Source organism: Schistocerca nitens, chromosome 6 (genome assembly GCF_023898315.1).
Source record: "Schistocerca nitens isolate TAMUIC-IGC-003100 chromosome 6, iqSchNite1.1, whole genome shotgun sequence".
Lineage (NCBI taxonomy): Eukaryota > Metazoa > Arthropoda > Insecta > Orthoptera > Acrididae > Schistocerca > Schistocerca nitens.
This window is the reverse complement of record NC_064619.1, coordinates 548,169,289-548,241,377: the sequence shown is the minus strand read 5'-3', so window position 1 is coordinate 548,241,377 and position 72,089 is coordinate 548,169,289.

The window sequence follows — 72,089 nt, the reverse complement described above, 5'->3', positions numbered from 1 at the left end:
TTCTGGGTTATCTCTTTGCGTCTCTAGTGAAGCACGCTTGAATCTCTGGTGGACTGCTGGGAGCATCAGCCAATGGGAAACGTTCGCGAGTTTCTAGCCCTGGACCTGTATAGTTCCAATGGGCACCCGCTATTCTTTTCTGCTTTTAGCTCTCGGTTCGTCTCTTTTTTCACTAGAAGAAGCATTCAATAAATAATGCAACAAAATTTTTCTGAAAGGAGTTTGGTTTTATTCAGCATTTCTATACTGTTCCCCTATCTTCTGGCTACAAACAGCTATTTATTTAACACAGTCTCCATTCAATGTGAAGGCTTTAGACTACCTTACTGTGGCTGCCTGTATGTCTGCAGTGTTGCGTCTGCATGTCAACATACTCGGTTCGCTACACAAACAACTAAACAACTCGTATCAATGAGTTTTATTACAAAAGTCAATTACATAACTTCGATATGTGTCGCAACCAAAGGGAGATGTACAAAATAATCAGTCTGCATCAGAATAGACGAACACATATCGGTGCTACAAAGAGGTAGCTAACGAAGTAGCTAATTTTGAAGCTGCTATCGAAGAGGGTGCCATCAGTCGGGCTCGGCGCTGTCCTCTTCACCTAGGGGCTGCTGCTGTCGCATTGCGGTCCTGGAGGAAGGTTGGGCAGCGTTCAAAGAATGTTTCAAATTAATTTGACGTGAACTGAGAGCCATTGTCTGACACTATGACTTCACGGAAACCTTCGAGGCAGAAAATAGAGGACAACGCCTGAACTGTTTTATGTGACGCTGTCCACTTCATTGGCACAGCAAAAGGAAACTTGCTATGAGTCTACCACAGTCAACCAACGAATGTTTCAGAAAGGTCTCGCAAAGTCTATGTGTATACGTTCGCGTGGCAATTGCGACTTAGGCCAGCAGAGAGTTTTTGTGGCGGAGTGGACTGATTTTCTGCACATGCGTGACACTGCGACGTCATCTGTTTTATTCCGGTGTCCACAGCCTGCCAAGTAGAGTGTTCACGCGCTAACTGTTTCATACGAACAATCCCCCACTGTCCTTGGTGAAGTAACTTGAACACTTCTTTTTGCAAGGATTAGGGGATCAACACACGTGACTCTCCACTGTCATTTTCAGCAAAAATCACATCTTTCTGTACAACGAGGCTATGACGACTTGCAAAGCATCGGCGAACTTCAGAGTTCTTTATGTTATGCAATGAGCGAGGCCAAGATGTGCGAATGAATTTTTGTAAAATGTTCAAATCTGAATCAGCTTCCGTGGCCTGTGCAATTTTCCTTTGGTTCAGAGGAAAGGGTTGAAGCAATTCAGAATCGTGAGCATCGATGTGACAACAAGATGCATCAGAAGCGTCAAAGTCTGTATCAGGGCCAATCGGAAGACGTAAAAGTGCGTCCGCATTACCACGTTGGCTGTCAGACGATAAACAATCTCGTACTGGTATTGAGACAACATCAAAGCCCATCTTTGCTATTTCTGGGAAGTTCGCACAGGAACCGGCTTCATAGGATGAAGCAAGGACTGCAATGGCTAGTGAACTGTCAGTAAGTAGAATTTTCTGCCATACAAATAGTGGTGGAGTTTGGTGACACCATACACAACAGCCAATGCCTCTTTCTCTATGTGTGAATAGTTACACTGAGCTTTGGACAACGCTCTTGATGAGGAAGCAATAGGCTTCTCTTTATCACCAAATCTTTGCGAAAGCGCTGCACCGATTCCGTAACACAACTGGTTTGTCAGGATCAAAGTGAACCAAACATCGATCACTGAGAAATGCAGCTTGAAGTATTTGAAAAGCTTCTTGGCACTCATCTGCCCAAACAAAGGGGACGTTATTGCCACGCAAACGGTGCAATGATGTTGCGAATTGGGCAGCATTCGGCAGAAACCGAATATAATAATTCCTTTTCCCTACGACTGACTGCAATTCTGTGACAGTTTGATGAACTAGCGGATCACGTACGGCTAACAAATGTTACTGAAGAGGATGTACACCTTGACTGTTTATGACATGACGAAAATAATGCAACTAAGGTTTAGGAAATTCACACTTGTCCGGTCTACACTTTAGTTCTGCATCAGATAACACACGAAACAAAGCACGCAAATTTGCAATCTGTTTTTCAGGTATACGACCTGCTACGACGACATCGTCTAGTTTGGTACTTGAGCAGTCAGTTGCTCCAAATACCGTTGTAAAATAGCGGGTGCGGAATGACTGCCAAAAGACAGAGCTAAATATTTAAACAAGTCCAAATGAGTGTTCACAACACACACTATTTGAGATTCTTCATCTAGTGGTATCTGCTGATATACCTCATGCAAATGAATTTTTGAAAAGTAGCTATCAGCGATTAATATGTCCATGAGATTTTCCGGGCGTGACAATGGATAAGTAACAATCACAGTTTATGGTTGAATGTAGACTTAAATTCAACACAGAGGCGAATTCGACGTGAAGGTTTGTGGAGCAAAACCGGTGGAGTAGCCCATTGACTTGCTTGTATGGCTGAAATAGCTCCGCTGTCTTGCAATTCTCTAAGTTCGGCAGCCACGCCACTTTGTCCAGCAACACAATGGGAACGGTTCTGGCGAGGCAAAATTGTCTTTCGTAGTAATACGTGCAACAAAATTGTTAGCCTTGTATAAACCTTTGGAAAAGATTTCAGGGCTTTCAGCAAACAAGCTACACTATCGTTGGCATTGAATGCAGTCGCTGACAACACATTGTCCTGAAGTTGAAAGCCGAACAAATCAAATGAATCAAGGCTAAATATGTTTCCAAAATCTCGTATGCGAGCGATACATGACAGGGAAAAGGACATTTTCCGAGAACAGGAATGTCGTGTCAGGTGCGTCCTAGTTTTATACACGGGTGGGGAGTCTAACAGTTCATATGTACTACGACTCTGCAATGTAACAGAGGCACCTGTGTGCAACTTATATTTCACACGTTTTCCACTTAGATGCAAATGAAAAAAATGTACGTCGGACTGGCGTAGCACTGAAGAAACTGTTTGGTTGCTAGTTTTGCTAATGTCTGCAGCAGGCTTTGAATACACTGCATTGATTTTATGGTCCTTTTGAGTAGATTTTTGTGAGTGGGCAGAATTTTTCTGTTTTCTCCGTTGCAAACACGCGGATTGTACGTGACCTTTCTTGCCACAAGAGAAAGACTGTGCGTGTCTGGACGGGCAAACTTGGCGTTTGTGCCTTGAATAACTAGTAGGGTATGAGTTAATTCTCTTCACCTGTTTAGAGACATGTTTACGTGGCGTGGCGAGCCTACTGTTGCTGGCTACTGAGCTGTTTGTGAGAAAGGAACGATTAAACCCGAGAAACTGGTGGCTACTCGTATTTATCGGCTGCTACAGCATTTGAATCATACTGATCTAGAATTTGCACTACTTGCTGAAATGATGGATCTGAGTGTTTCAAAATCTAAGTTTGACATTAGTTACTTTGTACACGATCACATCACGCAACATAACACCTGAACGTGTAGGACCACAAGCAAATTTGAATTTGCATTTCCTCGTCATACCGTGCAAATCTGTAACTCACTCGCGATAACTTTGTTCTGACCTTTTCTTGCAATAAAAGAATTGGTACCTAGCTGCCACCACATTCACTTGTTGGTGCCTCTGAAAGGCACACACAAATGGTTCTTTTACCAGGCGATTGTCATGCGGCCAGGCGCCTGTACAACACCACATCAAGATCACCTACCTTCCTTGCCAAAAAAATTCAGGACTGCAGCTTCTGCTATAGTAACAATTTCGCAAATAAAAACAAATCACAGGTTGAAATTTTACGTTAGAAGCGTGTAGAAAGGAAATCTCATGAATAGCAGTGTCTAAAACTTCCGTCAGCACTTCGATACTCACATTCACACACACACACTCACCCAACATAACTTTTAAGGTACAATTCTTGGTTTCCAACGTTTTTTTCACAAACCAGTACAAAATTTAATAACTCAAATGCGTGTCCTGTAGCGCTAATCTGTGCATCTTGCTGTAAGATAATTTCTGTCATTACTTCGTGGTAAAAATGTCCAAGTGTCGTAGTTATCATCGTCCATAAGAAAAGTTCTGCAGAAGTCATTGTACCTACCTCATCATAAACAAAAGTGAAATGCTATGCGTATAGGTGTCGTAGTTATTACGCTCATTGCCGTGATCAAGAAAGTACTGTACTATAACATATTGTTGTCTAACGGAAAAGTCTGCCTCATTGTATCTATACCACAAACGTTACTGCTAAAACATATTTCACTTTCCAGAAGAATGTAGAACACTGTGCATACATAAACACATACAGTGCAAAAGCAATAGTGACGATTGTGTCACTCATTAGTAGCATCGTAATATAATCGTGTATCTGTCGAACAAACCAAATACTATGTCCTCTATAATGTCTTAGAAATTATTTTAAATAAAATATGTCTTTTCAAGTAATCTACAACCTGATCATAGGAACGTTCGCCGGTCGCGGTGGCCGAGCGGTTCTCGACGCTACAGTCTGGAACCTCGCGACGGTCGCAAGTTCGAATCCTGCCTCGGGCATGGATGTGTGTGATGTCCTTAGGTTAGTTAGGTTTAAGTAGTTCTAAGTTCTAGGGGACTGATGACCTAAGATGTTAAGTTCCATAGTGCTCAGAACATTTGAACCATTTGCACCAATGTTGTTGTGTCTAGGATTCCTGCATACTCGGTTCACTAGACAAAAAATCAAACAACGCGTATTAATGAGTTTTATTACAAAACACAATTACAATTACTTAACTTTCATAAGTGTCGCAAACAATGGGCGACATGCAAAATTATCAGTTTTTCTCAGAATAGACAAACACATATCGGTGCTGCATAGCGATAGCTGACGAAGTAGCTAACATTGAAGCTGCTGTCGTAGTGGGTGCCACGAGTCGGGCGTGGCGCTTATGTCATCTTCATCGAGGGGCTGCTGCTGTTGCGTTGTCGTCCAGGAGGGAGGTCAGTCAGTGGGAGATTGGCTGATGTCTTCTCACAGCCGTCTCTCTTCTCTTTCGTTCCCGACTGACGTGCCGGCGCTGACTTTACGCCGTAACATTCCTCACTCCCTCCCCTCCCTCACCCAAAGCAACGGTCCGTCGTCGAATAAAGATCATGACGATGGTGGAGAGGGGGGGGGGGGGGGGAGGTGGGAACTAGAGGCCGAAGCGTGGACGCCCTGATGGACTGGAAGCTATGGCTGCAGGGATCGTCAGACTTCCGGTCGTATCCCATCATCCAGCCTTCGCTCTGGTGGAAACTTCCGCCGGAAAATGCCTCTCCCCCTCCCCTGAAAGTAGAAGTCGAGAGGAGGCGGAGGAGGCACAGAATCCGTCTCCATGAAGTCGTCCCGCAGAGTCGTGATGACATCCACAGCGTAACATGCATGGTACCACTTAACTGGTCGATATTGGAGCTGAATACTTGCTGCATTAACAATTTCCGTATCATCTACATACTCCATCCTGCAGAGTGCCTTCTTCATTTGGTGACACATATGGAAGTCGGAGAATTCAAGGCAAACAGACTAATCAGTTCAGAGTCCCAGAAGACCATCGCCGTGACATTACCGGCAGAGAGTGTGACTTTGAATTTTTTCCGTGAACTTTCCTCATGGATTGTCGTTTCGTTTCCGGTTCGAAATGATGAACCCATATTTCATCACCTGCGAGGATGTTTCATTAAAAATAATCACCATCAGCCTCGCAAAGCGCTAGCAATGTTACAAATGTGGTCCTTCGTCGCTCGTTATTGTAACTAGTCGGCGAGGTATCCAGCGGACGCGCCCTTTGAGTACCCCAACAGGTGGACAGTGTGTCAGCACTACGGCCAGAGCTGACCAGCTGTACAGAGAGGAGTTTGTTTAGGATCCGTCGACCTGCACGCACCCACCAGCTTTGCAGAAGACACAGTTGTGAGCGGCCCGCCGGCCCGCGGGTAATCGTACAGGTTTGCGTGACCTCGTTGCTGTGATGATAACGCCTCGCCCAACGACTCACTGTGCTTTTGTTCACTGGCAGGAGTTTGTAGACATTCTAAAAGCGCCTATATCTATTTTCGACGCTCTTGTTTTGATGGGTAAGTACAGCACTGCGACCAGTCGGAGCTTCAAGGAATTGTAGGTGCACAGCACGATGTTCCACAACAAATTCAGTATTTTTGCAACCAAAATCGAGATGAAAAGTATGTTGCATCGCTTACTGAACACCCTTCGTAATATCGGTGTGTTGTTGTTGGACCCCTGCCCTGATGGCGATTCTGGGTGAGATCTTTATAGTTATTTGCCGTGGTGACAAATAGGCGTTATAATATTTTGTTCAGTCGTTGCTCTGTATATTCATCAGTTGTTTTCCAATAATTACGCTTACAGAACTTGCATTGAGTTATGATGCAAAATTGTATCCTTTGGCGTAGCGACATAAAGGTTCATAGACGGCTTGTATCTTCTATCATGAATGGTTTCTTGTCTTGCTAGAGACTTGTCTGAAAGACATCCAATTCGTGACTTTTCCTACACTCTCACTTCTTGTTACATACATTGAGAATCAACGTGGTCTTTGTGACTCATTTTCACAGTTTTTAATACACTATTTAATTGTAACAGATCGCCGCCTTATTTCACTCAGCGTAAATCTTTCATTTATCGAAGAAGACGATGTAGTTCTATGCTGCCCCGTCCGCACCTTGCTCACATTTGTGGCTACCAATTTCGTCTTATCAAAGACTATTACTGGTGCGAATAGTTAAATGATACAGTCTGAGCCTGCTAAACCCACACGCCTTCAGAGCAACACAACTCTGATTTAAAACAAAAATTGGCTAGAAGCCATTCAAGTACAAACATGAAGAATACATTACAAAAAAATAGGGCAGAACACCCAAGGGCGGTCTGATGTTCAAGGATCGGCCTGGACTTCAAACACTAACGCTCGCTTACGTAAGACAGGCAGTCGGCCTAACCAATTTCAATCCTCTGGGAACCCAACCGACAGACAGTCAACAGACCAATGATGAAGATCAGTTCCTCTCCACGATGCTAACAGCGGAGACTGGAAGAGCAACCAGAACGGATCACAGCCAACCTACAAGCGCTGAACGACCCAAAAAACAAGTCGTCTAATCAGACGACTGACCAAATGGCCAATCAAGGTCGTTGCCACTCAAACGTGTGTGTCGGCAATCGTCGGGCCAGTGATGGCTATCCTGCTCTTCCTCGCTACTTCACGCCAACCGACCAATTTAGAGCCAGTACGCCGACAACCTTTAAGTAACTCGTCAGTCAAATCACATAAACAACACACACTTTCACGAACACTTGCACGAAGAACTAGATAATGCGAACGGCAGTGACTGAGCAAAACAAGGACGAATCACGAGTTGCCACACACACACGCACACTCATAAGCGATCGAAGGCCAAACATACGACGTCCGACAAGACGACCGACCGACCATCAACCAAAGTCGTCCCCACTCAAATCACGTGTGTCCGCAATCATAGGCGAGTGACGGCTATCCGCGCCTCCCTCGCGCTGCATGCCCCACTAGTGCTACAACGCGACTGCGCCAACCGACCAACTGCTGCACATCAGCACGGAGTACGGCAAGAAAGGAAGAATGAATTGATTGGCTCTGAGCACTATGGGACTCAACTGCTGAGGTCATTAGTCCCCGAATGAATTGATTGTTGGTGTTAATAACGATCATCCTCCTTTAACTCCTCTGCATTACTGCAGGTGATGTGTCACTGAGCACATTTGTTTTGTAATTCAGGTTGATGTCCCCAACGCAGAAAACTGCACGCAGGTCGTAGGTTCTGTATCTTGAGGCTGAAACTGACTTTTAGCGAGGTTCTGTTCTGAAATAATGTATCACTTCTTTGGAATGCCACTCGCGTATTTTAATATAGCCACACGAGAAGACTACATGACCTTAATACAACACCTTCTGATGCAGCGAAGTACATGATCAAACACAATGTTTACGAAAATGTATCTTTACACTATTTGTGGCACGTATCTGGATGTAGGTGGTAATAGCAGAGTGATCTGTAGTGTAGCTACGCTATTATGGAAGTTAACAGATTGATTATCACCTGGCAAAGGCTAAAAGCAGTCTATATTACGCATATTACATTACTCTGAGGAGTTTGATTTCTCCAGCTAGGTCAAGGAATACGTAGGGTACCAGATTTGATTGGAGGCTGGAGAAAACGTTTGCGTTGTAAGGAGCCAGGCCATTAGTAGCACAATTTGCACAAACAATTTTAGTAGCTTAGCTTTCCCAGAAATAAAATTTGACAACATAGAATTTCTCAAAAGCCCATTATCAATATTTGAAAATGGAATAGCACTTAATAAGACCGGGAGGAAGCGTCTTCGACTAGTAATCAAAATTTCGTCCGTCATGGGTTCGGAACCCGATTAAATTTTGATTAATAATCAGCACTGACGGCCGAGGACCTCCGCCATATGAAGTCACTCTCATTCTGCCAAAGGACTTGCCAAAGTGGACGGAGGTGTGGACAGAGGTTCAGAGCACACTCTTCACTTTGGGGCGAGAAACTGTCCCTAAAGGCGGAAGAATCAGTAATGATCAACGGCTTGAGGATGCAGAAGGCATAACGACAGTCCACAGTAAAAGTGGCTTATAACTGAAAAAGTGTCATGATGATCTCTCCATTGGCAAAAGATTTCGGAATAGTTCCCCATTCGAATCTCTGGGAGGGGACTGCCAAGACGAAGGTGACCAACACAAAATGATTGAATAATTAACGAAAGGACAATGTTTTACGAGTCTGGGCGTGGAATGTTAGAAACGTGAATGTGGTAGGGAAGCTAGAAAGTATGAAAAGGGAAATGCAAGGTCTTAATATAAGTATAATAGGGGTCAATGAGGTGAAATGGAAATATGACAAGGATTTCTGTTCAGATGACTATAGGGTAATATCAACAACAGCAGAAAATGGTGTAACGGGAGTAGAATTCGTTTTGAATAGCAAGGTTAGGCAAAGAGTGTGTTACAGTCAACAGTTCAATGATAGGGTTGTTCTTGTCAGAATCGACGACAAAACAACATCGATAGTTCAGGCATAAATGCGACTTCGCAAGTTGAAGAGATAGAGAAAGTATATGAAGATATTGAAAGCGTAATATAGTACGAGGGTGTCAAATGAAAACATTAAATTTGTAGTAACAAATCGAAATTTCGCGCCGTTATCCTGCCAGTTGGTAAGCGTGCTACAAACAGCGTGCAGAATGGCCTGTAGGTGGCAGCATAGTGCAGATGCACACATATCGTCCCAGTATCAGTATAAAGATGGCCACCCCACTTGCGACTTGCACCAGGGAAGAACAGCGTTCTGTTATTCGGTTTTTGCGTAGTGAAGGTGTGAAACCTATTCAAATTCATCGACGAATGACGGTTCAGTAGGGTGATGCATGTTTGTTACAGCAGCAAGTCTACGAAAGGAGAAGGAAGTTCGCAAATGGTGTGATTTCAGTGGAAGATGCTCCTCGTCCAGGTCAGGCACAACGAGTTGTGACTCCACAGAACATTGCAGCACTTGAAGCCATAGTGGAGGAAAACCGCTGAGTGACACTGAATGACGCATTGGGAGGAAAGAAGTTCTGTTCTGATGAAGAGGTACGCCACGCGCTGCATGAGTGGTTGCGTGGACTACCAAAAGATTTTTTTGCTAAAGGAATTTATGCACTTTGTAAGCGCTGGAGGACCTGCATTGAGCATGGGGAAGATTATGTTGAAAAGTGATACAGTTTTGCACCAATTCTGCACAATAAATAATGTAATAAAAATATTTAAGGTTTTCATTTGACTCACCATCGTACATAAAAGGAGATGTAGATCTAATAGTCATGAAGGTCTGGGATGTAGTTGTAGAAGAAGGTGTACAAGAAATGGTTACAGGAGAATATGGGGTTGGCAGAAGGAATGAGAGTTGGGGAAGGCTAATTGAGCTCTGTAATAAATTTCAGCTAGTAGAAGCGAATACTCTGTTCATGAAACACAAAAGTGCGTGGTATCCCTGGAAAACACATGGTGATGCAAGAGATTTCAATTAGCTTACATCATGGTCAGACAGGGAATCCGAAATCAGATAATGGATTGCAAGGCGTACCCAGGAGCAAGATACAGCCTCAGACCACAATGAAGCTGCGATGAAGAGAAGTTCAAGAGGTTAGCCAGAAAGAATAAATACGCATAGAAGTGGGATACAGAAGTAGTAAGGGATGACAAGACACGCTTGAAGTTCTCGAAAGCAATAGGTACAGCAATAGGGAATACCTCAGTAGGCAGTACAGTTGAAGAGAAATGAACATCCCTAAAAAGGCCAATCACAGATGTTGGAAAGAAAAACATATGTAGAAGGAAGGTAACTGCGAAGAACTATGGGCTTCAGAAGAAATACTTCAGCTGATCGACGAAAGAAGGGCGTCAAAAAATGTTCAAGGGAATTCTGGAATAGAGAAATAAAAGTCGTTGAGGAATGGAATAAGTAGGAAGTGCAGGGAGGCTAAGACGAAACGCCTGCACGAAATACGTGAAGAAATCGAAGAAGAAATGACTGTCGGACAGACTGACTCGGCATAGAGGAAAGTCAAATGAACTTCGGTAACATTAAAAGCCAGGGTAGTAACTTTAATAGTGCAACGGGAATTTCACTGTTAAATGCAGGGGAGAGAGGGACTAGGTGGATAGGGTATACTGAAGGCCTCTGAGGGGGAAAATTGGTCTGATGTGATACAAGAAAAAACTGGAATCGATTTACAAGAGATAGGGGATCCAGAATTTAAGAAAGGTTTGGAAAATTTCACATCAAGTAAGACAGAAGGGATAGATAACATTCCAGCAGAATTTCTAAAAGTGGCAACAAGACGAGTATTCACGCTGGTGTGCAGAATGTATTACTCTGGTGACATACCGTCTGACTTTCGAAAAAAATATCATCCACACAGTTCCAAAGACGGCAAGACCTTACAAATGCGAGAGATATCGCACAGTAAGCTTAACAGCTCTTTGCATCCAAGCTGCTGACCACAAGAATGAAAAAGAAAATTCAGGATGTACTAGATGACTATCAGTTTCGCTTTAGGAAAGGTTAAGTCACCAGAGAGGCAATTCTGACCATGCGGTTGGTAATGGAAGCAAGACGAAAGAGAAATCAAGACACGTTCATCTGATTTGTTGACCTGGAGAGAGAGTTCGACAATCTAAAATGCTGCAAGATGCTCGAAATTCTGAGAAAAATTTGAGTAAACTGTAGGGAGACACTGCTAATATAAAGTATGTACAAGAGACAAGAGGGAATAATAAGAGTAACCGACCAAGACTGCAGTGCTCGGATTAAAAAGGATGTAAGGCAGAGTGTAGTCTTTCCCCCCTACTGTTCAATCTCTACATCGATGAAGGAATGATGGAAATAATAGAAAGATTCGCTGATGACATTTCTACACGGAGTGAAAGTGAGAATTACATGATATGCTGAATGGAGTGAACAGTCTAATGGATACAGAATAAGGACTGAGAGTAAATAGAAGAAAAATGAAAGTAATGAGAAGTAAAATTTTAACATCAAGGTTGATGGGCACCTTCTATCGTAGAAGAAGTTAAGGAATTCTGCTACCAAGGCAGCAGAATAAACAATGATGTATAGAGCAATGGGGACATCAAAAGCAGACTAGCAATGGGGAAAAGAGCATTCCTGGCTAAGACAAGTCTGCTAGTATCAAACATAGACCTTAATCTGAGGAAGTAATTATTGAGAATGTAGGGTGGAGAAGAGCATTCTATGGTAGTGAAACATGGACTCTGGGAAAACCGGAACGGAAAAGAATTGAAGCATTTGGGATGTGCTGCTAAAGGCGAATGTTGAAAATTGGATGAACTGATAAGGTAAGGAAAGAGGAGGTTGTGAGCAGAATCGGAGAGGAAAGAAATATGTGGAAAACACTGAAAAGGAGAAGGGACAGGATGATAGTACATCTGTTAAGCTGTCAGGGAATGACTACCATGGTACTAGAAGGAGCTTTGGAGGGCAGTAACTGTTGCGGAAGGCAGAGATTGGGATACATCAAATAATTGAAGACGTAGGTTGCAAGTGCTACTCTAAGATGAAGAGGTTGGCACAGGAGAGGTATTCGTGACGGGCCGCATCAAAGCTGTTAGAAGACTAACGAAAAAAAAAGTATAGTTATTGTAAATTATGCATTTCCTAATGCATTTATCTAATTGCATTAGCTAAATATTTACGACTGCCCTGGAATAGTAATAATATAGAGAGTATAACAAATGATGCAGAATTTTAACAGAGATAGAAGTACTGAATTACAATTACGGAGTTAAAACACCAGTTAAGAGTAGATGTAGGATTGTAAGAGATCCTGCAGCTGAGGTAGTAAATTACATTATTAAACAAGCGACACGGAGTAAGATGAACGCACACGTAAAATATTAACCGTGACAGGCAGAATAGCTAAATGTCCATTGTCAATTTCCTGGTGACATCCGAAGCTCACCGAGTGATCATCCCTCTGTGAATGTCCTGGAGTAACGTAGTCCTGGCGTCCAGTGTCATGTGGCAAACTGAACGCTCGTAGGCGAACTTCTTTCTCAAGGCACTCCTCTAAGTGAACAGCTAGACCTGGACTGCAGAAACGCCCCCGAAATAGGAAGGCGCCAAGACCAACTTCCTCACTCGGTCATAACAAAGAATCGCGAGGAAGTGTAGTACGCCAAGCTAATACCAGGGATATGCCACAAACCACATCAAGAAATGACTGTGAACCGGGATTTATTTTCAAAGAATACACTTAAGAATTTATTTTATTTACTAGCGATTCATCAAGAATATTAACACTTTCAATCATACTACGTAAGCATGGAAGTAGTTGCCAGGGAGTAACTGATGAAATCATAACCAAATTCCTTTTAACAAATGGGAATCTTTTAAAAAGAAACAGATTTAAAATAATAATCAGAAAGCACCCTCTAAATATCTAGTTACAATTAATTTAGAGGCAGAAAGAAACAAGTTTTGACTGGATGAGCTTTCGGGCAGACAACCTTGCTGCTCCCTTTTGACACGGCCGTAGTTACAACCGCTCTCAACAGTCTCAGAAAGACTACCCACTGGTGCAAATCTGCAATACACCAGATTACTTTAAACTAAAAGTTTTAATAATTTACACAAGCACACAAACTATGCACCCCCGTACGAGGAATGGAAATCGTATAAAACACTAAAAATTAAAATATTAACTTTGCCATCGAAGGTGGAACTTGATTTTAACTTCTAAGAAAAGTCTTACGGTGAAAGGGTGGCAACTTTATATACTAAATGATCATTTAAATAAAAACCCATGAAATGCAATATTATATAAAATTTTACAGGTTTGGCCAAACAAGTTAAGAAGCTCTACAGTACACAGATCCCGCCTCTCAAGATGATAGGCAAGATAAAAACATATTTCAGGATTTAGGCCGTTACACTCCAAGCAATAAATTCGTTAACACACCAAATCCGACAAACATGGCAGAGGCAGCTACTAAAGTACGGTAGATTGATGAGGAGATGACCGAACAACCCGAACCGCAGGTTGCTCTGACCCGCCCTTACTCCACATGGGAAAAACGGACCACCCAATTTATAAACAACCACCTTCCCGGCGGTGGGCAAACGGAGAAGAATGGTGGGACGACCCCAAAGCAAAACGGCTGGTGACCTCGCCAAGAAAACAAGTTGAATTTAACAAGAGTAAATCAAACAACGTATCACCAATCACTTAACTTCTAATAAACTGCAATTTCTCGAGAAGACCTGGCGCAGCACCCCCAAATCGCTCTCCCGAACCGACCGCTGCCAGCCGCTTCAACGGACGCAAGAAGGCGATCCGATCTCCCGTCTCACGGCGTCGCTGCTCGCACCGGCCAGACCAATGTCGTGCGCTGACTCCTGTTGCTCTCGTGTCGGCCGCGAAGCCACTACCCCTCGCTATACGGCGCGGCCCACTGGACTCACGTGGCGACCTCACATGCACCGACGCTCAAGGCGGACAAGTCGTGTCTCAGTGAGCGACCGACCAACCGATCGATCCAACCGACAATGACCATTGCTTGAGCAAACTCGAGCAGACTGACGGCCTAACGCGCAAACTCAGATGCAGGTACTAAGCCCCGACCGGACGACCACTCGCTGAGTTCTCTTACTGGCGGAGTGGGAAGACTCTCATTTTGCCGGCATCAAAGGTTGATCCGAGCGACAGACATACTAGCACCCCGACCAACAGACAGACACTAAATGCCTAACAAATGCGGACGAGAGACAAACTAGGAAGCTGTGGACGAGAGGCTGACCCAGACTGATCGACTAGCGAGCTTTTCTTTTTTTTTTTGGTGTGATTTTAATACCCGTACAACAACAGGTAGGCTGGCAGCAGCACATTACGCCGCTCTTCAGCCCAAGAGTTAACAATGTTAAAACATAGAAGACACAGGAGTTTGAACAATCGGCGGGTAAAAAACAGTAGACACAGTAACATAAAAAACATGAAGCCGTTCACACTCTATGACAATCCACATTACAAACTGTTGACACGACGCACAAGCACTGATGATTTCGATGGCACACGTGAACGATGGAGCGTGACGGTGAACACTGAACACAAAACTCGACGGCACACACGAGAAACGGGCGGCGATGATCTCCGGCGCGCGAATGTGACTAGCGAGCTCATCGCGCCCCTTAAATTCATGTGAACAGGCAACCTTTCCCCTTTCCCACCAGAGGGAGACACCAAAGCTGCGATTGCCACAGCGGCGCCACCGCCAGAAACGGAGGGCAACTGCTCCACACTACGCGCTGCGGCGCGCTCTTCAAAACAGCAAATTTTACCACGGCTCAGACTGCCCCGGCGATAACGAGTGATCAGCATAATTCGGCATTAGTCGGCTGCCTCTGTGGGTGCCAGTTAAGGAAAGGTACACGCATACTGTTTAAACACGTTATCGCCAGTTAAAGAAGTATATAAGGAAGAATATACCAGCATATACAGTCGATCACGGGCATCGGCATGCCTCAGGTTGGTGACTTTATTATTAATTTTTTTAATCATCTGCCATCTCATTGATTTGATGCGGACCGCCATTAATACCTCCCTAATTCCTCAATTATTTACTGGATGTATCTCTGTCTTCCTCTATAGTTTTTGCCTTCTAGAGCTCCCTCTAGCACCATGGAAGTCATTCCTTGATGTCCTAACATAAGTTCTATCGTCCTGTCCGTTCTCCTTGTCAGTGTTTTGCACATTTTTTTCTCCTTTCCTATTCTACGCTGAACCTCCTTCTCCGTAATCTTATCAGTAAATCTAATTTTCAAGAATCGTCTATAACACAACATCTCAAATTCTTCGATTCTTTTCCGTTCCGGTTGTCCCACAGTCCATGTTTCAGAGATACATTGCTGTACTCCAGTGGTACATTCTTAGGAATTTCTTCCTCTAATTAAAGCCCATGTTCGACACTAGTAAACTTGGCTTGGCCAGGAAAGCCCTTTTTGCCATTGCTAGTCTGCTTTTGATGGCCTCCTTGATGCGTCCATCATTGATTAGCTTTCTGTCTAAGAAGTGCAATTGCTAAATTTCATCTACTGAGTGACCGTCAATCCTGATGTTAGGTTTCTCGCTCTTCTCATTTCTGCTACTTCTCATTACTTTCATCTTTCTTCGATTAATTCTCAATCCATATTTTGTACGCACTAGACGGTTCATTCCATTCATCAGATCCACATTCAGTGCGCATTAGGCGGTTCATTCCATTCAGCAGATCATGTAATTCTTCTTCACTTTTACTCTGGATAGCAATGTCATCAGCGAATCTTATCATTGATATACTTTCACCATGTATTTTAATTTCACTTCTGAACCTTTGTTTTATCTCCATCACTGCTTCTTCGATGTACAGATTCAACAGTAGGGGCGAAATGCCCTACACCCTTTTTAATCCGAGCATTTCGTTCTTGGTCGTCCACTCTTATTATTCCATCTTGACTTTGTACATATTGTATATTACCTGTCTCTCCCTATAACTTACCCCTATCTTTCTCAGAATTTCAAACAACTTGCATCATTTCGCATTTAGAACACTTTTTCCAGTTCGACAAATCCTGTGATCGTGTCTTGATTTTTCTTTAGCCTTGCTTCGATTATTAACTGCAATTTCAGAATTGTCTCTCTGATGCCTTTACTTTTCCTAAAGACAAATTGATCGTAATCTAGCGCATCATCAATTTCCTTTCCAATTCTTCTATATTTTCTTCTTGCAAGCAACTTCGACGGACGATCTGTTAAGACAATTATGTGAAAATTCTCGAACCTGTCAGTTACTGCCATCTTCGGAACTGTGTAGATGATGCTTTTCCGAAAGTCAGATGGACTGTCGCCAGACTTATACATTCTACAAACCTACGTGAATAGTCGTTTTGTAGCCACATTCCCCAATGATTTTAGAAATTCTTATGGAATGTTATCTATACCTTCTGCTGTATTTGTTTTATTCCTCCATAGCTCACTTAAATTCTGATTCTAATACTAGATACCCTATCTTTTGTAAATCGACTTCTGTTTCTTGTTCTATCAGATGAGACAAATTATCCACAAATTTTCCCCCATATAGTGGAGGTCTTCAAGATAACCTTTGCACCTATCCGCTTTCTCCTCTTCATTTTGCTGTGGGTTTCCCGTTGCACTCTTAGTGCTACCAACATGAATGTTAATTTCACAGATGGCTTTCCTTTATGCTGAGTCAGTCCTTCTGAAAATCAGTTCTTTTTGGATTTATTCACATTCTTCATGGAGCCATTTCGTCTTAGCTTCCATGCACTTCCTATTTACTTCATTCTTCAGTGACTTGTACTTCTGTATTCCTGAAATGTCCGTTCCTCTTTCTCATGTCCGTGCACACGTATCTTGTGTGATGAACTGCCTACAATAAAGTCAGAACAACGCTCTCCAAGTCGTTAATTTTTTTCACAAGACCTTATCCACTATATTTGTTTAATAATGCGACTACACACTGACTTCAGCTTGATCCTTTCCAGTACTGCCACTAGGGAAATATTTGTATATTAAGCGGGATATAATGCTGCTGGTCCCGTGTTGAACACATCTCAGCACAATTCAGTAAGTATTCATGCCACCAAGATGGTTTAGTAAGAATCACAAACCAGGTTACGAAAACGAGCTCGAGTGTTTAAACACGTGCAGTGCATAGATGTAATTGATCATTTTGTCCAATTGCACATATTTCACAGGGATAATCGCTCCATCTGTATGCTACTTGGATAGCCTAGTAATTTCACATTTAGCCTTATAGTTATATTTCGATTGGCAAAAGAATTGCATACTGAGGACATTTTAATTCAAAACGAGGTAAACTTCTGCCCATTGGAATTCAAATAGCCGGAGCACCATTGGAGAACACAGAGTGCCAAACGCGCTTCCCGCACTCTGTCACTGCACGCAGAGCGAGCAGACTGGACATAATGAGAATGATTTATGTCGTGCGGTGGCGATGGCGATGAAAAATACTTTCATGCTGCAGCTGGAATTTCTCTCTCTCTCTCTCTCTCTCTCTCTCTGTCTCTCTCTCTCTGTCTCTCTCTCTCTCTCTCTGTGTGTGTGTGTGTGTGTGTGTGTGTGTGTGTGTGTGTGTGTTTGTCTCTCTATGACACACACACACACACAAACACACACACACACACACACACACACACACACACACACGTGATTCAAAAAATAGCACTCGCATCGCGCACCTGACATTACGTGCCAGTCATGTGAAACAGTTACTGGTTTTGGTGCGGGCAGCAGTATTCGCAGCACGCCATGACAGAAAATATTAACTGCTTTACCTCAGTTACATCCATATTCCACCATCAACTGCGCACTGCAAACGAGACAGGACAAAATTTACGAGTCCTACCGACGTGTACAAATTCTATGTGATCAACAACCGAAACGTGGAATTCTGAAGACCCGAAATTGTGAAACCTTGGCTATGAAAGCCAGAGAAAGGAAACAGGAGAAACAATGGATGGAAGATAATGTTTCAACATCTTTTATGGACTGTTTCCATTATAGAAGAGATGGAAGGTTGGATGAGAAAAGACATTTCACGTGAATAATCTTCGCATCACAATTAAACTGTTTCTGCAAACAACTGGAATTCTGGGATTTTTTTATTACTGGACGGGGACTGCGAGTCCAATTCCCAGTCGCAACGGCACTTGCTTTGGGAAAGAGACTGAAATCACAACGCAGTATTTTTGGATTGCATCTTGCAGTAGAAATAAAAGGAAAATAAGTGAAACATCTCGTCAGTGACTCAATCCAGCGATTAGTCAGCACTCCTTTCATCAAGCTGAGGAGATAGGGTCGCTTTGACAGAGGGGATAAGATGAATAATCTGTATGTTTATATTTCTAGATGGCATCATCGTTCGAGTAGTATAGACGCATACTGAAGACCCGGCCCCAACTTAAGTGTGCAGTAGGTGGCTATCGCGTACATAGCCTGCCAAGGTATAATTTTCAAAAAACTCGCCATAATATCTTGAGCAAAAACTTTTAAGATAATTCTTACACTTCCTTATAGATGAATAAAGAGACTTATATTTATTTATTCTTCATAATTACAGCATGTTATCTGAAAAGCTAAAGTAGGCCATATAAATCACATTTCCTTGGACATCAATAGATTATTTCGTAATCATTTACTTGTGATAATTTAAAAAGATTTTAAAATACTTCAAGTACTTCTATTATTATCAAACCACATTTAAAACCCTTAACCAGTTACCCAGCTACTAATCTGCTACAAACAGTATAGAGTTTGTTGTCTGTTTGTTCATTTATTACGGGCAATTCAACTTATAGATGGTGGTTTCCGCTGCTGGATCCGCCCTCATACTACCCCGGTCAACAGCCATTGCCTGCTAGGTTCACTGGGCGTTGGGCGAAACGTCGGCAGTCTTTTCACTATAGCAAGTAATTTCACCCATTGAAAGGTGGCTACACTGAGCCACAGCGCCAGAGATCGCGCTAGAGAGTATTGTTCGGCCGCCTCCACTGGCAGTGATTATTGAGAAGTAGCGGTGGGCAGTGCTTGCCGAGATGTCGTAGTGAAAAGTTCTTGTCGAGAGGTGGTAGTAGCGAGTCGGTGTGGAGATGTTGTAGTAGTGAGTGCTTGTTCCATGTTTTATGCAGTTGTTTGATGGAGATATTGTAATGATTAGAGTGCTTTTCATCAATATATATGAAGGTAACAAAACTCGTTTGTTTTTTCTCATTATTTCAATGTCTTAAATAATGCGTCATCACAGGTTCAGTCAACAAAGCATCTGGCTTGTGTTCTTGTATTAGAGTGTAATTCTGGTTTTCTTGCGCATTTATAGTATTTCTATTTTTTTTAATTACTTCAGTATAAATGGTATTTAAAATTTCTTGTCTTATTGAAGAAGAACCGTGCCAGATGTGTACGTTGAATCACACTTCCACACACAGAACAGCTACACTTGTGCTTTGTTGGCTTCGTAGGTTTTATAGTTGCTGGGACTTAATTAATTAATTGTGTTAACGGAAATTTTCTTTCATTGTTTGTTGTTATTCTATGCAGTCAGATTGCGTACTAAAACTAGTCAGGGCCATCCGTTTACGAGACTTCGTAATCGGACTTACAGCTACTAAATCAAAAAATTAAAATTATTTTCATCATTTTTAATTAGGCCCCCATGCAAGTGGCGACCGCTGCTTCGGATCGTCCCTTGGAATTCTTCTGATTGTAAAAATAGTAGACAGTAGTATTGTTGTAGTAATTTGTAGTTTAGTAATTGTAGTCTATATTGCATGTGTATATTTGGTAATTGTCATTCTTCTATTGTTCGTTAATCGTGGTTGAGGGAAGCATTTCGTGTGAATGATATTGTTGGAGATATAGTGTCATTGTGTGTAATTTTCATATAGTGACGTGTTTTGCACATTTTGTAAATGATTACGCGGTCGATGAAAAAGGAAAAAATGATGTACAGTCAGAATGACGAAATTGTGGACATGGCGAACTCGCCAACACAGGAGAACAGTATGATGAATAATGAAGTGGAAAACAATTTAATAAGTCGGGAAAATAGTCCGGAACCATTTCAAAATTTTTCTCAATCAGAAAATTCACAGAATACATGGTTAACGACAGAAGATATGGAGCAGTTGATGAGTGCAATATTAAATTTGGGATCTGAATTAAAAACACGGTTAGACTCAGTGGGATCACAAATAGGAACAATTGAAACAGATATAGGAACAATTAAAACCAAGATGAAGGCAATGACAATACGGTTAGACTCACGAGTAGGGACATGTTTCAAAAACATGAAAGATGAATCAAAGAAAGAAATTAGAGAAGAAGTACAACCGATTTTGAAGGCTTACAATAATAGTTTAATTTCAACAGAAATCAGACAAGAGGAACAGGACAGAGAACGGGAAGAAAAAGATCGCGTAATAGTACAAAAATTTTCAGAGTTAAATTTACAACGTGCACACGATAACGAGGAAATATTTGAGAGACTCGAGGAATCCGTACCAAATGACAGAATAAATAATCTAACACAACAATATGAACAATTAACTACCAAATGTGGTAATACTGAAACCCGAGTCGCGACACTTACGGAAGACGTAAATAAACAGAAAGAACAAATAGGTGATTTATCGGAAAGAGTTGAGGAGATTTCAGACAAATTGACAAGTCTTAGTTTAAATGGGGACAGAGATTCAGATGATACAGCACCATTGCCATTTGTAGAAACCGAAGAGTACCAGAACATAAATAAGCATGTTGAAAATCAGGGAAATTTTAATGAACGCGTCAAAAGGGAATTTGAGGCATTACGAAAGCAAGTCAAACAAGTTGAAGGCGAAATCGTAGGAAAAGACAGCAAAGGAAATTTAGAATCACAGATAGCAGAGGGGTTTGAAGAAAGTAATTTATTTCATTTACGGGATGCAACAAGAGAGCGCCAGGCGCGCGAACTTGACAATAATCGACATTCGGACTGGGACAGACGCGGTAGGTCTTTGTCGCCACGAAGCGAAAACTTTGACTATAAACACTTTTTCACTGTTCGGAAATTTAAGATCTTCCGCAATTCTAAGAATCACATACATCCATGTTCATGGTTAGATCAATTTACGTACGTACTTCCGCAAAATTTGCCACTAAGTCACAAACTGAAATTTATGTGCAGCTATTAAAGTCCTCAGGGGATTCACTACACTAAGTGAATATGTGCCGTAGCGTTCACAGGGCCCCGAGCTGTAGTGGTGCTATTTCCCTTTTAGTTTTCTGCACTGCTGCCTACTCTTTTACTATTCTTTGTATCTATATAAACAACACTTCTACTATCACTCTATCTAGACAGTAGGTAAAGAAAAACCGGATATGACTATTTTACCCAAAAGTGACTTTGGAAATTACCGTTTGGACTTACTATATTTTCTGCAGCATTCATTCGTAGTTTAAACGAAATTTTACCTGTTTATCTTCGTGACAATATTACTTCATATGTTGACGACATTCTTATTGCTAAACGTTCTTGGAGTGAGCACAACAAAATTTTGGATTCATTATTACGTATTTTTGCAAGAGTTGGCATTACAGTGAACTTGGAAAAATCTGAATTTGGTCGTTCTCAGGTGAAACTTCTTGGTCACATTATTCCTACAGAAGGTATTCTTCCTGATCCAGAGAAACTAGACGCTATTCGTAATTATGCTGTTCCTACCACAAAACGTGATGTTCGTAGTTTCCTTGGTGTCTGTAATTTTCTTAGACGCTTTGTTAGACTGGATGATTGGGCCACACCTCGTTTACACATTTCAGTTATGCACACTTTGGTCCCAGAAAATGCTTTCATAAATTACGAGAAAATTGTTACTTCAGTAATATGGAAAAACGTATTCGATCTGTTCTTGCCAAATGCAAATTATGTCAAAAGGCTAAGCCGCCAAGGATTTCTCACAGAGCACCGTTGTTTGCTATCATTCCAGCGAAGTTAAAGGACATGGCTGCAGTCGATTTGTTCGGTACAATGGTTCGTTCTACTAATGGTTTTGCGTATATTTTCGTAGCAGTGGAATTGACATCAAAATATGTGTGTTTTACACCTTTACGCAAAGCAACAGCTCGTTCAGTATCTAACGCTTTCATCAAACATTTTCTTAAAGAAGTTGGTCATGTTGATAAGGTTATATCAGATAATGGATCACAGTTTCACTCTAAAATTTGGCTTCGTACTCTACGGCGTCGTAAGATTAAACCAATTTTCATTTCACTTTTTCACCCTCAGTCTAACGCTTCGGTAAGATGGATGAAAGAAATTAATAAATTGTGTCGTCTTTATTGTCATCAGAATCACAGAACGTGGGATCAGTATCTTCATATTTTTCAAAACATTCTGAATGAACTTCCTAATGATTCAACTTCTTTACCGCCTCTATTAATATTAAAAAAGAAAGTACCGTCAAATCGCATTTCTGAAATAGTTCCTTTTCCGCCTTCACGGAAACTGCGGCATTCTGAAGTTGTCAACCTGGCTCTACGAAATACTGCATCTGGTGGCTACACTGACCCACAGCGCCAGAGATCGCGCTAGAGAGTATTGTTCCGCCGCCTCCACTGGCAGTGATTATTGAGAAGTAGCGGTGGGCAGTGCTTGCCGAGATGTCGTAGTGAAAAGTTCTTGTCGAGAGGTGGTAGTAGCGAGTCGGTGTGGAGATGTTGTAGTAGTGAGTGCTTGTTCCATGTTTTATGCAGTTGTTTGATGGGCTAGACAGCAGATGTTGTTCTAATGGAGATATTGTAATGATTAGAGTGCTTTTCATCAATATATATGAAGGTAACAAAACTCGTTTGTTTTTTCTCATTATTTCAATGTCTTAAATAATGGGTCATCACAGGTTCAGTCAACAAAGCATCTGGCTTGTGTTCTTGTATTAGAGTGTAATTCTGGTTTTTTTGCGCATTTATAGTATTTCTATTTTTTTAATTACTTCAGTATAAATGGTATTTAAAATTTCTTGTCTTATTGAAGAAGAACCGTGCCAGATGTGTACGTTGAATCACACTTCCACACACAGAACAGCTACACTTGTGCTTTGTTGGCTTCGTAGGTTTTATAGTTGCTGGGGACTTAATTAATTAATTGTGTTAACGGAAATTTTCTTTCATTGTTTGTTGTTATTCTATGCAGTCAGATTGCGTACTAAAACTAGTCAGGGCCAACCGTTTACGAGACTTCGTAATCGGACATACAGCGACGAAAAATAAAAATTATTTTCATTATATTTAATTAAGCCCCCATGCACCATCACTGTTACTTCTGAAAGTCTACACTTCCATGACCACTTGGCAACATTTCATTCAGTATCGTCCAAGATGCGGAAGGTCGACTGGCTCCTTAGTGCTGCTTTGGGATCTAATTCCTTAATACCTGATGGTCATTACCTGCTGAATCATCAATGATCTTGCAGTCCCACGATGTGTGCTCTGGTGTTCCCACAATGATTTTGTATAGATATTTGGAAAAGTGCCTTGGCCAGTCAGGCAGTGTAACAATCCAGTAGGTAGATTACAAAATCTCATTTTTAGTCCCTCCCAGATGTTAGAGAGAAATTCGTACTTTCTCCTGACAGTGCCTGAAGTGTCCCATTCATTTTACCACAGTTGTAATATGCGATATATTATTGCCTTTTTCGAATTGGCCTCAGTTCCTAGCACATTTCATATTTCAATCCGCTTATAGTGCTGCTTTTGGATCCAATATCTTTAATACCTGTCGTTCATTACCCGCTGAATCTTCATAGATCGTGCAGTCCCACGATGTGTGCTTTGGTGTGTCCACAATGATTTTGCATCGATATGTGGAAATGGGCCATGGCCACTCAGGCAGAGTATCAATCCACTAGATAGGTTATAAAATCCCATTTTTAATTCCTCCCTGATGTTAGAGAGAAATTCGTTTCTTCTCCTGCCAGTGCCTGACGTGCCCCATTCATTTTACCACAGTTGTAATATGCGATCTCTTATCGCCTTCTTCGAATTGACCTCAGTTCCTAGCACGCTTCGTTTTTCAGTTTGGTTATCTTTCTTTAACCAGTAAAAATCTCCCCTTCTTCTAATTTCCAAGATCAGTGGGCACATTCCTACAATTACTAACATAGCTTCATTCGGTGTAGTGCGGTAAGCGTCCGTTAATATTAGTAACACGCCTCGTTGAACTCTTCTCACTACGGAGGTTGGCTTTACTAGCTGCAACATACGAGTCCAGACTCTCGCACCATACTCTACGTCTGATGCTGACATAGACTGGTGGTATACACTGATTGGCTTCAAGGGAAGCCGAAATTGCCTATTTCCAATGGTTATAATTTTATTCAACACGTTTTTACTTTTCTGCCTGCTTGCTCTACACGAAGTAAAAAATTACGGTTAGTCCAGAAAAACCCCTAGATATCTCGAATAAAGAGACAGCATTCCTTTAACAGTAATTTTTGTACGTGTTTTATTCTTGTTCATCCTACTCCAGAAGTGAAAGTGTCTTCAGTAACCGACAGCGGCAACTTGCTGACCTCTTAATCCAATGAGTGCTATTTATTCATAACAACTGCCATCGATATTAAATTAAATAGGTTCAAAGAATGTTAGATTGATCCTTATGGTGCCCTTGTGTTTAAAGAGCACGTAGTGAAAACTGGAGATCAGGTTCTAGTCACCGACCATACGGACACTGACAAACGCTCCTGCTTAGGCTGAAGTATCTAAAGACCGACCCAATAAAACTCCTTTCGAAAATCATAATATAATGTGGAATGAAAATCAGATCACCATATGCTGCTCTCATTGTTCCAAAACTTTGCCGAAGTTGTATATATTTTAAACCATTCCTTATAGAAAGATTCTGTGTGGAAAAAAAAGCTATTGCGTAAGGTGGAAGTGTTTTTATAACCTCACCTATAAAAATCAACGAAGTTGGTTGCACACAAGGTACAACATGAACATTGGAAACAGAAAGGAAAACTGCCAAAAAACGTATAGTGCAGTTAATAACTTGAATACAAAGTATTAATGTTTTGTAACAATAATTATTAGTTTGTTATGAAAAAGCTTTCGGCTCCTTTCGCCATCGTCAGGTAACTTAATGCTGAACAGACAGTACACATAACTACAGCGAGAATTCGTAGCTGTAAAAAGAATGCTGTGCAAAGATATGAGTCATTTTATGACTATATTGATACAAAACACCTAAATAGCCTCTCAACAAATACATCTTACATTACAGTATGCTCAAATATTAAAACTATGTGACTTTACAAAAGTGAGTAATGGCGCAGGCTACTATGTCGTATGAACAAACCCGTGAATATGACGAACAGACCGAATAAATGGAGGATATAAAAGAAGTCTATGGTATGTTGGTGTGGAACAGTTATAACAAACTTATCTGCTAATGGTAAGAGGAGTAATAATATTATGATTCTTGTCGTCAGTTGATATGATGACAGGTGGCCAATGCTAAATAGAAACATACAGTGCAGGTTTGGCAGTGAAGTCGGCAAGGAGCTGGCTGCATAGTCTGTATCTGCAACGACTAAAATAATTAGTAGTCGTGGGTCAAAATTAACAGATATTGTACTTAACCTGTGTTACAGGCTTCTTCATATGCTGCATACACATATTTACAAACAGATATCTAGAGAGACATTTCTTATGCCATACTTGACTAAGCGCCTTGTTAGAGGTTGCTTCCTATCAGCTGAAGGCTATGCTGCATTCCTAGTTCACGTCCCGAGCAAGAGTGGTTGAGAGCTCGCTAGATACTTGTCACAAGCCGCGGAGCGGCGCTAGCAGCGCTAGTCGCAACTCGCGGGTCCAGCAATATCTATTACGGTCGCGGTCGATATCTGCAACCCCTAACAAGTCTGGTATCGAACGTTGATACCAGAAATAACTGGCTGCTACTTTAATGAGGGTGAGTAATGAAACTGTGTTTGGTCATTAAGGACCAGGCCGTGAGTCTTTGATTCGTGTTCATTAAAGGGCAGGAATTCAACTAATGTTAATTTTCCCCCTTTAGTTTCTGTTTGAAGAACATCACATTTCATACCATCTGAATAACATTCATTCACAACATATTTAACAGAGATTGAATCTTTCTTTTTCTTTCCCCAACTCCTTCCACGCTCAGTCAGTCTAGTAGCTACAGCCCTATCTGACTGGCCTACATATAATTTGCCACACAGACTGGAGAAAATTCTATACATTGCACTCGGTTCCAATGCTGGAATCTCATCTTTACTGTTGAAGAGAAGGTGGTGAACAGTATTCTTAGTTTCCTGGTGAGAGCCTGCGATGTCTTACTTACATATAACATGGGAGCCCATTTTTAATCAGAGTGGATTTGTACTGTATGAGGTTAAGAAGAGCTGTTATCCTCTGTCTCTTCTTTCTGCTGAGTATTTTGTCAATCAGCGTAGGACTGGTTTTGTCGGGGTTGCAGATAATGAGTGTTGCACCATGGAGTGGAAGGCTGCATTTTGATGTGATGGGATGGGATGCTGGGAACTGGCCGGTGTTACTGTGTTTGTTGAGGCTACTTTCCTGTTCATCTTAAGTAATTGCTATTGCTTACTGATGTCGATGGTGGGGTCTAAAATGTTGACAGAGTTCCCTCCCAACTCTAATGTAAACTCTATTTTACCGTGGTGGGAATTCTAAAGTTGAAAAAATTTATTTAATTGTCTAGTGGTACCTGTCCAAAAAACTGAGTACATCAGCCACATACATAGTCCAATATTGTATTTTAGAAATTAGAAGCTCATTTTCTGAAAATGTTTGCTCAAAATTATCGATAAATGTTTAACTAATGAGGGACTCAGTAGGGACACCATTGTTATCCCATCTGACTGCCTGTACAGAGACTGTATGTTTCAGCTGTCATCCTGTCACCACTAGCCTTGTTCCGATTTTATGTAATCATTCAGTAAAGATCTACTTGGTCTCTGCTACAGGAATAATAGAAAACGGGCTGCTAACATCAAAATGACTCTGAGTACTATGGGACTTAACATCTGAGGTCATCAGTCCCCTAGAACTTAGACTTACTTAAACCTAACTAACCTAAGGACATCACACACATCCATGCCCGAGGCAGGATTCAAACCTTCGATCGTAGTGGTTGCTCGGTTCCAGAATGAAGCGCCTAGAACCGCTCGGCCACAGCGGCCGGCAGCTAACGTCGAATGAGACTGGTTTTGTACTAGGAGATATCAGCACATCTTTTAGTTTACTCACTAATGCATGTGAATTAGGTACTCCAAATTTTCGTTGAAATATAGTTTTTGTTTTAATCAATGAATATGGCTCTTTTGCTAATTTATGACAACGTGCTGAAACTGAAGACACTACAGGTCTTATTGTAACACCGTCTTTGTGAAGCTTAGGTAACGCATATAACTTGCTTGCTGCTGGATTCATGTATGTGAGCTATCTCAGTAAACATGGATTTGTAGATTTTAATAAGGTTCTTCATTTCCACAGCATATTTCATTCTGGGATCATTAGATAACACATGGAACTCAACAGGGTTAAGGAATGTAAAAATATTTTTTGAATATATTTTGACTTATTAAGTAACACTAAACTGTCACATATTGAGAAGACAGGTTTTTCTTTAATGTGTACAACACTTTTGCTGCCTACAACTAGCGTTGAACATTTCTGAATCTACAGATAACTGATTTTAGCTTTCTGTTGGAGTTCCATCAGGTTTGTTATGGCAAGCTACTTTTCTCGGACCGCTTTATCAAATATGTCGAATTCACAAGGGTGTAGGAGTGACGTAATTGTCATGCGAACAACGTTCAAATGTAAACACACATTATCACGCAACACATACCACTTTAACATTTCGTCACCACTTTAACATTTCGTCACTCGCCCACGTCCTCTCCACAGCACAGACAGTTTTCTTGGCTGCTTGTGTGGAATTTCTTGACTTCAGCATCACATATTTCGGTGTTATGTTTAGTTTTACACGCGATTGGACCTGATATGCTGTGTGGCTTTGGACTTCTGTTTCACTAACCTATTTTATGTGACTGTTAACTGAGCTACGTTAGGACATTTGATAACATTTATGAGCTGGCGTACGCCTTCGCCAGCACACCAATCGGCACTAGGAAACATTGTATAGCAGGCGCTGAAGTAAGTGCGCCTATGGCCAGATAAGACCAAGACACGACCCCAGGCTACGCGCCGAAAACGCCCCCTGGTCAGCGTGCACCATAGGCCGCAGCCGCCGACCGAGCTGTCTCAATCTCGCAATCTAAGTACCTTAGTAAGTCGAATAGGGACTCGGTGCGCATTGCACCTCAATACGTCGCACTATGCTCTAGACGGCTACAGTGATAATCATCGCCTCGCACCTTAACTAGCTGTGCGGGAACGTTAGTCATTGTATATAGCTGTGATATGGCCACGGAAAAGATTCAAGAATTATTTCACTGAGCCGTGGCTGGCTCATGTTATGCGCTGGATTAAACCTTCATTGCGATTTGTGTTTAGTCTCCCGAGGTTATCGCGATTATGCTGTTATCCTCTCCTTCCGCGGGTTACAGCAGCGGTCTGTATACATATTCGCAACTTGAACCAACTTTGACCTGGCGCTTATGGTTTCCGGCTGGGCGGTGTGAGACCAGTCGGTCGGTTGGAGTGGAGCAGCGAGGAATTCTCGGCGAGGCGTAGTTTCGCCGGGGCCCGCTGGCGATCTCTACACGGTGTCGGAGTGTGTGGCGCTGTTCCCATTGCTACGAGGTCCGTTGCTCACCGACCCTGGACACAAAAGTTGAGTTTCGATTTAACCTACCAGCAAGTCAAGACTGTTCAGTTGTGTCGATTGGAGTTGGTTGTCGGCTGTTGGGATATTCCCGCGAGCAACAACGTGGTTTTCGAGTTGGAAAATCCCAGACACCCTGCGGCGGAGTTTCACTGTATTTGGTTATTTGAATTGAAGTTCACCAGCGGAAGCTTCTGCCTTGTGGCCGTTAACGTTCCAATTACCTGCCATGGCCATTGACGTAAATTTCAGGCAGTATAGTCTCATCGTGTTGTTGCTGTCCAGCACGGTGTGTAGTTTGACAGCTCTGTGTATGATTGGTTGTGGGCGCCAATATCTTTCACGTTGTTCCGTTGATCTTCCTATTGTGCCGTGATCGGGTGAAATGCAAGTTATCTCGTCGGTGGGTCCGCTGACTGTTGGTCGGTTGGGTTGTTGTCGGATCGTGAATGGCTGGTCCGACTGCCTGTCTTACCTAAGTGAGCGTTAGTGTTTAAATTACAGGCCGACCCTCGAAAATCTGGGCGCCCTTGTGTGTACTGCGCTATTTTTTTAAAATTTGTTCTTCTTTTTGATATTAGTATGGCTTCTAGCCGGTTTTGTGTCTCAAATTAGAGTTGTTCTACTCTTAAGGCCTACAGCCTAGTTTTAAGTATTGCTTCACATAAGGCCTTTGACAATCTAAATAATTTTAGAATTTTTTTTTCGGCCTCTAGGCGATTTGAATTTAACTTGTGTTCTTTAACCTATTGAATTTTTAAGTCTTCGGTCTTCTTCCTGAAGAGGGGCAGCAGCCTTTCCAGTAGTTGCAGGGGCAACAGTCTGAATGATTGACTGATCTGGCCTTGTAACACTATCCAAAATGGACTTGCTGTTCTGGTACTGCGAACAGCTGAAAGCAAGGGGAAACTACGGCCGTAATTTTTCCCGAGGGCATGTAGCTTTACTGCATGATTAAATGATGATGGCGTCCTCTTGGGTAAAATATTACGGAGGAAAATTGTCCCCCATTCAAATCTCCGGGCGGGGACTACTCAAGAGGACGTTGTTATCAGGAGAAAGAAAACTGGCGTTCTACGGATCGGAGCGTGGAATGCCAGATCCTCTAATCGGACAGGTAGGTTAGAAAATTTAAAAAGGGAAATGGATAGGTTAAAGTTAGATATAGTGGGAATGAGTGAAGTTCGGTGGCAGGATGAACAAGACTTTTGGTCAGGTGAATACAGGGTTATAAATACAGAATCAAATAGGGGTAATGCAGGAGTAGGTTTAATAATGAATAAAAAAATAGGAGTACGAGTAAGCTACTACAAACAGCATAGTGAACGCATTATTGTGGCCAAGATAGACACGAAGCCCACGTCTACTACAGTAGTACAAGTTTATATGCCAACTAGCTCTGCAAATGACGAAGATATTGATGAAATGTATGATGAGATAAAAGAAATTATTCTGGTAGTCAAGGGAGACGAAAATTTAATAGTCATGGGTGACTGGAACTCGACAGTAGGAAAAGGGGGAGACGGAAACATAGTAGGTGAATATGGATTGGGGCTAAGAAATGAAAGAGGAAGCCGCCTGGTAGAATTTTGCACAGAGCATAACTTAATCATAGCTAACACTTGGTTTAAGAATCATGAAAAAAGGTTGTATACATGGAAGAACCCTGGAGATACTAAAAGGTATCAGATAGATTATACACTCCTGGAAATTGAAATAAGAACACCGTGAATTCATTGTCCCAGGAAGGGGAAACTTTATTGACACATTCCTGGAGTCAGTTACGTCACATGATCACACTGACAGAACCACAGGCACATAGACACAGGCAACAGAGCATGCACAATGTCGGAACTAGTACAGTGTATATCCACCTTTCGAAGCAATGCAGGCTGCTATTCTCCCATGGAGACGATCGTAGAGATGCTGGATGTAGTCCTGTGGAACGGCTTGCCATGCCATTTCCACCTGGCGCCTCAGTTGGAAAAGCGTTCGCGCTGGACGTGCAGACCGCGTGAGACGACGCTTCATCCAGTCCCAAACATGCTCAATGGGGGACAGATCCGGAGATCTTGCTGGCCAGGGTAGTTGACTTACACCTTCTAGAGCACGTTGGGTGGCACGGGATACATGCGGACGTGCATTGTCCTGTTGGAACAGCAAGTTCCCTTGCCGGTCTAGGAATGGTAGAACGATGGGTTCGATGACGGTTTGGATGTACCGTGCACTATTCAGTGTCCCCTCGACGATCACCAGTGGTGTACGGCCAGTGTAGGAGATCGCTCCCCACACCATGATGCCGGGTGTTGGCCCTGTGTGCCTCGGTCGTATGCAGTCCTGATTGTGGCGCTCACCTGCATGCGCCAAACACGCATACGACAATCATTGGCACCAAGGCAGAAGCGACTCTCATCGCTGAAGACGACACGTCTCCATTCGTCCCTCCATTCACGCCTGTCGCGACACCACTGGAGGCGGGCTGCACGATGTTGGGGCGTGAGCGGAAGACGGCCTAACGGTGTGCGGGACCGTAGCCCAGCTTCATGGAGACGGTTGCGAATGGTCCTCGCCGATACCCCAGGAGCAACAGTGTCCCTAATTTGCTGGGAAGTGGCGGTGCGGTCCCCTACGGCACTGCGTAGGATCCTACGGTCTTGGCGTGCATCCGTGCGTCGCTGCGGTCCGGTCCCAGGTCGACGGGCACGTGCACCTTCCGCCGACCACTGGCGACAACATCGATAAACTGTGGAGACCTCACGCCCCACGTGTTGATCAATTCGGCGGTACGTCCACCCGGCCTCCCGCATGCCCACTATACGCCCTCGCTCAAAGTCCGTCAGCTGCATATACGGTTCACGTCCACGCTGTCGCGGCATGTTACCAGTGTTAAAGACTGCGATGGAGCTCCGTATGCCACGGCAAACTGGCTGACACTGACGGCGGCGGTGCACAAATGCTGCGCAACTATCGCCATTCGACGGCCAATACCGCGGTTCCTGGTGTGTCCGCTGTGCCGTGCGTGTGATCATTGCTTGTACAGCCCTCTCGCAGTGTCCGGAGCAAGTATGGTGGGTCTGACACACCGGTGTCAATGTGTTCTTTTTTCCATTTCCAGGAGTGTATAATGCTAAGACAGAGATTTAGGGACAAGGTTTTAAATTGTAAGACATTTCCAGGGGCAGATGTGGACTCTCACCACAAACTATTGGTTATGAACTGTAGATTGAAACTGAAGAAACTGCAAAAAGGTGGGAATTTATGGAAATGGGACCTGGATAAACTGAAAGAACCAGAGGTTGTACAGAGTTTCGGGGAGAGCACAAATGAACAATTGACAGGAATGGGGGAAAGATGGGTAGCTCTGAGGGATGAAATAGTGAAGGCAGCAGAGGATCAAATAGGTAAAAAGACGAGGGCTAGCAGAATCCCTTGGGTAACAGAAGAAATATTGAATTTAATTGATGAAAGGAGAAAATATAAAAATGCAGTAAATGAAGCAGGCAAAAAGGAATACAAACGTCTCAAAAATGAGATCGACAGGAAGTGCAAAATGGCTAAGCAGGGATGGCTAGAGGACAAATGTAAGGATGTAGAGGCTTGTCTCACTAGGGGTAAGATAGATACTGCCTACAGGAAAATTAAAGAGACCTTTGGAGAGAAGAGAACCACTTGTATGAATATCAAGAGCTCAGATGGCAACCCAGTTCTAAGCAATGAAGGGAAGGCAGAAAGGTGGAAGGAGTATATAGAGGGTTTATACAAGGGCGATGTACTTGAGGACAATATTATGGAAATGGAAGAGGATGTAGATGAAGATGAAATGGGAGATATGATACTGCGTGAAGAGTTTGACAGAGCACTGAAAGACCTGAGTCGAAACAAGGCCCCCGGAGTAGACAACATTCCATTAGAACTACTGACAGCCTTGGGAGAGCCAGTCCTGACAAAACTCTACCATCTGGTGAGCAAGATGTATGAGACAGGCGAATTTCCTTCAGACTTGAAGAAGAATATAATAATTGCAATCCCAAAGAAAGCAGGTGTTGACAGATGTGAAAATTACCGAACTATCAGTTTAATAAGTCACAGCTGCAAAATACTAACGTGAATTCTTTACAGACGAAAAAGTGATAGAAGCCGACCTCGGGGAAGATCAGTTTGGATTCCGTGACCCTACGACGATTTTTTTTTTTTTTTTTTTTTGGTCATCAGTGTACTGACTGGTTTGATGCGGCCCGCCAAGAATTCCTTTCCTGTGCTAACCTCTTCATCTGAGAGTAGCGCTTGCAACCTACGTCCTCAATTATTTGCTTGACGTATTCCAATCTCTGTCTTCCTCTACCGTTTTTGCCCTCTACAGTTCCCTCTAGTACCATGGATGTCATTCCCTTATGTCTTAGCAGATGTCCTATCATCCTGTCCCTTCTCCCTATCAGTGTTTTCCACATATTCCTTTCCTCTCCGATTCTGCGTAGAACCTCCTCATTCCGTACGTTACCAGTCCACCTAATTTTCAACATTCGTCTATAGCACCACATCTCAAATGCTCCGATTCTCTTCTGTTCCGGTTTTCCCTCAGTCAATGTTTCACTACCATACAATGCTGTAATTCAGACAAACATTCTCAGAAATTTCATCCTCAAATTAAGGCCGGTATTTGATATTAGTAGACTTTTCTTGGCCAGAAATGCCATTTTGCCATAGCGAGCCTGCTTTTGATGTTCTCCTTGCTCCGTCCGTCAATGGTTATTTTACTGCCTAGGTAGCAGAATTCCTTAACTTCATTGACTTCGTGACCATCAATCCTGATGGTAAGTTTCTCGCTGTTCTCATTTCTACTACTTCTCATTACCTTCGTCTTTCTCCGATTTACTCTCAAACCATACTGTGTACTCATTAGACTGTTCATTCCGTTCAGCAGATCATTTACTTCTTCTTCACTTTCACTCAGGATAGCAACGTCATCAGCGAATCGTATCATTGATATCCTTTCACCTTGTATTTTAATTCCACTCCTGAACCTTTCTTTTATATCCATCATTGCTTCGTCGATGTACAGATTGAAGAGTAGGGGCGAAAGGCTACAGCCTTGTCTTACACCCTTCTTAATACGAGCACTTCGTTCTTGATCGTCCACTCTTATTATTCCCTCTTGGGTGTTGTACATATTGTATATGACCCGTCTCTCCCTATAGCTTACCCCTACTTTTTTCAGAATCTCGAACAGTTTGCACCATTTTATATTGTCGAACGCTTTTTCCAGATCGACAAATCCTATGAAAGGGTCTTGATTTTTCTTTAGCCTTGCTTCCATTACTAGCCGTAACGCCAGAATTGCCTCTCTCGCCCCTTTACTTTTCCTAAAGCCAAACTGATCGTCACCTAGCGCATTCTCAATTTTCTTTTCCATTCTTCTGTATGTTATTCTTGTAAGCAGCTTCGATGCATGAGCTGTTAAGCTGATTGTGCGATAATTCTCGCACTTGTCGGCTCTTGCCGTCTTCGGAATTGTGTGGATGATGCTTTTCCGAAAGTCAGATGGTATATCGCCAGACTCATATATTCTACAAACCAACGTGAATAGTCGTTTTGTTGCCACTTCCCCCAATGATTTTAGAAATTCTGATGGAATGTTATCTATCCCTTCAGCCTTATTTGACCGTAAGTCCTCCAAAGCTCTTTTAAATTCCGATTCTAATACTGGATCCCCTATCTCTTCTAAATCGACTCCAGTTTCTTCTTCTATCACATCAGACAAATATTCACCCTCATAGAGGCTTTCAATGTATTCTTTCCACCTATCTGCTCTCTCCTCTGCATTTAACAGTGGAATTACCGTTGCACTCTTAATGTTACCACCGTTGCTTTTAACGTCACCAAAGTTGTTTTGACTTTCCTGTATGCTGAGTCTGTCCTTCCGACAATCATATCTTTTTCGATATCTTAGAAGAAAGATTAAGGAAAGGGAAACCTACGTTTCTAGCATTTGTAGACTTACAGAAATGTTTTTACATTGTTGATTGGAATACTCTCTTTCAAACTCTGAAGGTGGCAGGGGTAAAATACAGGGAGCGAACGGCTATTCACAATTTGTACAGAAACCAGATGGCAGTTATAAGAGTCGAGGGGTATGAAAGGGAAGCAGTGGTTGGGAAGGAAGTGAGACAGGGTTGTAGCCTATCCCCAATGTTATTCAATCTGTATATTGAGCAAGCAATAAAGGCAACAAAAGAAAAATTTGGAGTAGGCATTAAAATCCACGGAGAAGAAATAAAAACTTTGAGATTCGCCGATGACATTGTAATTCTGTCAGAGACAGCAAAGGACGTGCAAGAGCAGTTGAACGGAATGGACGGTCTCTTGAAAGGAGGGTATAAGATGAACACCAACAAAAGCAAAACGAGGATAATGGAATGTAGTCGAATTAAGTCGGGTCATGCTGAGGGAATTAGGTTAGGAAATGAGACACTTAAAGTAGCAAAGGAGTTTTGATATTTGGGGAGCAAAATAACTGATGATGGTCGAAGTACAGAGGATATAAAATGTAGACTGGCAATGGCAACGAAAGCGTTTCTGAAGAAGAAAAATTTGTTAACATCGAGTATAGATTTAAATGTCAGGAAGTCGTTTCTGAAAGTATTTGTATGGAGTGTAGCCACGTATGGAAGTGAAACGTGCGCGATAAATAGTTAGGACAAGAAGAGAATAGAAGCTTTCGAAATGTGGTGCTACAGAAGAATGTTGAAGATTAGCTGGGTAGATCACATAAGTAATGAGAAGGTATGGAATAGGATTGGAGAGAAGTGAAGTTTGTGGCACAACTTGACTAGAAGAAGGGATCGGTTGGTAGGACATGTTCTGAGGCATCAAGGGATCACTAATTTAGTACTGGAGGGCAGTGTGGAGGGTAAAAATCGTAGAGGGAGACCAAGAGATGAATACACTAAGCAGATTCAGAAGGATGTAGGCTGCAGTAGGTACTGGGAGATGAAGAAGCTTGCACAGGATAGAGTAGCATGGAGAGCTGCATCAAACCAGTCTCAGGACTGAAGACCACAACAACAACAACAACGATCTTCAGCCAGTTTGAGTTTCAGTTGTTTGTTCTTAAGGGCTTCAGCCTAAATTAAAGAACTGTTTCACGTAAGGACCTTGGTATATGTATAAAAAAAATCACGTTTTGGAGTTTTAAGTGTTCGGCCGTCAGCCGAGTAGAATTTAACTTCATCCTAACTAAAGAACTGTTTTAAGATAAGGCTTTCCTTTTAAATTTCTGATTATGCTTGTGTTTTAAGTTATTTGCCTTAAGCCGTTTTTAAATTAATGTGGCTTTCAGCCCTTAATTAAGTTCCAATGATTAAAGCTGTGTATAAAACAATCATTTTGGGCTCTTGTAATGTTTGATCAAATAATAAAGTTGTATGTTCGAGTGTAACTGACAGCCCCTTATTTTGACCCCTTTCCACATTTTATTCTATCTGTCCTGTCCTGCGGGATTAGCAGAACGTCTCATACATATTATTTGATTGCTCTTAGCCACAGAACTTCAGATTGAACATCATTGAAGTTAAGTACTCTATTGGCTCCTGTAATAAAGTGTATTTTAACCACCTGTGCATTTTAGTTGTAGGGAGAAGAGACCAGCCACTCACATATCATACAATCTTCTCCTCAGCCAGCCAGGACGAACAAAACGTTACAAGAGGGTACAGCCACAACAGTTTATGGAATGTTCCGTCGGCCCATAGAGGAACATAGATATATTTCTAGCTTGAATGCAAAGCATTAGTGTAATTCAGTAATATTTAAAGTCCTTTATGAACCGGCTCTAGGCTTCTTAGGCCATCGTCAGATAAACGCTAAACAGACACTCCACACAACTTCATCGAGAACTCATAGCTGTACAATAAATGTTGTATAAAGATATGCGACATTTTGTGACTGTATCGATACAAAACACAAGCATTATGCAATACTTAAAGAGACTCTGAAGAAACACATCTTATATTACAGTATATTTAAGTATTAAAACTATGTGAGTGTATAAAACAGTAATTTTCTGCAAGTGAATAATGGCACTGGCTACTACGTCATATAGACAAACTTGTGAATGTGACGAACAGACCGAATGAAGGGACGAGTGTGTCTCGCGTCTGACGTATCTCCTTTGGTCTTACACCAGAAGATTGGGTAGTGTGTTGTAAATACTAAACATGGTGGGATGAAGACTGTTGAGATTCTGAAGAAGGAAGATTTTAGTCTCTTTTATTAAAGGAGAACACTGATCCAGAATTTTTTAGCTTTAAATGCATCCTTAGTAATATTTCCATTATATACTATGCAATAGGAAATACATCAAAGAGACTAATAATTAGTATACTGTCTTTAACTTCACACGAGTAAAAAGTTATTTAACTGTTATCTGTAACAACACCTTGCCCCGATGTCTAAGCTATTTTGGGCCAGTAATGTTGCGAGATGACAGTTTTGCATCGACATTTAAATTCGTCTATGTAATTGCGATTTTATTGAAATAAAAATTAACACTACTACGTAATTATAGTAAGAGGCCATAGTTATTAATGTGAGCAAAGAAAAACAGACTATCTCGAAAAGCGAATTTATTAATGTGGTTAACCTCTGAAATCGTCAACGCGTCCCAGCCTCCCTCACAAAGAATCAGATACGTTGCGATGTGCTACAGGTCTGCGTGATACGTAGTACACGTGGTGTTTAGAATGCACATACGAGCTAAATTGTTAGACACTGAGAAATCGAGTGTGACAAATCACACTCATCCTCAGAATACATTAAGGGGTTAAGTGATAGAAACATATGCCGGCCGAAGTGGCCGTGCGGTTAAAGGCGCTGCAGTCTGGAACCACAAGACCGCTACGGTCGCAGGTTCGAATCCTGCCTCGGGCATGGATGTTTGTGATGTCCTTAGGTTAGTTAGGTTTAACTAGTTCTAAGTTCTAGGGGTCTAATGACCACAGCAGTTGAGTCCCATAGTGCTCAGAGCCATTTTTGATAGAAACATATATATCCACCGGAAAGGACATAAACATCACCGACAGTGTTAGTACCGTATAGTAATGCTTGTGTTGTTCAGAAATAGGATGCAAAGTTCCTTCCGGAGGAACAAGGAGTGCGGCGACTACAGGCTTTATGAAATGCATGAATGCATTCACACTTGCGAATATGGACAGCCATCAACCATAACGGAATGACGACAGTGAAAAATTTGTGCTGGCCGGGTTTAGAATCAGGATTTCCACCTTTAAGCAAGAGACCGCCTTAACCGCTTTAGCTGTCCGCGCACGAATCAGCGCCATACCAAAATTTCAGTACGTCGTCGTTCCTACGTCACAACCTGTAAACATATAATGCAGTTCCGGTTCCGGGGATCAACGTCCCAACGAACATCGCTTTTTTTAAAAACTCAGGCACTGAATTATTGCATTAGAAATTTAATACTACCAATGAAGACTGTGGAAATCCAGCATTTCAACCGTGCTCATTTTATAGTTCTACCGTAGAGTTTTAGGTTTATTACCTATGGTTATAGCAATTCAGTGACCTTTTTGTTCCTGAGATAAATATTCTACCACTAATTATCTCTGTGATTTCTCTACTCCAAGGGTAAATAATCGAACAGATCATTAAGGAGTGTAGTGTCATCAATATTATGATGATAGAGATCCTACAGAAGAGCTTACTTTGGTTTATAGTAGTTTTGTTATATTTTTACCTCCTTTGACGATGCCTGTCAAGGCTTAAATTTTTTTTTATATCTTGTTAATTAGTGTAAGAAGACAGACACATATGATGATCACGTTGATGGAACTGACAGCAAGATGAATGTCCAGGGCCAAAACGTAACCTTACCAGAAGCCTTTCTCATTCGTGTGGTGAGAGTGAGGGATGTGCATGCCTACAGAGCAGGCCAACTGACTTGGAAACATGGGAGGAGTCGGCTACAAGAGACTCTTTGAAGCCAAACATCCCCAAAGGCCTTCGGTTTTCTTGGTCGAACAAGGGTTGGGCTGCAGATTCCTCGACTTGCGCCATAGGGTGGTGGGTTTCGGGTTCCGCTGGATAGGTCAGGAGTCTACTACACGCAGCAGGCGGCTACACGGGTAGCAGGGGTTGTGTGGCGTGGACTGTGTTTTTTTTTTTTTGTTTTTTTTTTTTTAAGTCAGGACATGCGGGGACCAAGCAGCAATCGGTATTGTAATTGTAATCTGTCGAAGCTGCATTGGTTAAGTACCAGAACTTCAAGTGCTGATAGAAAGCACCGAAGCTGAAATCGTTATAGGTACGGAAAGCTGGCTGAAGCCAGAGATAAGGTCTGCCGAAATTTTTACAAAGGCACAGACGAAAGGATAGATTGCATGCAACCGGTGGTGGCGTGTTTGTCGCTGTTAGTAGTAGTTTATCCTGTAGTGAAGTAGAAGTGGATATTTCCTGTCAATTATTATGGGTGAAAGTTACACTCAACGACCGAGCTAGGTTAATAATTGGCTCCTTTTACCGACCTCCCGACTCAGCAGCATTAGTGGCAGAACTACTGAGAGAAAATTTGGAATACATTTCACATAAATTTTCTCAGCATGTTATAGTCTTAGGTGGAGATTTCAATTTACCAGATATAGACTGGGACACTCAGATGTTTAGGACGGGTGGTAGGGACAGAGCATCGAGTGACGTTATACTGAGTGCATTATCCGAAAATTACCTCGAGCAATTAAACAGAGAACCGACTCGTGGAGATAACATCTTGGACCTACTGATAACAAACAGACCCGAACTTTTCGACTGTGTAAGCGCAGAGCAGGGAAACAGTGATCATAATGCCGTTGCAGCATCCCTGAATATGGAAGTAAATAGGGTGCTTCTAGACAGCTTTTTAGGGAGCTCATGTGCTGCACCACCGTCTCCGTGACAGATGATCCCTTACTAATAAGGCTACTGAGGTGTAATATAATAATTACCGGTTAATAGCGTTTCATGGCGACCCATGAAAAAACAATAAAAACTATTCTGTTATTCCGACAAAATCGTTGCCAAGCCCAACAATAGAGTCCATGTATCCCTGAACTTCACTGCTGTATCCACAATGCACGGTTTGTACTCAAGTAAACCTACCGTCGATTGAAAAACCTTATCTCAGTTGTTCCTTTAAGTTCCTTTAAGTACAGGGTAATGTCAACAGCAGCAGAAAATGGTATAACGGGAGTACGATTCGTTACGAATAGGAAGGTAGGGCAGGGAGTGTATTACTGTGAACAGTTCATTGACGGGGTAGTTCTTTTCAGAATCGAAAGCAAACCAGCACCGACAGCATTAGTTCAGGTATACATGCCGACGTCGCAAGATGAAGATGGAAAGATAGAGAAAGTGTATGAGGATTTTGAATGGGTAATACAGTATGTATGAAAATCTAATAGTCATAGGGGACTGGAATGCAGTTTCAGGGGAAGGAGTCGAAGAAAAGGTTACAGTAGAATATGGGTTTGGGACAAGGAATGAGAGAGGAGAAAGACTAATTGAGTTCTGTAACAAGTTGCAGGTAGTAATAGCAAATACTATGTTCAAGAATCACATGAGGAGGAGGTTTACTTGGAAAGGGCCGGGTCATATGGGAAGATTTCATTTAGATTACATCAGGCAGAGCTTACGAAATTAGATTCTGGGTTGTAAGGCTAACCCCGGAGCAGATAGAGACTCAAATCACAATTTAGTAGCGATGAAGAGCAGCATGAAGTTTTTGACATTAGTCAGGAAGAATCAACACCCAAAGAAGAAGGATACGGAAATACTAAGGCATGACGAGATACGGCTGAATTTCTTTAAGGCTACAGATACAGCAATAAGGAACAGATCAGTAGGCAGTATAGTTGAAGAGGGATTTACATCTCTAAAAATGGCCATCACAGATGTTGGGAAGGAAAACGTAGCTACAAAGAACGTAACTGTGAAGAAACCATTGGTAACAGAAGAATTACTTCAATTGATCGATTAAAGGAGGAAGTACAAAAGTGTTCCAAGAAACTTAGGTATGCAGAAATACTAGTCGCTGAAGAATGAAATAAATCGGAAATGCAGGGAAGCTAAGACGAAATGGCTGCACAAAAAATGTGAAGAAATCGAAAAAGAAATGATTGTAGGAAGGATGGAATCAGCATACAGGAAAGTCAAAACAGCCTTCGGTGACATTAAAAGCATGGGTGAGACCATTAACAGTGAAACGGCAATTCCACTGCTAAACGCAGAGGAGAGACTGGATGGGTGAAAACAATTTATTGAAAGCCTCTATGAGGGGGAAGACTTGTCTGATGTGATAGATAAAGAAACAGGCGTCGATTTAGAAGAGATAGGGGATCCAGCATTAGAATCAGGATTTAAAAGAGATTTGGTGGATTTAAGATCAAATAAGGCAGAACAGATAGTAAACATTCCATCAGAATTTCAAAAATCATTGGGGGAAGTGGCAACAAAACGACTATTCACGTTGGTGTATAGAATGTATGAGTTCGGCGACATACCATCTGACTTTCGGAAAAGCATCGTCTACACAATTCTGAAGGCGGCAAGAGTTGACATGGGTGAGTATTATCGCACAATCAGCTTAACAGCTCGTGCATCCAACTGGCTTACAAGAATAATATATAGAAGAGTGGAAAAGAAACTTGAGGATGTGCTAGATGTCGATCAGTTTGGTCTTAGGAAAGGTAAAGGCACGGGAGAGAGGCAATTCTGATGTTGCGGTTAACAATATAAGCAAGACTAAAGAAAAATCAAGACACGTTCATGGGATTGGTCGACCTGGAAAACGCATCCGCAGTGTAAAATGGCGCTGGCTGAGCGGTACTAGGCGCTTCAGTCTGGAACCGCGCGACTGCTACGGTCGCAGGTTCGAATCCTGCCTGGGACATGGATGTGTGTGATGTCCTTAGTTAGGTTTAAGTAGTTCTAAGTTCTAGGGGACTGATGACCTCAGATGTTAAGTCCCATAGTGCTCAGAGCCATTCGTAAAATGATGCAAGATGTTCGAAATTTTAGACAAAGTATGGGTAAGCTATAGGTAGAGACGAGTCATATTCAATATGTACAACAGTCAAAAGGGAATAACAAGAGTGGACGACCTAGAAAGACGTGCTCGTATTAAAAAGGGTGTAAGACCAGGATGTAGCCTTTCGCCCTTACTGTTCAATCTGTACATCGAGGAAGCAATAATGGAAATAAAAGAAAGGTTCAGGAATGGAATTAAAACTCAAAGTGAAAGGATATCATTGATGCGACTCGCTGATGACATTGCTATCCAGAGTGGAAGTGAAGAAGAATTGCATGATCTGTTGAACGGAATGAACAGTCTAATAAGTACAGAGTATCGATTGAGAGTAAATCGAAGGAAGACAGCGAGGAACTTATCATGAGGATTGATGGTCACGATGTAGATAAAGTTAAGGAATTCTGCTACCTAGGCAGTAAAATAACCAGTCACCGACGGAGCAAGGAGGACATCAGTAGCGCCCTAGCAATGGCAAAAAGGGCATTCCTGGCTAAGAGAAGTCTACTAATATCACATTTCTGCTTTAATTTGAAGAAACTTCTGAGAATGTACGTCTGGAGTAGAGCATTGTGTCGTAGTGAACCAACGACTGTGGGAAAACCGGAGGAGAAGAGAATCGAAGCATTTCAAATGTGGTGCTACAGACGAATGTTGAAAATTAGGTTGACTGATAAGGTAACCAATGAGGAGTTTCTGTGCAGGACCTGAGAAGAAAGGAATATGTGGACCCCACTGATAACGAGAAGGGAAAGGATGATAGGACATCTGTTAAGACATGAGGGAATGATTTCCATGGTACTAGGGGGAGCTGCAGAGGGCAAAAACTTTAGAGGAATACAGAGATTGGAATGAATCCAGCAAATAATTGAGGATGTAGTTTGCAAGTGCTACTCTGAAATGAAAAGGTTGGCTCAGGAGAGGAACTAGTGGCGGGCCGCTATTGATATGAAATTCATGTGCATATGTAGTTTTTAACAGGCATTCTACATTCTCTGTTCAATGATCAGCTCAAATAGCAGACTGTGTGCTGCTATCCCCATCGTTCTCCAGTTGTGTAATCGATCCATGGTCTCAACATCGCTGTTCAGCACTGGAAGTAATAGCGAAATTGCACCCTTAATCCAGAATATACCTGCAGGTAATATTTTAGTTAATGCAGTAGTTACTAACGCTGTGCCGTCGTCGAGAGAAATGATCCTGGCGGCCGTCACTTATCCAAGTACCATTTATCTCCATGAGCTACACAGGCAAATTCTATCAAAGAATTCATAGAGTCACCGACTAATAGCTAACGTCAAGCTGTGACTGTCTTTGGCGAGGGTGGGATTGGGAGTGGGGGCAGCGGTGAGACATACTAGCGCACTTTCCTTATACGAGGAAATCCACTGCTTCCTTCGACGGCAACCTCATGCCAAGTTAGTGTGGTGCGTTAGAGTAATGGCCATTTCTGAGTATTTATCTTACACTCGCAGCGATGTGTCTTCGATACATAAATCTGTGACAATGCTCTATTTGAGCGGCTAAATTCGCATCGTGACTACTAACGTGCAAGCATCCTTACATCTCGTACTGCAGACTACTGACATTCTTTCTTGCAAGAGCATTTACGTCGTTGTAGCATCACTAGGTTTCTTGTATTCTGCCATTAGGCGTTTATTACCACCATTAATGTTGAAAGACTTCATGGTCTCGATGGGGTTTGTTGGCTAAGAAACTATGTTCACTATAACAGTAACACGTTTACATTACCAAGGTATTTTACTATGTGCATCCTAATTCTTTCTGGCTCACCGCTGTCTCCACATTTGCTTATATTGCGCCTTACCTTGACCTGCTGCACAGAACTGGGTATTCGTCCTTTGTCATTCGCAGATTCCATTGAGTTTGGTTGAGTACAGTGAAGAAAATCATATTGATTATAAAATGAAAATGTGCATTTCTAAGCCAGGTATGTCCGTATCATGAGGTTAACATTCGGTTATTCTCTCCCTCCGAGAATTCAATTACCCCAAAAGTAGTCATAGCGGTATTGTAAAGGGCGATCAAATAGTTACATTTGAGGGCGTTGCTACAGCATAGTGCGACTCTGACTCCGATGTAAGTATGTAAGTACCAACATGCAGGCAACGAATCAGTGCGGTATTGCGAGCTGTAGAGGCAGAATCGTGAACTATATTGACATTAGAAAATGCGTCAAAACAGGGCCAGCGTGCTGTTATTCATTTCTTGGCTGCCGAAGAAGGAACACCGGTAGACGTCCACAGGGAATAAATAATGTGTATGGAGCAGCACGTGTTTTGAAAACCACCGCTGTCGAAAACTGCGACAAAGGGTGTTGCTTCTTCAAGTAAACCCCTGTACGGCAGATGTCATAACGCAAAAGTTACGCCAACTCAAGAGGGAGATACCCGAGCACTGTACCTGTAGTCCTCACCTCTACTCATGCGATTATCACGTCATTTAGCACTTACACCCAAGGTATGTAAGGACCGATGATTCCCATCGGAGGAGGACGTGCATCAGACAGTTAGCGACTTCTTCAGGCAGCAGGAGACGGCGTTTTACCAAAATAGTATCTTCTGTCTGATGAGTCGATGAGATAATTCCCTCAGTGCTCACAGCGATTTTGTCTGATTCTGAACTGTATGGCTTTCGAACAGAAACTTTTTGATCGCCCCTTATACTCTATCCGTTATCGGTGAGGTACTGGGCTATCGTTAGAAGTACAATGATAAGAAATAAACTTCTGTAACTAATAAACTGGATGGAATGGGCATTTATTGCTCTGTAATTAATTCCAGCAGCATCGTATTGTCATGGGTCTACATATTGTACCAGCAATGTACAGACATACTACAAACGTCAGTAGAGTAACCTTGGAACTTATTGTAAGCTTGCGCGCACAGTGGAAAACCGGTATTTCCTCAAAAGACTCTGGAAATTATGTGTAATTTGCACCTAAAAGTGAGGACAACGCCTAAAGATGTTCCATGCTAACAATTGTTAAATCTAAATATTTCATGATAGCTTGTAGTGTCTTGTTATATTCATCACTACTGTGAAATTTTAACAAGGGAGAACTAATGAGTATGGTTAGTGGTAACGAAAATATTATTTTCTATGATTGGTTGTAAATAGTGAGGACAACGCCTAAAGATGTTCCATGCTAACAATTGTTAAATCTAAATATTTCATGATAGCTTGTAGTGTCTTGTTATATTCATCACTACTGTGAAATTTTAACAAGGGAGAACTAATGAGTATGGTTAGTGGTAACGAAAATATTATTTTCTATGATTGGTTGTAACCTCAGATTACTGTATTTTTCCAAGTTATAATAGCAACAGCATGTAATAGCGTACCAAATATATTTTGGAACATTGCACAGTATATACATCCCCCTTCCGGGAAAAACATCCCATTTTTTCTCGATGAATGCGCATTCGCTAAATTTTTCAGCAAAAATCTGATCCCATATTTCGTAATACTCTGCGGGATAGTTAACTCAAACAAAATTTTCAATACTGCATTGTTTCTCTGCGCAGTGTACAGTCGCTTTATTATCTGCTGCTATAACATTTGGTCTTTAAGGAGCTCAGACGATTTTCCGCTGACCTGCCAATCAAAAGTTTTATAATTACCTCAGATTACTGTATTTTTCCAAGTTATAATAGCAACAGCATGTAATAGCGTACCAAATATATTTTGGAACATTGCACAGTATATACATCCCCCTTCCGGGAAAAAATTACCCTGGTTGCTATGTAACAATACACGACGTTTTCGCTATGGTAATTAATACGCGTCAATCATGTTGCTTTGCTGACAGATAACATCCCATTTTTTCTCGATGAATGCGCATTCGCTAAATTTTTCAGCAAAAATCTGATCCCATATTTCGTAATACTCTGCGGGATAGTTAACTCAAACAAAATTTTCAATACTGCATTGTTTCTCTGCGCAGTGGACAGTCGCTTTATTATCTACTGCTATAACATTTTCCGTGTAACGTTTTTTTTTTTTTTTTTTTTTTTTTCATCGCTACCTTCCCAGGAACTCTGTTGTGTACTTTCCTCAACACAGAAACTTCTTCTAATTATGGTATAGACTAGGAATAAATATTTTTAGGGTCAAAGATGATGTTTTCGTCCGGGACAATGTCCTTACGTTATTTTCCATTGTTAAGTCACCTTATGTCGTTTTAATTTCTACAACGTAGTGCGCTAAATCTCTTGTGCCCTACCGAATAATGTTTTTTAATTTTGTAGGAGGAAGTTTCAGTGTCTAAATCATAGTTCTTCAACGTATTCGCTTTTGCTTCCTGTATCGATAGTAAAATACCTGCTATTAGTAGCTTGTCTATTTGTAGATACATCGGAATACTTCTACATAAAAATACAAACAGTAGCTTTAAGTTACTAATAACATTGAAATTTTTCAGAAACAGTCCTGTTATGTTTGTCGTGTGCAACGCTATTAAATATACTTTAATCCGTAAAGAAGAATGATAACATTTTATTTACTGCCCTAATCGCAGACAATTTTAAAGCACATCATACATCTTTGCATATCATTTTACAGGTCAGATTATGGCTGCGGTATTGACTTGTTTCCATGTTTAAATGCATCTCTCAACACTGTAGATCTCAGCAACTAGTGGTAACTGTCCCATTACAGATCTTGGCAAGGCAATTGTTTCTAAGAATATTCCATTACATTAGGCCCTCAGCATCAACACGAAAATGATACAGTGGACACTTTTCTACATGTTCTGGAACATTCAATCTCCTTCTCAGTAAAATCCGTTTTACTTTGGGTCAGAGACGTTAATACTGTAGACGTACTTTTTCATAGTATATTTACATTGTTTGTAATTTGAATATTGCGAATATTTTCTCTTATACCGGACGGAAGATGAGGCTGATGGAATTTACAATATAGACAACCAATGGATAACGTTACATCTAATAAAAAGAAAGTAGAAAGCTGTATTTAATAATTCAGGCAAAGTAAGTATGAAAGCATATTCTGACTGGTCAGAAATCACCTACGTAGTTCCAAGAATCCCAGTCTTATGTCTGCTATTCTCAATATGTAAATGATCTGTCTGATATACAAAAAGCTGAATTAGTTCTTTCTGTACGTGACACTAACATAGCAGCCAAACGAAATATAAATACACTAGTGGAAGAAATGGTAATTAATGTTCCTGAAAACTCTCACTATTCCTTTCTGCACATTTAGAGGTATTGTAACATAACTATTTTTTTCTGAGACTTGTCACGGAACATATTTCTAAATATTTCGTGCTCATTCACTTGACCAAGAAGTCGATCTCTGGCATTGCATAATAAATCAAGCTAGGTTCATTACCTCTAGTAAATGTCCTTTTATTGCTTTATTCTCATTTTTCTTTTTAATACAGTGAAGGGACCGACACAGCTGAGCCTCTAGGAGCTGGCTAGCAAAAGATAAATCTTAAAAGTTGCTCGCTGCCATGGAAATGTTCAGAGTGCAAGGATGGATCGTAGCAGCAATAGCCAGTGGCCCCACCCCCGGATTCCAGGTGGACTATCCCGCACAGAAAAACACAGCATTATTCAAAAAAAGCCTTCTCAGAAGAACTTAGCCAGGTGTCGTTCTTCAAAGGCTAGCGCGTGGCTCTCCATTACCTCAGGAGTGATCCCAAAAAATAACATTTGGTTCAAACTTTGGAATCTAGCGTTGTGGTTGGTTGTTACCGTTATTTTCCATAGAGCACGCTCTCCCTAATAAATGCTTACGCGTTAGACATATCACAGGTGTATTTCAGAACTGTACCATGGAATGGGAGAGATCTTCTGCCTGCGTTCCCAGCTCATGATCCTATTGATATAGCGTATTATAAATCTGCAAGAGTAGGAGATTGTTTAACATCTTTATTTGAATTTTACTGGACGGAACTCGCGATGTCTATCATCACTGGGTGGCGAGTCTTGGGCTCTGACAGAGACAAAAAAGTCTCAGAACATCCAGAAAGAGGGCGTCTCATGCTAGGAAGTAGAGGAGAAAGCATTATTAGACTTTTGAGGAATGATAATTGCCACTGGAAGACTTGTTGCTAGACGACTAAGGAGATGAGCCTTGTGGTTGAATGGAAAGCTGTTTCCATCTAAGCAACGAGTACAAAGGCAGACCTGAACTCATAGTTCCCAGAGATTGCTGCCACTGCCTTCCACACTTATGCTGCGAGTTTGGTAACGCTGATCATTATTACAATTACAGAGCCCAACGGATGTGATACAAGCTCACTTCCTTCAGGAGCCTGTTATTCCATTTCACAGCCAGCTAGTTTGCTTTGAGTTTACGCGTTGGGGATCTCACTGGTGTAGAAACCTACACTGGTAAGCTAAGGCATTATGAGCACTCCGCGACGTTGGATGCCGCCTGGTGGAGTTGAAGGCACGTGAAGCGGTAACAGAAGTATGTAAGCGGAGCAAACACTAACGGATGATCACCTTAGCGACGACATGGGCTGCTAATTGGAAAAACCATTGAGATAAGTGAGTTTGACAATTGGCAGAGTATTATCACGTAGTGCCTGTGAACAAGTATCTGGAAAACAGCGGAGCTGTTGGATTTTCGCATGCTACTGTCGTGAGCACCTTCCCGAAAAAGGTACAAGGACGGTGCAACTACCACTAGCGGCTAAGTAGTTGAACGTCCAAGACTAATCACGGAACTTAGGGTTCAGAGGCTTTTCAGCAGGTTCACGCAGAGGTACTTTGGAGCACACTATTCTTCGTACAATGTTGACGTGGAGTTCCTCAGACTCCACATGATGTCCCAACAACATCAGCATTTACGATTGCAGCGTGCACGGGACCAGTGGAATTCGACCATCGATTAACGGAAACGTGCTGGCTCATTTGGTGAATCACATTTTTGCTACGCTAGGTCGACAGTCGTATCCACAAACGCTGTCATCGAGGTGAACTGCGGCTCGAACCGTGCTACGCGTCACGGACGCAGATCGGTGTTAGCAGTATTATGCTATGGCAGACTTTCTCCTGCGCTTGCGTAGGACATGTGATAGTAATCGAAGATACGCTTACTGCTGGGAACCGCTTGCATCCCATCATTCCTGAAGTTTTCTCCAATGGCGATGTCATCTTTCAGCAGCCTGATTGTCCGTGTCCCGAGGCCAGAATCTGGCTCCATTGGTTCTATGAGCATTTTAGGGAACTCACGTTGATGTCTCGGCTACCAGATTGCCTGATTTAAATCGTAGTTAACTCAATTGGGTCACTATCGGATGACGTAACCGCGTACGCAAATCAGCAGCCCGTTATTTACGAGAAATATATGACCTGTGCACAGACATCTCATGCCACTTACCTCCACTAACCTACCAACAACCTTTCGGATCCCTCATAAGCAGAATCAGTGAATTATTTCGTTCCAAATACGGACAAACAAGCTATTAAGCAGGTGGTTCAAATGCGTGTGAAATCTTATGGGACTTAACTGCTAAAGTCATCAGTCCCTAAGCTTACACACTGTTTAACCTAAATTATCCGAAGGACAGACACACACACCCATGCCCGAGGGAGGACTCGAACCTCCTCCGGGACCGCCGGCCGGGGTGGCCGAGCTGTTCTAGGCGCTACAGTCTGGAACCGCATGACCGCTACGGTCGCAGGTTCGAATCCTGCCTCGGGCATGGATGTGTGTGATGTCCTTAGGTTAGTTAGGTTTAAGTAGTTCTAAGTTCTAGGGGACTGATGACCTCAGAAGTTAAGTCCCATAGTGCTCAGAGACATTTGAACCATTTCCTCCGGGACCAGCCGCACAGTCCTCGACTGCAGCGCCTAAGACCGCTCGGCTAATCCCGCGCGGCAAGCAGGTGGTCGTAATGATTTGCCTCATAAGTGTACCTTCTTGTGTTCTTCCTGTAATTTATATTCATATTTATGTAATTTATATTTACAGCCACTGGTTGTATTTATGTGGTATTACGATAACGTTGCTTTTATCGTGCCCACACACCTGTGCTAAGACTGAAGTTCATTAGAATCGCTTATCCAAGTATTAAATATCCAGTGGTCTATCTGAATGGGTACCTCATGTGATTAACTGTTATATAGGCCGATTGTTTTTGCTACAGATATGATGATCCCTCTTCTCATTAATATTTCTATGGACAAAAAATTTGAGGTAGTGTTAGACGTCAATTAGTTTGGCTTTAGGGAAGTAGAGGCACCAGAGAGGCAATTCTGACGTTGCGGCTGTTAATGGAAGCAACACTGAAGAAAACTCAAGTCACGTTCATAGAATATGGAAAAAGCGTTCGACAATGTAAAATGGCGCGAGTTCTTCTTAATTCTGAGAAAAACGGGGATAAGCTATAGGGAGAGATGAGTGATGCAGTCTTTCGGCCCTACTGTTCAATCAGTACGTCGAAGAAGCAATCATGGAAATAAAACAAAGATTCATGTGTGGGATTAAAACTGAAGGCGACAGGATATCGTTGATACGAGTCGCTGCTGACATTGCTATCATGAGTGAAAGTGAAGAGCTACATATGATCTGCTAAATGGAATGAACCGTCTAATGAGTATAGAATATGGATACAGAATAAATCGAAGAAAGACGAAAGCAATGAGAAGTAGCAGAAAAGAGTTCAGTGAGAAACGTAACATCAAGACTGATTCTCACGAAGTAGATGAAGAGAAGGAATTCTGCTACCTAGGTGGCAATATAACCAATAACGAACAAAGGAAAGAGGACATAAAAAGTCGACTGGCACTGGCAAGAAGGGCATTCGTAAGTAAAAGAGGTCTACTAGTATCAAACATAGGCCTTAATTTGAGAATGAATTTTCTGAGTATGTACGTTTGAAGCACAGCACTGTATCTCAGTGAAACATGGAGTGTGGGAAAGCCGGAACAGAAGAGAATCGAAGCATTAGAGACTGGTGCTACTGACGAATGTTGCAAATTTGGTGGACTGATTTGTCAGGAGCCGGCCGAAGTGGCCGTGCGGTTAAAGGCGCTGCAGTCTGGAACCGCCAGACCGCTACGGTCGCAGGTTCGAATCCTGCCTCGGGCATGGATGTTTGTGATGTCCTTAGGTTAGTTAGGTTTAACTAGTTCTAAGTTCTAGGGGACAAATAACCTCAGCAGTTGAGTCCCATAGTGCTCAGAGCCATTTTTTGATTTGTCAGGAATGAAGAGGTTCTGCGTAGAATCGGAGACGAAAGGAATATGGGGAAAACACTGACAAGGAGGAGGGACAGGATGATAAGATATCTCTGTTAAGACATCACGGAATGACTTCCATTGTACTAGAGTGATATGTAGAGGGTCAAAGCTGTAGAGGTAGACAGAGATTGGAATACGTCCAGCAAATAAGTGAGTGCTTAGTTAGAAATTGCCACTCTGAGATGAAGAAGCAGCATCAAACCAGTCAAAGACTGATGACTCGAAAAAAAAAGAAAGTCATGTTTGATTTTGGCATCCCTATCAGTTATCATTCAGTAAGACGTTTTCATAGCGTGACATCATCAATTCCTCTAGTTAATTTACGTGATCGTATGGGTTATTCCTTTCTCTATGGGTCACCAGGGATGGGACTCTAGCTTCATAGGGCTATTATAATAAAACTTTCACCGATAGACTGATAGATTACAAGATGCAGAGATAACATGACCGCATGCATATGTAGTTTAAAATTATTCTGAGACAGTTTCTCAGTTGTATTTGGTTTACGAACAACCACTGAAGCGACAGCATCTGCTACTATCTTTACTTTCTTGGCACTCCTCGTGACTGCAAGCTAGGCAGAAGTTGGTTTCATTCTTTGTTGTATATTTTGTGCAAGTTACAGATTTTATGAGCTGCATACAGCTCTTATTGTTTCAGGCATTTCCTTGTCCTGATTCTTCTCTCTAAATATTTTCCAACGATTAATTTGGAGAGCGTTGCGTATCAGTGATTGACCCTGCCATCACTTGCACTTCTGTTTACGAAATACAACATTATTTTGAAGATTAATGTCTCTCCAAATTCAGTATTGACACTGAACGTCGTAATTTTCTGTCAATGGTAGCGCATCACCTTCTTAACGACGGAACGACAACCACGAGCTATGTACTTTTTCCATTGGCATCAGTGAATTGTACTCTGTCCTTTCTCAATATATTTTCTGTATCTGTTACCTACAACATTAAAAAAAAATACTACAGAAATGTTAAATTACACTATGGAAAACAGCTCAACCGACACCACACAGTACTACACCAATGATAAATTTAACATATGATGTGGGAGGGACGAATCGTTGTAAGTACCAGAAGGGCTCAGCTGTAATGAAGATAGATGAATTTGAAAGTGCGCTTCATCCATATATTTTCCATGCGGCTGTGCCCTCATCACCTCCAGCTGATAATGTACGACACCCCCTTTTTATCAATGAGACAAACACATCTCGCTGGATTTAGTTTGCCAGTGACGTGAAGGAGACTCTTCAGAACTGCGTACAATAATGTTGTGGACTGTTTATATCACCTAAGGAAACTGGTCGTGGGTATAACAAAACGCTTTCTATAGCCAGAGTGGTGTTTTTGCGTTCTTATACAAACGTGGACATTTGGCTGTGGCTGCCTGCAATTAAAAGTAATATGTATAAAATTGTTCTTTCGAAGAAATTGAGATATGTTTGCAGGCGAGTTTATGCCGAAGCTCTCAGACCTTAGTCTGAAAGTGTGGCCAGTCTCAACGTCCTTGTTTCAGATTTTTAGATTGGCTGAAATGTAACATAGCGTATTGCAGATACTGACTTCAGAGACAAAAACCAACACTTACCCTGTGTATTCTCGGAGCTGTTACACCTGACCATCTCATAGAGAGGGCAACGTCCTCTCTATGACATATTCTTCTTAAATCACTTCTCTTGATCATAACTGCAGTCTGGACGATAGACTGCTTATATCATTGGGAATAATTCCGAACCAATAATGGAAACGAAGTACTGTGTTTAACACTCTTGACATAACGTGCGGAAATAAAAAAATGCATTTCCTACGAGCCTGTGTTGGCATTCTAAAAGCTCATCCGTCTCCAGAAGACGTGTTACCCTCATACACTGCAGTTATAAGAATATAACGTCAAATACCCGAACTGCCACGATGTGATATCGGCTAAACGTTTTCACCAGAGGAATTAGAAAGTTACAGTCAACTCTCGTGAAAAAAAGACAAATAGTTCATGTTACAGATCACAAATGTCATAAAAAGACGGTGTTTGCCGCTTAATTACCAACAGACATATTAGATTTTATTTACAGCAACATTAAGTGGCTAACATACCTGTCAGTTCATCAGATGTTGTGTTTTATGTTTTCCAGTCAGAGTATATCTGACGGCAAAATATAACGACATCTAATACACCAATCTTCATCCACTTCCATCTACTCCACACAATGAAATTAAGCAAAAAAGGTTTATATGTATATATTATATACATTTATCTAATTAACCATTGCGATCAGTGATTGTTTCTCGGGGAATTTACTCAGTATGTCTCCTCAATGAAAATCACAAATGAACGCAATAAGCGGTTTAATGCACTACGAATTTATTGTGTTCTAAGATTGTCACTCATCAGTTACAGTGTTCTGAATTCATTCATCACAACTTATTCTTATTAAACTACTTTATTTTATGGGTATTGCAGTATCTCCGCTTTTGTGTTATACATTTATCTTCAAATGCTGTTTCGACGTACTCTTAACGCAGTCTTTTCAATTTGCCAGTCAAGTGGCAGGAAACGCTATATGTTAGCTACACAAAACAAATGAAGGAAGTACAACTTAGAGTGTATGAGACTGGCCTAGGTCACCATATTCCACATAAGACAATGGAAAGTTTCGAAATTAGCTATAGACCGATTACTGTAGGATACTACACAGTACCTTATTTCCTTACGTTATAGTTTAAAAGAAGTTTATTAAAATATCGTTTATGAAGCTACTCAGTTTTACAAGAGATGTGAATTGCAAGAATTGCCAAAATAAGCCCTTTATTGTAAATCGATTGCTTCATGTATTACGGAGCTTGACTAGTGGAGTGATGCCATGTCTGCTAGCCTATAGTTTGGAGGCGTTGTGTACAGACCAAGCAATGGCCTGCACTCACCGTGCAGTGTGTTGGTGAACCATATAGAATGGTGGACAAAGCATTCATTCTGTTTTATGACTCGGCTGAGCGTGTTATTCTTCGCTATTGGCTCCTCTCACCGCTTCCATGTTATTTCTATAGACCGCGTGTATTGCAGGTTACTTATGAATGTTGGGTAATTGCGCTGAGGTTACGTTCAGCCGTACATTCTCATTCAAAGAGCTACAAGAATTATGGTGAGGTGGCTGCTGTCACTTAGAGCTGAGCGTAATACTTTGTTTGCAGCATTTTTTTGCCTTTAAATGTGCCTTCGTTCTTGTTGATACTTAATCTCCGTTTTTCAGAGCGATGCATTGCGGTCCGTGCAGGTGGCTCGTTCGTCAGTACGTTAGGCCTACCGGCTACATCACATTCCAACAATTTGAAATCTCTTTAGGATTTTCTGAAGTGTCTAGAATTCTCTTCATTCATTTTCTTATGTATCAAAGTCTTGCTACATCATACGACAAGTATAATATTTCATTTGGTATCACTTTATAACCAAGTGTCAGTAACTCGAAATTTAAGCGAAATATCTAAGATTTATATTCCTCCCCTGTCAATATTCGACTGCAAAAATGTTTGTGTACTTACTCTAGAACCTGTATCTAAAAGCTGCCTTGATCAGAAGTATTAATCACTGTGAAGTTTGACTACAATCATTAGCTACAGCTACCTTTTTTCGCATTATTATGTTTCATGTTCTTGTGCTGGCAGGTGTTAGGCTATTAGACTTAGAAAAACATACTTGTGTCACCTCTTTTAGCTGGAACGGACATCTATTATACCGGGTGGATTTAATTAAACTGACAGTGTTCTGAATGCTGCAATGCGGGCTGTATGCATCGCAGGACGCTCAAACATCGTACGTATGTTCATTAGCCAGCCGCTCGCGGAGGATTTTGAGAAAAAAAATAATAGTTTCATTTTCCGGCACTAGGAAAGAAATGAGGTTGTAAGCAATCAGAATGTGATGAGGGTGCAGGAAAAGGGGTGGAGTGATCAAAAATATAATAACGATGGTTCTAGTAATTTTATTACGACACGGTCAAAAGTTACATGTGTTCAGTACAGTCTCCTGATTCATCAACATGATGCATCTGTAAAACGGCATTACCTGTTTAATCGGAGTAATATGTCATTTTATGCTGTCCTTCAAATCAGGAAAGAGTTTAGATACATCCCTGTTAGACACGATCTTTCAGATGTCGTATGACTTACGGTGGGGAATCTGGAAGGCCACGCACCTCGAAATCACCTAGAGATGATGCGTTCGTCACCAAAGATTTTTTGAAGCCTATCCTTCACCTGGCAAGCCACATATGGTGTCGCCCCATCCTGCAGGAAAATAGAGGTGTGGACACAGTTGCGTTCTTGCAGGCTGGGATCACGTGTTGCACAAGGAGGTGTATATAAACGTGCAGATGTTCTGTACACTTAACGGGCCAACGAGGTGACATCTCCTCGGAGAAGAACGGACCAAGAATGACGGAGCTTGTGAAACCACACCACACAGTCACATAAGCTGTGTGGGTCGGGTGTTCCTGCACGACATATGGAGTAATAGAAACCCATAAGAGACAGCTCTGTGCATTCACGTCACCGTGTAGAATAAAATGTGCCCCGTGCGTCCAATTAATATTCCCAGGCCACAAGTCGTCCAATTCCACGAGTGCCAAATAAACAAAGGGCACAGTCACAGCGTTGACACCTACCTTTGGGTTTCATTTGGTGCACATTCTAAATGTTGTACGGATATCAGCGTAACATAAGCCGCAGAATTTTCTTAATTGGTAACCAGGGGAGAGTCAGTTCACATGACACAAATCAAAGCACTGGCCATCAAGCTTGAGGCATGTGCTGCGCGGTCGGCAATAGCTACAGGCACTTCATTAGGTATAGTCATGGGAATGAGCGACCTCCTTCTTCCTGCTACACTACCTAATTTACTTGTATATTCAGATTTCTTGATTATAATCTTTACCTTATGTGTTGACATGGAGCCTCTTCGCAACGGTTTCTATCCACGATATTACCGCAATGCACAACCGTTATTGCTCACGTCGTGATAAAACAGCTTTACCAGCAGGACACGGTCTTTGTGTTTCTTCTCTATACGGGTCAGTGCGTTGCGTACGGTAAACTTCAACCTACCTAATCTATTACCAACAGTCATTTCACAAAAGAAATCAACACGCGTCACCAAGTGACAAACTCATACTGGCATCTAAATAGGAAACATTTCACATTCTGACTGATTACAGCGCCATATTTTGACCTGGTGGCAGAATGTGGAAGTACTTTTTATTTCAGCACACTCCCCGAGCGCATAGGGTATGATCATGTTTAAGATGTTTCAGCGTCCTGCGACGTATGCAACCCACACTGCAACGGTCGTGACACTCTCAGTTTTATTTTTTATTTATTTATTTATTGTTCCGTGGGACCAAATTAAGGAGAAGTCTCCATTGTCATGGAACGAGTCAATACACGAAATTATAGCACGATATTAGAAACATGTAAAATGAAATATAAAAAAAACATATTCAGGTGACAAGTCGTAAGTTTAAATGAAGAAAATCAACAATGTAACACTGGAATTTGCTTAATTTTTTAGCTCTTCCAGGAGCTCCTCGACAGAATAGAAGGAGTGAGCCATGAGGAAACTCTTCAGTTTGGACGTAAAAGAGTTTGGGCTACTGCTAAGATTTTTGAGTTCTTGTGGTAGCTCATTGAAAATGGATGCAGCAGAATACTGCACTCCTTTCTGCACAAGAGTCAAGGAAGTGCATTCTACATGCAGATTTGATTTCTGCCTAGTATTAACTGAGTGAAAGCTGCTAACTCTTGGGAATAGGCTAATATTGCTAACAACAAATGACATTAAAGAAAATATATACTGTGAGGGCCATGTCAGAATTCCCAGATTTTTGAATAGGGGTCGACAAGAGGTTGTCGAACTTACACCACATTTAGCTCGAACAGCCCATTTTTGAGCCAAAAATACCCTTTTTGAATCAGAAGAATTACCCCAAAAAATAATACCATACGACATAAGCGTATGAAAATGTGCGAAGTAGATTACTTTTCGTGTTGAAGTGTCACTTATTTCAGATACTGTTCTAATGGTAAATAAAGCAGCGTTTAGCTTCTGAACAAGATCCTGGACAAGGGCTTTCCACAACAGCTTACCTTCTATCCGAACGCCTAGGAACTTGAACTGTTCCGTCTCGCTTATAATATGCCTATTCTGTCTGATCAAAATATCGGTTCATGTTCAATTGTGAGTTAGAAACTGTAAAAACTGAGTCTTACTGTGATTTAGCATCAAATTATTTTCCACAAGCCACGAACTTATTTCATGAACTACATTATTTGTTACTGTTTCAATATTACACACAAGATCCTTCACTATCAAGCTGGTGTCATCAGCAAACAGAAATATTTTTGAATCACCCGTAATACTAGAAGGCATATCATTTATATAAATAAGAAACAGCAGTGGCCCCAGCACCGACCCTTGGGGAACGCCCCACTTAACAGTGCCCCATTGGGACTGAACATCACTACCACTCTCAGTATTGCGGAGAATTACCCTCTGCTTTCTGTTCTTAAAGTAAGAGGCGAACCAATTGTAAGCTACTCCCCTTATTCCATAATGGTCCAACTTCTGCAGTAATATTTTGTGGTCAACACAGTCAAAAGCCTTCGTTAAATCAAAGAAAACACCTAGCGTTCGCAACCTTTTATTTAATCCGTCCAAAACCTCACAGAGAAAAGAGAATATAGCAGTTTCAGTTGTTAAACCATTTCTAACACCAAACTGAACATTTGACAGCACATTAAGTGAATTTAAATTCTCCAGTAACCTTGTATATACAACCTTCTCGATAACTTTAGCAAACACCGATGGCATAGAAATAGGTCTAAAACTGTCAACATTATCAATGTCTCCCTTTTTGTAAAGTGGCTTCACTACCGAGTACTTTAATCGGTCAGGAAGCCGTCCACTCCTAAAGGAAAAGTTACAGATATGGCTGAGAACTGGGCTAACATACATAGAACAATACTTCATTATTCTGCTAGATACCCCGTCATATCCATGAGAGTTCTTGGTCTTTAGTGATTTAATTATTAACTCAATCTCCCTCTTGTCAGTATCATGGAGGAGCATTTCAGGTAACAGTCTCGGAACACTTTTTTCTAAGAGCGCTATATGATTCCCTGTTAGGACTAGGTTTCTATCTAGTTCACCTGCTGTATTCAGAAAGTGATTATTAAATACTGTACATATATGCGACTTATCAGTAACACGGACATTCCCACTACGCACTGATTCTATATTCTCGACCTGTCTCTGCAGACCAGCAACTTCCTTTACGACTGACCATATGGTTTTAATTTTATCCTGAGACTTAGCTATTCTGTCTGCATACCAAATACTTTTTGCCTTCCTAATAACATTTTTAAGCACCTTACAATACTGTTTGTAATGGGCTGCTGCATTTAGATTTTGACTGTTTCTAACGTTTTTATATAATTGCCACTTCGTTCTACAAGATATTCTTATCCCTCTAGTCAGCCACCCAGGCTGCCTGTTTGTGCTAGTACCCTGTTTTAAACGTTCTAACGGAAAGCAACTTTCAAAGAGCATGAGAAAATTCTTGAGAAAAGCATTATATTTATCGTCTACTGTATCAGCGCTATAAACATCTTGCCACTCTTGTTCCTTTATAAGGTTTCCAAAGGTCTCTACAGCAACTGGATCAGATTTCCTGAACAGCTGATGACTATATTTAACACGTGTTGCAGCACAAAAATCTTTTAAAGTTAAAATTTGTGCATCATGATCTGAAAGGCCATTCACCTTTTTGCTAACAGAATGCCCTTTAGTAATGAGGAATGAACAAAAATGTTGTCTATGGTTGTTCTACTGTTACCTTGCACTCTCGTTGGAAAGAATACAGTTTGCATAAGATTATATGAATTAAAGAGGTCTACCAGCATCCTATTCCGTGCACAATCACTTACACATTTAATATTGAAGTCACCACATATAACTAACTTTTTGTATTTCCTATAAAGTGAACCAAGAACCTCGTCTAGCTTTAGCAAAAATGTTGTGAAATCGGAGTCTGGGGATCTATAAATAACAACAGTTAGAAGTTTAGCTCCGTTAAATTTAACCACACCTGCACAACATTCAAACACCTTTTCAGTGCAGTACTTCGAAACATCAATTGACTCAAATGGGATGCCGTTTTTCACATACATGGCTACTCCCCCACACCGGAAAGAGCTCCTCGAAAAGCTACCAGCCAACCTGTATCCTGGTAAAGGAAGCCTCTGAATTATCTCCTTATTTAAGAAGTGCTCTGATATACCAATAATTTCAGAGTCAACATCTATAAGCAGTTCACTAACTTTATCTCTAATACCTTGTATATTTTGATGAAATATACTAATTCCCTCATTACTCGGATACCTAAGCTTTGTCAAAAGTAATTCCCTTGTTACAGAGACTTCCTTAAGCAGGAATACCTATCAGCTGACTTCAATCTAAAAAAGGTGCACTCTCAGTTTAATCATAACTACATGGTAATTTCACTTAAACAGCTTATAATACATTGAGATGTCATTCAAATGTTCATACAGGTCCCTATTTCTTTCTGTTGTGGAGTGTAAGCCACCTCTGGTCAGCTGGCGTTACAAATTATTTTTGGGTCAAAATTTTGTAAAAATGGGACACATTTTCGGGGAATTTTACTGTAGTCACATGCTCTTACGTACTTCAGTTTTAAATAAGAAAAAAATGTAGGAGGGTTACAAGTTCTAACTCGACTGGTTGAAAATGGTTTTGCTTAAAGTGACACCAGCAAATAATGGAAAGTGAATTAACTACGTAAAAAATTTGAACGTATTACTTCAACTCCATTTTTATCGTTTGAGCTTTGAAATAATATTTCAGGCTCCTGTAAATTCAGAATAGTTTATCTGAATCAATCAGCTCGTCGCTGCACGGTTTCACATGTACATAAATATTCTGCAAAAATGAAACCGACGTCTCCATATCTATTCCTATTGCGAGACTGTGGTAAGTAGGACAATTGGCCACCAATAACTGTGATGATAATAAATACAGGTCAGAAAGGCCACAGAATTTGCCGTTGGTAGCCGTTTGCAGGTTCTTCTCCGTTGCCGAGGGACAATAATCGCTTATAAAAATGCTTGTTTACTCTCTGCGCTGGAAACAATACGTAGCTCTGAGCCTCGTTTGCATTTTTTAAAACAGAAATTACCTGCTTCACTCGTTTCTCTGAAACGTGAAATGCTGAGTTAAATAAAAGCACTTCTGCTGGAACGTTTGAGTTCGTACAAAGGCTCGACCGTAAGTGGCGCTCTCTACATGTGAGAAATTTAGGCGAATGAAAGCCGACGGAAGGCAATTAAAATAATTAACTCGACTCACTCGATTCACAAAGAACACATTCAATTTGGCAGCAGTACAGAGTAGGCAGCGCTAAATAAGATTCGATATGTTTATTCATTTTCAGCTGTATTTCACGAACACTGGACGAACCGAAAGGCAATAGGATAAAGGAAAAAAAAATGTGAAGCGGAAATCGCCTTCTGCCCCGAGGAAAATATTCATGAATGGAGTTATTTGATTAGACATGAGTCTCTCAGTCAAGTTCTGTAGGTACGGTACTCGCATATGCAAATCTTATTGACTCTTCAGAACAAAATTTCAGCAGTCCCTTAAATAAATCCTCTGTTTCTGACATCTAGCGACTGCTTTGTGCAGTCATTTACCTATACGTTGTTTAGGCAACATTAAAACTACGCGCTATAGACTGAGTGAGATATGTGTTCGGCAATAGCCCTAGACGGTATGTGAATGTCAAAATAACGACGTTAGTACGTGTCCGCAGATGGCTAAGGTAAAGAAGTTAGTTTCTTTTCTTTCTGAAGGACAGGAATTTTCATAAAATGCAGTTTACACAAATTTTCCCGAACTAATACAATGATGGACATGGCTAACTTTAAAATCGGTTGGAAACAGAAGTAATTCAGGTCAGATTCAGAAATTCAAATGAAAAAACGGGACAAATTAGTGCCACTGAATTGTTGCCTGAAAACTAACCATCTTTGTAAGTAAAAATTTTAGGAAAGCTGTATTACCTGAAATGATATTCACGGATGCCCTAATGATTGTTTATTTACAAAAACACCGTAAACTGATAATAATGAGACACTGTACCACTTTTCTTTGAATCATCAGTCTCGACTGGTTTGAAGCGGACCACCACGAACTCCTTTTCTGCACCAACATTTTGATGTGAGTTTAGCACTTGCAATCCACGTCTTCAGTTATATGCTGGATGCACCCCAGTGTCTGTCTTCCTCTTCAGATTTTATCCTCTACAGCTCCGTTTAGTACCATGGAAGTCCTTCCCTGCTGTCTTAACTAATGTCCTGTCATCCTGTCCCTTCTTCTTGTCAGTGTTTTCCATTCCTCGCCGGTAATGCGGAGAATCTCCTCCATCCTTATCTCATCAGTCCCCCATATTTTCAACATTCTTCTGTAGCACCACACCTCAAACCCTTCTGTGTGTTCCGGTTTCCACACAGTCCATGTCTCACTGCCATAGAATGCTGTGCTTCAAACGCACATTCTCAGAAATTTCTTTCTCAAATTAAGAACCTATGTTTGGTACTAGGAGACTTCTCAGGGCCAGGAATCCTCTTTTTGCTAGTCTGGTTTTGCGTCCGTCCGTCATGTGTTACTTTGCTGCAGAATTCCGTAACTTTATCTAGATCGTGATCACCAATTCTGGTGTTAAGTTTCTCGTTAGTCTTAATTCCACTACTTCTAATAACTTTCCTCTTTCTTTAATTTATTCTCAATCCGTGGTCTGTACCCATTAGACTGTTCATTCCATCCAGCAGATCCTATAATTCTTCTTCAGTTTCACTGAGGATAGTGATGCCATCACGGAATCTCAAAATTAATCTCGTTTCACTTTGAACTTTAATTCCACTCCTAAGCCTTTCCGTTATTTTCGTCATTGTTTTTTCGACGTAAAGATTGAACAGGAGGACGAATTTTAATTCATGCACTTCGTTCTTTGTCTTCCATTCTTATTGTTTCGTCTTATTTATTGTACATATTGTACATTACCCTTCCTTCCCTATAGCGTAACCCTATTTTTTTCAGGATTTCGAACATCTGTACTACTTGTTAACTGACAGCCCACTATTTTTTGAGAGCATGATCTGACGACAGAACAGTTTCGGAATGTATCCTATCGGCAACTGACGAGTATGGCGCGCAGTCTAGAAAAAATGGTTCAAATGGCTCTGGGCACTATGGGACTTAACATCTGAGGTCAGCAGTCCCCTAGAACTTAGAACTACTTAAACCTATCTAATCTAAGGACGTCACACACATCCACGCCCGAGGCAGGATTCGAACCTGCGACCGTAGCAATCGCGCGGATTGAGACTGAAGCCCCCAGAACCGCTCGGTCACCGCAGCCGATGCGCAGTCTAGACCTCGTACTTACAAATCGTGAACCATCGTGTTGTTATTACAACTTCGTTATCTTAAACAATGATCATTTTTTATTGAAATGACTGCTTTCTTGCGTCATATAATAGGTGCAAGTAAGTTCTTATATCCAGTAGGCTTCTCCGAATATCGTCAGTAGAAGGAGTGGTTTGGTTAACGATTTGTTAAGTAAATCACTTACTTAACGTCAGAATTGCGTTGGTTTTCCTATGTATCGTGCACTGACGTAACTGTCTTTCACACAGCTAGCTACAGCGCCTTCCACCACCGTGTTCTGGCAGCACCAGATGGTCCAGAGCTTACTTCAGCCAGCGTGAGATCTGAAATCTTACTCCTGGTATGTGTCCTGCACTACTGCCTGAGCTGACGGATGCTACTGAAATCTGCAGACGTGATATAGGATGGTGATCTGAGAAATAAAAACAAAAAAATTTAATTTCGTTAGGAAATAAGGGGTATCGTACGTACAAGGATGTTTTCTAAATTGCAATCGGGAAAAATTTGAACTTACATTTTCTGTTTAAAGTAATTGTAACTTCTGGAACTTTACGACTACTGTCAACAGTGACTTTTTGTATTATAAATCATCAGTGTAGAATGAAGTGATTGACATTTTCACAACCAGATACATTAATCCCATGACAGTTTTGTGATTTTAAATCTGATTCGTATATTGCTAGGTAGGATTAAAATACGGCAGGAGTGAAGGGCTCAACTATTTCATACAAGGAGAAGGCCTCTGACGCGTCTAACCGATTCGGCTCCTATTTAGCAAGTTGCTTCTGTACAGCTTTAAATAATACCCACTCTCCTTCTCGTTTTTGAGAACATCCTTAAATCTTATACGCGCAAACAACTCAAAATTGATGGGATCGATGGATGATTGAAAACTATGCAATGGGATCCACAAACGCATGTTTTTCTAGAAATAAGGGAAAGAAACTTTTACGATTACCGCTTATGTACCTATAATGTAAAAGCTGTTCAGGAGAAGCGCCCCAGGCGTAATGACCAAAAGCATCTGTATGAGTAGGAAAGCACCTGTGTTCGATTCTCAAGAGTGTTCTGCAGTTTCTTCTTTCCATTTGTATCGTTTTCATTATCGACGCTGACAGTAACAGTAGGATTAATAAGAAAAGTAAATCAAAAGTACAAATAAGGAAGAAGTAAAGAGGTAAAATTTTAAGCCTCTTTGTATGAAAACAGTGCCGAGCAAGAGCGTGAATTCGTCATTTGGCACCACAAACAGAAGACCGTCCGTCGTTTGCTTGTAAAGAGGTGTAAGACCGAATGCAGACAGGCACAGTTATGTAATCGACGTTGCCTGTTCACAGTACTATAAATTATCAAGTTGTTCATCACCATTAGTCTATTTCGAAACTTGAATGAACTTGTAGTTCTGGTTTATCGTACAGCCACAGAATAAAATACGTTTTGAGTATTGATTAATGATCTTGTTTTACTAATATGTGCTTTGTGCAGTACGTAATTTGAAGTAAATCGGTTTTTTTTTGTTTATGTTGCAATATTTGCTATGTTTCTTAATTTTGGTGTTCTACTGTCTTAAGAATGAGGGTCGCAGAGACTACGAGCAGCGGTAAATAGATATCTGGGAGCCTGTCACAGTGACGGACGACAAGTGGAAAGCGACCTATTGGTTTATGCAGCTGTCGAAAGACAGATGTAGTATATCAATTCCTTGCCATTGCAAGTCTACATTTTATAACCTCTCTACTTCGACAATCATCAGTTATTTTGCTCCCCAAACAGCAAAATTCATTTACTACTTTAAGTGTCTCATTTCCTAATCTAATTCCCACAGCGTCACCTGATTTAATTCGACTACATTCCATCATCCTCGTTTTGATTTGTTGATGTTCTTCATACATCCTCCTTTCAAGACACTGTCCATTCTGTTCAACAGCTCTTCCAGATTCTTTGCTGTCTCTGACATACAATGTCATCGGCTAACCTAAAGGTTTTTATTTCTTCTCCATGGATTTTAATTCCTACTCCGAATTTTTCTTTTGTTTCCTTTACTGCTTGCTCAATATACAGATTGAATAAGATCTGGGATAGGCTACAACCCTGTCTCACTCCCTTCCCAACCACTGCTTCCCTTTCATGCCCCTCGACTTTTATAACGGTCGTCTGGTTCCTGTACACATTTTAAATAGCCTTTCGCTCCCTGTATTTTACCCCTTCAGAATTTGAAAGAGAGTATTCCAGTCAACGTTGTCAAAAGCTTTCTCTAAGTCTACATATGCTAGAAACGTAGGTTTGACTCCCCTTAATGTAATTTCCAAGATAAGTCGTAGTGTAATTATTGCCTCACTTGTTCCAACATTTCTATGGAATCCAAACTGATCTTCCCCCAAGGTCGGCTTCTAGAAGTTTTTCCACTCTTCTGTAAGGAATTGGTGTTAGTATTTTGCAGCCCTGACTTATTAAACTGATAGTTCGGTAATTTTCACATCTGTCAACACCTGTTTTCTTTCGAATTTGTATTAGTATATTCTTCTTGAAGTCTGAGGGTATTTTGCCTGTCTTATATATCTTGCTCACCAGATGGTAGAGTTTTGTCAGGGCTGGCTCTCCCAACGCTATCAGTAGTTCTAATGGAATGTTTTCTACTCACGAGGCCTTGTTTCGAGTTAGATCTTTCAGTGCTCTGTCACACTCTTCACGCAGTATCGTATCTCCCATTTCATCTTCATCTACATCCTCTTCCATTTCCATAATATTGTCCTCAAATACGTCGCCCTTGTATAGACCCTCTATATACTCCTTCCACCTTTCTGCTCTCCCTTCTTTGCTAAGAACTGGGTCTCCATCTGAGCTCTTGATATTCGTATAAGTGTCCCTCTTGTCTCCAAAGTTTTCTTTAATTTTTCTGTAGGCTGTATCTAACTTACCCCTAGTGATATATGCCTCTACATCCTTACATTTGTCCTCTAGCTTAGCCATTTTGCTCTTCCTTTCGATCTCACTTTTTAAGACGTTTGTATTCCTTTTTGCCTTCTTCATTTATTGCATTTATATATTTTCTCATTTCAACTATTAAATTCAATATTTCTTCAGTTACCCAAGGATTTCAACTAGCCCTTGTCTTTTTACTTAGTTGATACTCTGCTGCCATCACTGTTTCATATCTCAGAACTACCCTTTCTTCTTGTACTGTATTTCTTTCCCTTGTTCTTGTCAATCGTTCCCTAATATTCTACCTGAAACTCTCTACACCCTTTGGTTCTCTCAGTTCATCCAGGTTCCATCTCTTCAAATACCTACCTTTTTGCAGTTTCTTTAGTTTTAATCTACAGTTCATAACCGATATATTGTGGTCAGAGTGCACATCTGCCCCTAGAAATGTCATACAGTTTAAATCCTGGTTCCTAAATCTCTGTCTTACCATTAAATAATCTAACTGAAACCTTCCGGTACCTCCAGGCCTCTTCCATGTACGCAACCTTCTTCCATGATTCTTGAAACAAGTGTTGTATATGATTAAGTTATACTTTCTGCAAAATTCTACCATTCGGCTTTCTATTTCATTCCGTACCCCCATTTCATATTCACCTGCTAAGTTTCCTTCTCTTCCTTTTCCTACTATCGAATTCCAGTCACCCATGACTATTAAATTTTCGTCTCTCTTCACTAGCTGAATAATTTCTTTCATCTCATCATATATTTCATCAATATCTTCGTCATCTGCGGAGCTAGTTGTCTTATAAACTTTTACTACTGTGGTAGGGGTGGGCTTCGTGTCTATCTTGGCCGGAATAGCGCGTTCACTATGCTGTTTCTAGTAGCTTACCCGCACTCCTATTTTTTTATTCATTATTAAACCTACTCCTGCATTACCCCTATTTGATTCTATATTTATAACCCCGTATTCACCTGACCAAAAGTCTTGTTCCTCCTGCCACCGAACTTCACTAATTCCCACTATATCTAACTTTAACCTATCCATTTCCCTTTTTAAATTTTCTAACCTACCTGCCCGCTTAAGGGATCTGACATTCCACGCTCCGATCCGTAGAACGCCAGTTTTCTTTCTCTTGACAACGACATCCTCTTGAGTAGTCCCCGCCCGGAGATCCGAATGGGGGACTATTTTACCTCCGGAATATTTTACCCAAGAGGACGCCATCATCATTTAACCATACCGTAAAGCAGCATGCCCTCGGGAAAAATTACGGCCGTAGTTTCCCCTTGCTTTCAGCCGTTCGCAGAACCAGCACAGCAAGGCCGTTTTCGTTAGTGTTACAAGGCCAGATCAGTCAATCATCCAGACTGTTGCCCTTGCAACTACTGAAAATGCTGCTGCCCCTTTTCAGGAACCACACGTTTTTCTGGCCTCTCAAAAGATACCCCTCCGTTGTGGTTGCACCTACGGTTCGGCTATCTGTATTGCTGAGGCACGCAAGCCTCCCCACCAACGGCAAGGTCCATGGTTCTGAAGTATCCACATTGGAATCTATAAACATTGCAGAAGTGCGGAGCATCAACGGTCCTTTTAAAGGAAGAAAAATTTAATGATGTGAGAAATTGATATCGTCAAAGGAGGGTCAAGATACAAATATCACTCCATAAAAGAATGGACAACGAATCGAATTGTGGACTCTCATCGTGGTAAAGTTAGCGTTACAACCATTTCATTAGCGAGCAGCAGCCGCAGCCGTTGGATATGCGACCTACGTTTATACGGCAGATACCATTTGTTTAGCTGTTCAAAAGGAAGGAGGGAAACATGAGAAAGAGAGAAAAGTAACTATTGTAAGGAGACCAGGACTAAAATTTTCTTTACTGCTACAAGCTGTTATCGAAATTAGTTTAACTACCTTATTTTAATCAACTATTAATTTACTTACCTTATAAACTGTCCTATACCTACAAATTGCAATACGGGAAAAAATGAAAAAGAACTGCAGAACGCATTGTTATGCAGAAGAATAGCAATTAAGTGCAGGAACAAAGTTTAGTTGGATCCGACTGGTACGATGCTAATTGGAGCAAGACCATCGCGTACACAGACACGGTGTTTATATTATTTATTTATTCGTATGGCTCAGAAGCAGTTTAAAAGTACAGGTATATAACATTAGTGTTACTGTACATAACAGGAAGAGGAAAATACAAAACTACGTAGAAACTGACTAAAGGTCAAAATATAGGTTCCTAATCCATATATGAGTCGTATTATCAGCTTTCATGATTTTCCATAAGTTCGCACCTCTGGTTCCACAGGTCTCTCACCCCAATATTACTGGCATCTAGTTCTTCTGTTTGCCGTAAAAGTGGGTTTTTGAACGGAGTTTATTTCGTCGTAAAGTTGGTATGTCTTCCTGTATGGGTAATTCTGTAACCACTGCCGACACTAGGAAGAAATGACGTCCCAACAGAGAATGAGCTCGTTGCCACAGAATGTGTGAAAGAGAACGTCAGGAGCTCCTGATCCAGCATTGAGGAGACTGTGCACAGCTGACACAATGCTCCTTTATAAAGGGGCTGCGTGTTGTATTTTCATCTAAGGGTGACACAAACACGCCATTCAGACTTCTGAGTTTTCACAAAGCAATGTTGTGAAGCCCTGAAGTCCAATATTAGGCTAGCCTAGAATGCTAACAAAGTTAGGAAACTGGAGCACATTTGGTCACCCGTACGGGAGGCACCAAGTCATCGGCTGCAATAAAATCCTTGTCTCCTTCTATCCAACCTCAGTCTGGCTACGACACCACTGATAACGATGGAAGGCCAACTCTGCTAGTAGCAGGATGGCCTGTTGTATTCGACGAAATGCCACCAGACTCTACCAGCATAGTCCACTGCTATGAGGCCGCAGCTCTCTGTCTGTGAAAACAACTTCAATTCTGCAAGCTTCATTCCTTCTGATCACACCCTGAGTACCTGAAGATGGTGGCCGGAACCATCTTCCGTGGATGAAGAACCAATCTGCCTATGAGTGAGCTGTTCAGTTTTGGAAGAGGGCACCTGTGCCTTCACCCCTGGGCAGTACAAACACTGCTTTACTGGCTATGTACTAGGACGCCTCTGGGGCTTTCCTTCGTGTCGCTGTTGGGTCTACCGTCCTCCCGCCGACTCCACAACTGACAAAGGAGCCATGGAGATATCTGGGGCCAAGCCTGAGCGCGGCTTCACTAAGCGAGTGCGCTGGAGCTCCGGCAGACGTTCACAGTCACGCCGGGCGGCAGCGAAGCGCCAGCCGCGGCACTGGCATAGACAACTCCAGGAACCTGAGCCAGCAGATTCCACACCTGACGTTCTCAACGCATTCACATACTGGGCGTTCTGCATCAGAAAAAAAAGTAGCGACCGCCTCCTAAATTCCTTTCATTATACTTCAGGTCATTCACATTTTATCATTAACGACTTCGACTTACTACCAGTTCACCGCCGAGGATTGTGATTTAAAGCGATGAAAAAAGTAGATTGTAAATTACACTCCTGGAAATTGAAATAAGAACACCATGAATTCATTGTCCCAGGAAGGGGAAACTTTATTGACACATTCCTGGGGTCAGATACATCACATGATCACACTGACAGAACCACAGGCACATAGACACAGGCAACAGAGCATGCACAATGCTACGGTCGCAGGTTCGAATCCTACCTGGGGCATGGATGTGTGTAATGTCCTTAGGTTAGTTAGGCTTAAGTAGTTCTAAGTATAGGGAACTGATGACCTCCTATGTTGTCTCATAGCGCTTAGAGCCATTTGAACCATTTTACTATTAGCCTGCCAGTCTCGCCAATGTACGCCTCTCCACATTCTAATTCCACGTTGCACACGCCTGTAGTGTGTAAGGCATCCACCTCGTCCTTAGTGGAGCCTAGCAGGCTCTAGATCCTGCGACCACTATAGAAAACCGGCTGCTCCCCAACCCTGTGAAGGTGTTTGCCTATTCGATGAGTGACATTTTTTACATAAGGTAAGCATACCTCTGGCTGCAGTTTGTCTATTTCTTGCTTATTTTGCTTTCTTGCATTCGGCGATAAGGCTGAATGGACCGACTTACGGCTGTAGCCATTGGCTAGAAACGTTGCGCGCAGCCTTTTAAGCTCAGGTATTTTGTTTTGAGCATCACTTAGGCGTGCTCACGGATTACCAAAGAATGGATGACGGAGATCTTCTGCGCTGGGTGGGGGTAGGACTGAGATACATGTCTGTATGTGTAGGCTTGCGATATACCCTCTGCGCCAGTGTGCCCTCCGTTGTCATGTATACTTCGACGTCTAGAAATGGAATTGCAGCATTCTTCTCTACTTCGAACTAAACTGTATTTTCCCGAGCATGTTGTTCAAATATTCGTGAAACTTGTGTAGCTCCGTTTCACCGTGAGGCATTATGTCGAACGTGTCGTCCACGTATCTGAACCAGCAACATGGTTGTAAAGGAGCTGAATCAAGGGCCGGTGGTTCGAAAGCTTCCATGAATATATCGGCTGCCAGTGAAGTCAGTCACAACTCAACCTGGTCCTGAAGGAAGTGGATAGTTTCGTCTACTGGCACGTTCGTAAATAGTGACTTCACGTCAAAGCTAACCATGATGTCCATAGGTAAAATTGTTTCTTCCTTTAGGCGTTCTTTAATGTGCGTCGGGTTCTTCACATAAGAGTCCGTCTTCCCTACTAGACGTCTTAATTTGAAGGTTACATATTTTGCCAAGTTGTAAGTGGGCGAATTGATCCCATTCACTCTTGGCCTCAAAGTGTAACTCTCCCTATGTATCTTTGGAACACCGTAAATTCTAGGAGTGACTGGTACTCTGGGACGCTGTATCAGCGTCAATTCTCGAGGCCTTAATCGACGCCTGCGTCTTTCCAACTATCTTCGCCGTAGGGTCCGCCCTTATTTCTCTGTAGGTGAGATCATTTAATAATTGTTTCATCTTGTCTTCATACCGCACGATGTCTAAGGTGACAGTGGCATTGCCTTTGTCTGCGGTTAATATCACAATTTCGTCGTTGTTCTTCAGTTCCTTATAGCTGCCCTTTCCTCTTGGCTAACGTTTTCTTTCGGTGACTTGACAAGTAGTAGAACTCGAACGGTTTTCTGCTTAATTTTCTCAACTTCTATCGAAGGTGTATGCCGGAGTGCTGTTTCCACGAATTCGATTATCTCTTCCGTAGGAATCGACTCAGATGTAAGGACAAAGTCTAGTCCCTTAGCTAGTGCTTCTGTGGCTAAGTTGCTGATGGGATGAGATGAAAGGTTCACCACTCTTCGAAATGTATCCAGTCGAGGCTTATTGTTACGTGTCGTCTTTCATAGCTGTTCAAATTTCTTCTTCTGGCGAATAGCGGCGGTTCCACTGTTTGCATACGCTCGTATTAATGGTACTACCCGTTGCTGAAGGAATCACTGGTTTCTGGTACACATCTATCCTTCTTGAGAGTAAACAATGCTTGAAGTCTCCAAACTCCATAACCTAGTCATTCCAGAGGTAAAAACCTGTTTTCTTATGAGCAAAGTAGATTTTATGTTCAATCAGTATTAAAATTGTCAAAAAAACATTTTATATAAATATGATAGTTTTTAATTACACGGTTAATACAATACTTCACACAGCTGAATATAAGCGGAGAAAGGCAACAGAAACTTGCATTATTATTCTAGTACATGTATTCTAGTCACATTCCTACCACTGTTAGACGAAAAATAAATAAAAAATTACTTTTTAAATTATTTTTTTATTTCTAACGAAACCAGTTGTAATATTTTTACATTAATTTGTGGTGTAAGCGGTGCTGATATTCAAGACCATAAAAGTGGGTTAAAAGCTGTGAGCTGTCTGGGGAAGTTAACCTTGCATTGTTGAGCAACTGTTTCACCAGGTATCCAGTCTAGCTTACCAAATTCCCAACCAGACTAACATTAATTATAACCTTTTAATCGTCATACGACAACCGGTGATATATAAATATGATAGTTTTTAATTACACGGTTAATACAATACTTCACACAGCTGAATATAAGCGAAGAAAGGCAACAGAAACTTGCATTATTATTCTAGTACATGTATTCTAGTCACATTCCTACCACTGTTAGACGAAAAATAAATAAAAAATTACTTTTTAAATTATTTTTTTAGTTCTAATATATATAAATTAACATTTCACAGTTACCAGGAACAGTTTCCCAAATAATAATACGGGCAAACATTACAGTCTACTAATGATAAGTCTTCCTTTTTGGACAAAAAGAGAGGGATTTACTAA